Source organism: Diceros bicornis, chromosome 36 (assembly GCF_020826845.1).
Source record: "Diceros bicornis minor isolate mBicDic1 chromosome 36, mDicBic1.mat.cur, whole genome shotgun sequence".
NCBI lineage: Eukaryota > Metazoa > Chordata > Mammalia > Perissodactyla > Rhinocerotidae > Diceros > Diceros bicornis.
Genome location: NC_080775.1, coordinates 6,808,242 through 6,880,330, shown reverse-complemented (window position 1 = coordinate 6,880,330; position 72,089 = coordinate 6,808,242). Strand labels below are relative to the sequence as shown.

Below are 72,089 nucleotides of genomic sequence, written 5' to 3'. Positions count from 1 at the left end.
TGTAAAGAGCAAAAGAAAGTTAAAGAACTAATCTGAAAGTGATGTGTTTAATTTCAAAAGTTCCTGATTCCACATGTAAAGACCTTGATAATACTGTTTTTTTCTTTTTAGAAAAGACAATAAGATTATTGGATGTGTTTACCCTGAGATCAGGAACAAGACAAGGCTGTCTGCTCCCATTACTTCAATTTAACATGGTACTCGAGGTTCTAGGTAAGGCAATTATGAAAGAAAAAGAAATAAAAGACACCTAGATTAGAAAGGAAGAAGTAATACTATCTGTATTTTCAGATAATATGATCTTATACATAAAAACAATCCTAAGGAATCCAGTAAAAAACTACTAGATGTATAGGGCCTGCCCAGTGGTGTAGTGAAATCTGTATGCTCCGCTTCACGGCCCGGGGTTCACAGGTTCAGATCCCGAGTGTGGACCTATGCAGCACTTATCAAGTCATGCTGTGGCAGGCGTCCCACACAAAAAATAGAGGGATATGGGCACAGCTGTTAGCTCAGGGCCAATCTTCCTCAGCAAAAAGAGGAGGATTGGCAACAGATGTTAGCTCAGGGCTAATCTTCCTCAGTAAAAGAAAAACAAAACAAAACAAAAACAAACTACTAGATGTAATAAATGAATTCAACAAGATTGCAAGATACAAGATATGTATACAAAAATGAATTGTATTTCTTTATGCTTGTATGAGCAATCCGAAAATAAAACTGAGAAAACAATTCCGTTTACGATAGCATCCAAATAGAATATTTAGGAGTAAATGTAACAAAACAAGTGCAAAACTTGTACTCTGGAAACCACAAAATATTGTTGAAAGAAATCTAAATAAATGGGAAAACATCCCATCTTCATGGATCAGAAGACTTAGCACTGTTAAGATGACAATACTCCCCAAACTGATCCACAGATTACACACAATCTCTGTCATATTCCCAGATAACTTCTTTGTAGAAATTGACAAGTTGATTCTAAAATTCATATGGAATTTCAAGGGACCCAGAATAGCCAATAAACAATCTCAAAAAAGAAGAACAAAGTAGGGGGACTCAGGCTTCTTGATTTCAAAACTTACTACAAAGCAATGATAATCAAGACACCGCAGTACTGGCACAAGGGTAGATATACAGATAATGGAATAGAGTTGGTAGTGCAGAAATAAGCCCGTATATATATGGTCAACTGATTGTCAACAAATGGTGCTGGGACAACTGGATAGCCACATGCAAAGGAATGAAGTTGTACCCTTACCTCATACCATATACAAAAATTAACTCAAAGTGCATCAAAACCCAACATAAAAACAAAACTACAAACTCTTAGAAGAAAACATAGGAGTAAAGCTTCACGACCTTGGATTTGGGAAAGGATTCTTAGATATGAGACCAAAAGCATGAGCAACAAAAGAAAAATTGATAAATTGCACTTCCTCAACATTAAAAACTTTTGTGCTTCAAAGGACACCATCAAGTACAAATCAAAATCATCCAAATCAAAAAGACAATGAGATACCACTTTATATCTACTAGGACAACTAGAATTAAAAAAGTCAGACAATAACAAGCTTTGGTGAAGACATGGAGAAATCTAAACCTTCTTGTACTGTTAGTTGGGATGTAAAATGGTGCAGCCATTTTGGAAATTAGTCTTACAGTATCTCAAATGATTAAACATAGAACTACTATATGACCCAGAAATTCCACTCCTAGTCATATACCCAAAGGAAAGGAAAATACATATTCACACAAAAACTTGTACACAAATGTTTACGGTAGCATTATTCATAATAGCCAAAAAGTAGAAACAACCCAAATGTCCATCAACTGATGAATGTATAAACAAAATGTGGTACATTGAAACAATGGAATACTGTTCAGTCATAAAAAGGAATAAAGTTGGATACATGCTACAACATGGATAAACCTTAAAAACATTATGCTAAGTGGAGGAATTCAGTCACAAAAGACTGCATATTATATGATTCCGTTTATATGAAACTCCAGAGTAGCAAAATCTATAGAGACAGAAAGTAGATTCATGGCTGCTAAGGAGTGGGAGGCAGGATGGGAAATAGGGACCTAATAGCTAAAGGGTAGAGGTTTGTTTTTTGGAGGTGATGAAAATTTTCTAAAATGACTGTGGTGATGGTTGCACATATCTGTGAATATACTAAAAACCATTGATATGTACACTTTAAGTGGGTGAATTTATGGTATTTGAATTATTTCCCAATAAACCAAATAATAATATCTATTTCTTCTTGAACAAACTTTGGATATTTGTGTCATTAAAGGAATTTGTCCACATCATCTATGTTGTCAAATTTTTTGGTATAAAGTTGTGTACAATATTTCCTTATTATCTTTTTAATATCTGTATAATCTGTAGCAATACCCCTCTCTCATTCCTGATATTGGTAATTTGTGTCTTCTCTCTTTTTCTCCTCCTAATCCATCTGGCAAGATGTTTATCAATTTTATTGATCTTCCCAAAGAATCAGCTGTTGGTTTCATTGATTTTCTGTATTGTTTTTATTTTCTCTCTCATTTATTTTTGTACTTCTCTTTATTATTTTCTTCCTTCTATTTGTTGTTTCTGATTTACCCTTCTTTTTGAAGTTTGTTAAGGTAGAAATTTATAACATCGATTTGAGAACTTTCTTCTTTTCTAATAAAAGCCTTTAACCCTATAAACTTCCCCGAAACGCTGCTTTAGCTGCATTTCACTTATTTTTAATATGTTGTGTTTTATTTTCATTCAGTTCAAAGGGTGTTATAATAGACTTTTTGGTTTCTTCTTTGATCCAAGGACTATTAAAATTATGTTATTTAATTTTCAAATATTTGGGGATTTTCCAGATCTGCTCTTGATTTTTTTATTTAATTCAGATTTGGTTAGGGAATGCACTTTTTATGACTTCAATCTTAGTAAATTTAATAAGTTGTTTTATGGCTTGAAATATGGTCTATCATAATAAATGTTTTGTGTGTACTTGAAAAGAATGTGTACTTTTCTGCTATTCAGCTGAGTATTCTATAAATGTTAATTAGGTCAAGTTGGTTGATATGGTTGTTCAACTATTCTATATCATTACTGGTTTTCTGTCTATTTTGGTAATCTATCAATTACTAAGAGGACTGCTGAAAGCTCCAACTATGATTGTAGGTTTGACTATTTGTCCTTTCTGTTGTATTAATTTTTCTTAATGTACTTTGAAGCTTTGTTATTAGGTACATACAAAATTAAGATCCCTATATCATTCTGAAATATCACTGTATTTCTGGTAACATTTCTTGTTCTGAGGTCTACTTTATCTGTTATAATATAGCCACTCCAGCTTCTTTTGATTAACATGTACATGGTATATATATCTTTTCATCTTTTTACTTTTAGTCTATCCATACAATTATATTGAAAGTGGATTTCTTTTAGAGAGCATATAGTTAAGTCCTTTTTTTAAAATTAATCTGTCAATTTCAAATTCTAATTGGAATATTTGTACCATTTATATTTAATGTAATTATTCGTATGGTTGGGTTTAAATTTTCTATATTGCTAATTGCTTTCTCTTCATCCTATCTATTTTTGATTCCTTTTTTTTTCTGCCCTCCTTTGATTGAGTATTTTAAAGAAACTATTTTATCTCCACTACTAGCTCACTAGCTATGCCTCTCTGTTTTATTTATTTAGTGGATACTTTACCATTTACAATAAATATCTTTAACTTGTCACAGTCAAATTTCAAATTATATTATACCACTTCACATATAATGTAAGAACCTTAAGTATACTTTCATTTCCTTCTGTTTGGATTTTGTGCTATTATTGTTTTACATTTTTCTTCCCATCTCTTCTGAACCCCACAATACATTGCTAGTATTTTAGCTCTAAAAAGTCAAATATCTTTTAAAGAAATTAAAAAGAAAAAATATTTTTACCCACATATTTACCATTTTCTGTGTTCTTTATTCTTTTGCAGAGATCCAAATTTCAGTCTGAAATCATGTCCTTTCTGCTTAAAGAACTTCCTTTAGCATTTCTTGAAGCATAGGTCTATTGCAATGATTTTGTTTTATTTAAAAAGCTTTTATTTTGCCTTCTTTTTTTTTTTATTTTTTAGAGAGGATTGTTTTTTTGCAGGGGAAGACTTGCCCTAAGCTACCATCTGTTGCCAATCTTCATCTTTTTTTCCTCTTCCTCCCCTCCCCCCACTCCCCAAAAGCCCCAGTACATAGTTGTGTACAGTTGTAAGTTCTTCTGTTCTTCAATGTGAGCTGCTGCCACAGCAGGGCTACTAACAGATGAGTGGTGTGGTTCTGCACCCAGGAACCAAAGCCAGGCTGCTGAAGTGGAGCATTTGGAACTTTAACCACTAAGCCATCAGGGCTGGCTCTTGCTTTCACTTTTGAAAGATATTTTCACTGGAGATGGAATTCTACTTTTTTTCTTTAATTACTTTAAAGGTATCACTCTTTCGTCTTTAGGCTTGTATAATTTCTGACAAGTCTGTTGTTATTCTAATCTTTGTTTACTTGTACACAATATGTATTTTCTCTTTGGCTCCTTTTAAATTTTTTTTTTTTTTTTACTGATTTTTTCAGAAATTTTATGATAATTTACTTCTGTCTGGTTTTCTTTGTTTACCTGTTTGGATTTGTTGAGCTTCTTATGCATATGGATTTTTTGCTTCCATGAAATATGGACAATTTTCAGCCACTTTTCTTAAAAACTTTTTCTGTCCATCCCCTCCCATTCTGAGGTCTCAATTGCAAGTATTTTAGAGCAACTGATATTGTTCCACAGTCACTGATGTTCTGTTTCCGTTTTTCAGTCTCTTTTCTCTCTGTGCTTTATCTTGAATAGTTTATATTGCTGTGTCATCAAGTTTACTCATCTTTTCTGCTGCAGTATCTAATCTGCTGTTAATCTATCCAGTGTATTTTTCATTGCTAGTTATAGGAATGCAATTGATTTTTGTATATTGATCTTATATCCTGCAACCTTGCTGAACTCTTGCTAGTTCTAGTAGGCTTTTTTAGTGGATTCCTTAGAATTTTCTATATACAAGATCATGCCATCTGCTAACATAGTAAGTTTTATTTCTTCATTTCTAATCTAGATGCCTTTTATTTCTTTTTCTTGCCTACTTGCCCTCGCTAGAACCTCCAGTGTGATGCTGGAAGAGAATCAGCCAGAGCAGACATCTATGTTGTGTTCATGATCTTAGGGGGAAAGCTTTCAGTCTTTCACCATAAAGTATGATGTTAGCTGTAGATTTTTCATAGATACCCTTCATCAGGTTGGGAAAATTCCCTTGTATTCCTAGTTTGTTGGGCATTCTTATCATGAAAGAATATTGGATTTTAGCATATGCTTTTTCTGCATCTATTTAAATGATTGTCCTTTATTTTATTAATATAATGCACCAGAGCAATAGATTTCTGGATGTTAAAACAACCTTACATTCCATGATAAGTCACACTTGGTGTTGGCATTTAATCCTTTTTTACATGTTGCTGGATTTGGTTTGCTAGTATTTTGTTATATCTATATTCATAAGGGATATTGGTCTGTATCTTTTTTTACATTTACTTGTGATGTCTTTTTCTGGTGTTGGTATAAGAGTAATACTGGCCTCATAGAATGAATTGAGGAATGTTCTTCCTTTATTTTCTGGAAGAGTTTGTGAAGATCTAGTATCGCTTCTTTAAATGTTTGGTAGAATTTATCAGTGAAGTCGTCTGGGCCTGGGTTTTTCTTCATCAGAAGATTTTCAAGTGTAGATTCATTCTCTTTTCTAGTTTAAGATCTATTCAGATTTTCTATTTTTCTTGAGTCAGTTCTGGTAATTTTTACCTTTCTAGGAATTTGTCCATTTCACCTGTATTCTCTACTTTGTTGGCATACAGTTGCTCATACACAGCAATAAACACTTAGAAAATGTAATAGAAATAAAAAGATGTCATTCACAATTGTCATTATGAGGCAGGGTCTACCTCCCAATCTAGAAGTTGAAAAAGCCAGAAACTGACCTTCCCAGTTTCTCCTGCAGCTGGGGCAGAGACATATGACCCAGAGGCCATTGGTTAAGCCTGCATACCCAGACTTTGAATCAGAAGTAGGGACCATACACAATCTATTTTGACCAGGGTGATGGTAGTGGCAGCAGCCCACCCAGTTTTCAGAAGCAGCAATGTCTATCCCAGGCCAGTTCTGGTGTGTAATTTACAGCTGCTCTTCTTGGCTATGCAGCACCTGAAGCTGGTTCTCTGGCCCTCACAGAAATGGTACTCAGTATCTTTTAATGAATTCCTTTTCTACATGCATTAACCAGGGCTTTATGACTTACACTGAATCTGATCTGATAAAACAGATGACTTTAACTTTATACGTAATGTTTTATTACTATTATTATTTACTTGGAAACACATTTTAAGGAGTAGGTATGTGGATTTTTAAACATTATTTCCAATAGTTTCTTGTTTATTTCTTATTTTCATTAAAAAAATATCTTTTAGGGGCCGGCCCGGTGATGCAGGCAGTTGGGTGCCCGCGCTCCACTGCAGCAGCCCGGGGTTTGCCAGTTTGGATCCCCGGCGTGCACCGATGCACTGCTTGGCAAGCCATGCTGTGGCGGCGTCCCATATAAAGTGGAGGAAGATGGGCGTGGATGTTAGCCCAGGGCCAGTATTCCTCAGCAAAAAAGGGGAGGATTAGCAGATGTTAACTCAGAGCAGATCTTCCTCACAAAAAAAAAAAAATCTTTAAAAAAATGAGATACCGCCAAATTGCCCCCAAAGTCTATGTCACCAGTAGAATGTGAGAGTAGTAATTTTTCCAAAGGTAGCCTACACCGGATATTATTAACTATAAAACTTTTTGCAAATCTGATGGGTGAAAGATGGTATGTCATTGTTTTGTCTTTTCCTTCCATTCATTATTAGTGGAATTGAGTAGGTTTCGTCTATTTATTGGGCATTTATATTTCTTTTGTGACTTTCTTGTTCATTGTTTTTCTCCCTTTTCTTTTTTAGGTTGTTTGTATGTTTTTGTTTTTTCTTAATGATTTGTGGGAATTCTACATATATTCTGGCTAGTAGTCCATTATCTAACTTTATATGTTGCATATACTTTCTTGTTCAGTAGCTTGCTTTTTAATTTTTCATTCATTTTAGTTGTTGTAGCGTTTTAAATCTTAGATGGAGTTCAATGCATTATTCTTTTTTATGGCTTTCACTTCTTGAGTCTTTTTCTAAGACTTCCTCCATGTCGTCAAGTTCTTGAATATCATCTCCTATATCTTCTAATACTTCTGTAGCTTTTTTTTCAAACTTTTAAGTTTATTCATTTGGAATTTGTTTTCGTGTACCGTTTCAGTAATGAGCTAACTCTATTTTCCTCTCGAATGAATAGTCATGTTCTCCAAACCACTTGTTGAATAGTTCATTCTTTCTCTCTGCTGATTTGGAATACTACTTTTTATTACATATTAAATGACATGTGCACATGTGTGTGGTGATGGATTGTAATTAGTATTTGGGTGGTGAACATGATGTAATCTATGCAGAAATAGAAGTATAGTGATGTACACCTGAAATTTATTACAATGTTATAAACCAATGTGACCACAATAAAAATAAATAAGTAAATGATGTGTGTGCATGCTGTACTTCATACCACCAATTGATTTTCATATTTCTGCATGAGCATCATGCTGCATGGATCGCTATAGTTTTATGCTGTAATATTTGTCAGGCTGAATAGTCTTTCTTCCTTTTCAAAACTGCTTTACTATTCCTCCTTTACCTTTCCAAATGAATTTTAGAATTAATTTGTCAAAGTTCACCAAAAATTCTTTTGATTTTTGTACTTATAGATTAATGTGGAGAGAACTGACATCTTTAATATGTTGAATCTTTATACTTGAACATGTTACAGAGAGTCTTCTTTTAGTTCTTTTTTTATGTCCTTCAATAACATTTAAAATTTTTATCCCTAAAGATATTAAATATTTCCTATTAGGTTTAGCCTCAGTTACCTTCTCATGTAGATAATATCCAATCACTCTCTCCTGCCAAGCTCTGCAGCTTACACATAGCATGAGCTCAAAATACACATCTTTTATTGACTTGCTCTTTATCAGAGCTAATATTCTATATAATAATTTCTCTATAGCCCCTTAAAAGTAAAATAAAACTAAAAGCATAGTCTTTACATTTCCTCCATCCTAACCTCTTTTCTTCAACTATAAGCACTCTTCCCCAAAATATAGCTATCACTTTGTGACAGATCTGATAGAAAACACGTATGGAGACTCCAGAGATACAGCTGGGGTCCATATTCTGAATTTCAATCAAGTCTCCTTCAATTTCCATGACCATATAATGCTAAGAGCAGAAAGTTATTCTTGGATACCAAGTTATTCTTGGATACCAAGAAGGATAGTTGATGGTTTTACCTTTACCACATTCCAATTAATGAAGGAATAGACTTTCAGCAGCATAATTCAAGTACTAGGCATGGAACCTTGTTTGCAAGCATTTTATGATGTCCATTATAGTTAGCAAGATGTTGGAGGTAAAATTAGTGGAGTGGACTAGAGTAGTCTACCTCGGAAAATGAAGAACAAAAAACATCACCATAAGTAATTCAATAGAAGAAGAGTAAATAATCCTCTTTGTTCCCCCTGATCCCTTAGCTAGAAAGGCATTATCTGCTTTGAATTTGCCTCCATTTTGTTTGTGGTGGTATCTGTACTTTCAGATGAAAAGAGATGTGCTTAGTTTATATCCTGTGTGGCCTCCAACAGGTCAAAGGCACTCAATAGATTACACCTTGAGTAACAATGACACGAAGGGAAGCCAATGCATGTCCAGGGAGTTTTCTGTGATGCAAATTGAGACCCAAGAACCTAGCCTCCTGTAGTATTCCAGCTCAGAAAAAGGTCAGTGACAAAAACATGGCATAACACGTGTACCTCAAGAAGAAAAGGAAGATGGTTAGTTTTTGTTGAAGCAGGAATAGAGCTCTATTAAAAAGTCCATTAAATGCCTTGGCTTTTTCCGTCTCCCTGTCCACTTTCCTCCAAAGCAACATTTTACTTCTCTGTCTTTAATTTCCGGTAGAGTGGGGAAACTCACTGAAGAAAAAGATAACAGTATTTTAGGGAAGGGACTAGGGTAGGAGAAAATAACATCAAACAAAAATTGAAAGGGAACAAGCTAGAAATAGAAGAAAACAGGAAGAGTAGGAAATGGCATCTGGCAAGTGACATTTATGTGCATTTTCAATAGAATCACAGCAACAGACTAAGAAAGCAAAAGACATTCAGAATCATGGATCCTAGATTATGTTTTTAAGATGAGATTTTCTTTAAAAAGCAAATCTGTGATAAATAATGCTTTTAAATGCTATGAATAACGTAGATAAGAACTATAGACAGAAAAAGATTGAATAAATTTGTGGAAAAATAAAAGTTTGTACAGAGTGAAATGAATACAAAATATTTAATGTGTATTATTAAAAACAGTATTTTATTAAATATATTCTTTTTAAAAGCAATCAGTACATTTTAAATTTACTCAATTATCTTTTAACATAAATTTACATGCATGTATTATGCTGAAACGTGTTATTGGCTAAGTGATACACAGATGTATAAGACCCCAACATTAAAGCCCTTGTATTTGAAGGTTTGAGATATTTAAACAACGAACAGGCTGTGGCTAAAAAGTATAGGTGTCATTTAAGAGGAACAGATACATGGGGCGCCCCGTGGCTTAGCAGTTAAGTGCGCACGCTCCGCTACTGGCGGCCCAGGTTCGGATGCCGGGTGCGCACCGACGCACTGCTTCTCTGGCCGTGCTGAGGCCGCGTCCCACGTACAGCAACTAGAAGGATGTGCAACTATGGCACACAACTATCTACTGGGGCTTTGGGGGAAAAAAAAAAAGGAGGAGGATTGGCAATAGATGTTAGCTCAGAGCCGGTCTTCCTCAGCAAAAAGAGGAGGATTAGAATGGATGTTAGCTCAGGGCTGATCTTCCTCACACACACAAAAATAAATAAATAAATAAATAAATAAATAAATAAATAAATAAATAAGAGGAACAGATACAATTTTACGGGAAGTCAGGGGAAAGAGTGATATGCCTAGGGAATTTTAGAGAAGGTTTATTTGAGTAGGTGGTATTTAGGCCAGGCCTGAAAGATAGGTGGGACCTAGACAAGCAGAAGTAAAAATGGAAAGTGATTTCTTCGATTACTTTCATTTAGAAATGTATGACTGAAAGAAGTTTCTTAATATTACTTATGATTCTGTTTTCCTAGCTGGAGGCCAAATTCTTTTATACACTTGACAAGGCTTTTTGAGAGCTGACTCTGCTTACCTTTCTATCTTCATAATGATAATTTCATTTGCAACCCTAATCCCACCCCCACTCTTCCATTGCACTCTATGCTCTAGCTACACTGATTTTTTATGTGGCCAAAATCCATATTCCTCCTTCCTTCCAGACTCTTGCTCTGTCTGATGTCTCTTCTTCAACTTACATTTATTCAGGTCTCAGTTTAGGAATCCTGTCCTGACTCCCAAAGATTGCCTGGGGTACACCTTCCTATATATATTCCCTCCCCTGATTCCTGCTCCTCAGAGACAAGCACTTCCAATTCTTTTGGCTGTTTTTCCTGCTATTTTCCCACATATTTCTAAAAACATTTTTTTTTCTGCCACTTGATTTCTCAGTTTTAGATAGGATCTTCCTAGTATGAGTAATAAGGACTGAGCTCTTTTAGATAATAACCTGCAAATTTACATTTGCCTCTCTCCATGTTCCCAATATAGGTATATCAACATTTTTTGGGGGGAAGGGGGGGTGAGGAAGATTGGCCCTGAGCCAACATCCGTTGCCAATCTTCCTCTTTTTGCTGAGGAAGATTAGTCTTGAGCTAACATCTGTGCCAACCCTCCTCTATTTTGTACATGGGATGCCGCCACAACATGGCTTCATGAGTGGTGCATAGGTCCACACCCAGGATCTGAACCCACAAACCCCGGGCCGCCGAAGCCGAATGCAAGAATTTATCTGCTACGTCACTGGGCCGGCCCCTATATCACCATTTTTTATTAAGCATGTTCACAGCTACGCCATAAAAACAATTTTTGTACAACTTTTTGTTTTCCTTGGAGTTAACACTTGTCTCCATTCTCTTTCCATAGCTATCAAAAATATATCTCCAAATTCTTCAACAAAACATACATACACATACACATACACACACACACAGTTATAATAGATAAAAAAGGGACAGAAGATATGTGTGTATAAAAATGGAAGTAGAGTAAAAGGGGTTAAATAATCTTTAACAATAAGGAGGAAATCAAGAGTATTTCTAGGTGTTTTAAGTGTACCCCACTGCCCAACTTATGAAGTTTAGCAATCCTACAACACTTCCCCCCAAAAATGCCATAACAAAAGTGTAAACAGAGTATATGTGTTTTAAAAAAAGAAAGACGTGCTATGGAAGTATAGAGGAGTGTGGGATTAACTTGGATTATGAGAACCAGACAGCCTTCATGGGAGAGGTGATATTTAAGGTGGTTCCTTAAGGCTGAGTAGGATTTTGACATGCAGAAGCAGCAACAAGGGCAGAGAAGTGTAAAATGTTGCAGAGGATGGCAAGTCATTTGTGAGATACGCTTTGGGAGTGTTGAAGATGTGATGGGATCTGATCAGATCTGTTTTAAAAAGATAATTCTGATGACCACATGGAGGGTGGGCTAGGTTGGAGGGATGTGGGAGTGAGGTAGAGGCAGAAACCGGACATCTTTAAGTCTTGGGATCACATTTTCTTTTGCTTTCCTAAAACAAAAAGTTGTACAAAAATTTTGCACCAAGCAGAGGCTCAATAGATAAACATTACTGACTGACAGACTTAAAGTGTGTGTTTTATTACACTGAAGTGGAGAGAGGAAAGAACTAGTGAAGGAAAAAAGCGAACAAAGAAAGGGGAAGCGCTCAGAGGAAACTGGATAAGAGGAAGCAAACAGGATTAAACAAATTCTTCTAGCTCCCATTTCACCCATTCTGTGGAAAAAGCCCAATATGACTGCTCTGAAAGTGACTTTTTTTTTTGGCTTAGAAATTTCCCCAATCACTTCCTGTTCTCAATTTCGTCTTGAATTAGCTGTTAGCTTTACTTCCTCACTTGAATGTTAGAAATCTTAGGCTCAGCTAAAACGGCCTCCTGGTATACCACCTGGTCCAATCCAGAGAAACATCTAACATAAAATAAATAGATAGCACAAAATAAGCAAATTATAACAACCACAAATTTCACCTCAATAATAAAATACAACCCAGGTGTAATTATCACTTATTATTGAAATGAACAAGGACAAGCAATTGCATAGATAGGTAGCCTTAAAGTTGTGATTCTTAAACTCTAGCTAGTGTAAGAATCCTTTGCGGCCAGCTTGGGGATGTGCTGCTCAGGACCCCCCTTAAAGAAAGAACTTGCTGTTCAGATGCAAGGAGTACAGTCAGCTAACGCCCTCAGCTGTCAGCTCCTGCAGAGTTTGCCTCAATTTTCAAGCTGAAGTCATGCTCTTCTTGGGGTGGCCCATGACCAATGCTTGAACAAGGTACAGGAACTTAGCCATTTCTTGCCTGATGTGGGATTCCTCTAATTTGCTCCAGAGCTCTCCGTTGGGCGGGCAGAGACTTTGCCAGGTCTGCATTGCAGTTTGCTCACTCGTTCAGCCCAATTCTGCTTCTTCTCTCTTTCTTTCATAGGTATTACTCCCTGTGGTGGCCATGGAGATGCCTCACTCAGATCTCCTTCAAGAGAACCTGCTGTGGGTAGCACAGTTGACTGACAGCCTCCACTGCCACCCGCTTAGTCTACCACAGCATCCATGCTGAGACCGTGCTTCCTTCAAGCTGTTCCCAGCCCATGACTGAGCATGGTGGGGGTTCTAGTGTTTGTCCATTCCTGTTCAATGCAGGATTCCTCTAATGAATAACCTTTGCTTGGGGGTTCTACATCAGCCTAGCTAAGATTTTCTCAGAACTTCACAGTGATCTGAGATTCTTCCTACCCAATTCTTCCTTCCTCATTTCTATTCACAAGTATCAGATCTGCACCACAATCTGAAGACTCTCCCCACCTACTCTTACTTCTTCCTTTTTTGTCCTTCACATGTGTTTCCCTCAATAAGCCTCTTGTATATTTGCTTTTTGGAGAACAAGAACTGATTCAAGTAATATTAAGAATGGTCCAAGAAAAAAGGAGGTTAGATGGGGTTTTGGGGTTGGCTCACTCACTCTCCAGATGGCAAGATGGAACACATTCCAAGTGGAATTTGAGATGCAGGGTAGTCCTTGGCACAAATTAGTGGCCCAGTTGTTGAAGACATCACCAGTGGTAGCCTGAGAAAGGAGATGACTCTCTCAGCTCACACTGAGAGAGGTGGTCACAGTGTTGGCTCATTGTTATCCATGGGACTGAGGGGGCATGAGGTAATCAAGGCCAGGTAGTAATAGAAACCAAAGGTCAGAATTACTCTAATGACTGGCAAAGTTGGAGAGACAGCCAAGGGGGCTTGACTGTTAGGGAGTTGTGGAGATAGCAAAAAGGACATGATGTCTCCAGAAGCAAAATAAATGGGCAGCTAATGAGAGTTCTACTTAACATCTACAGCCAGAAGAAAACCAGAATGGAAAGCTGAGGGTTGAGATGGAAGCAGGAGTGGCCCCAATTACTATCAATTCCTATGACCCCCTAAGAGACTTTGTGCTTCCCATTCCCACAACTCTTGGCTCCGTTGGGCTGGAGATCCTGGTCTCCAGAGGAAGTGCACTCTTGTCAGGAGACTCGGCATGCGCCTTTTAAACTGCAAGCTAAAGCTGCCAGCAGGACACTCTGGAGTTTTGTGTCCAGAGGGCAGTGGGCGAGGGGTCATTATCTTGATGGTGGTATTGATGCTTATCAGCAAGAGGGGGTAGGGCTATTTTTACATACAGGAAGGAATACTTGTATATCCAGGCGATCTACTTGGGTGTGTCTTGGCCATTCCTTGCCCTATTGTGACTATGAATGGACACATACAGCAATTCCAGTATATGAATGTATGAAATGTATGATTACTATGGGGTCAGATGTCTCAAGCATCAAAGCTTGAGTCACACCACCAAGTAAGCCACGAAGACCTATTGAGATGATAGTTGAGATTGAGGGGAATTTAAAATGGATAGTGGAGGAGAAAGGAGAGTATCAATTGAGGCCCTGAAACTAACTTCAGAGAGAGAGGCTGTAGTTTACCCTACCAACCTTCTTTTTCTAAGTTTCCCCTTGAGAAGCCCTTGGAAACCATGGAGGAACTGCTACCCAAATATGTGTGAGAAATGGATCTGTGTGGTGCAAGGGGTAGACTGTGGTAGCAATGGAAGTGATCTCTTTCAAGACAACCTGCTGTGGAAGCATAGTTAACTCATAGACTCCAACTGCTACACCATTGGACCCGCTGTGGCATTCATGCTTCCTCCAGGATGCTCCCAGACAGTAATTGAGCACAACACGGGTACTAGGCCCATTCCTGCCTGACTCCTTCAGTGGACCACTTTTGCTGAGGGACTTTCCATCAACCTGGCCAAGACTTTCTCAGACCTGAGCTGCCACCTAAGACTCCTTATAGCCAAATCTTCCTGATTTCTCTTCTTTCACAGGTGTTAGACTTATACCTCCATCTATAGGTTCTCCCTGCCTACCCTGTGCTCTCTCCATTCATCCTTCACGGAATTTTTCCTAATAAATCATCTCTTGCACACCTATCCCATCTCAGTATCTGCTTCTTGGAGATCCCAAACTGACCCACTCTCCAATAAACCTTTTGCACTCCTAACCCTAACTCATTTTAGCATCTCCTTCCCAGGGAACCCAACCAGCACACCTGCGGAGCTAATTAGAAATGCAAATACTGGGCCCGACCCCTGGAGTACATTTTTTTAACTAGGTAAGGGTTGAGGCCCAGGAACTGGTCTTTCTTACCGGCATCTCACTGTTATTCTTCCTCTTGCAGTTGAGATTAGATGAGAGATGATGCCTTATTTTATCTGCAACATGAACGACTCCAAGACCATCAAACCAATAAAAGAGCACTGAAACTAATTTTTATTAAAAAAAGAAGGAATTCCAGCCAAAAAGGCACATGCTATAATATCAAAAGAAAAAGCAAAACTTTTAAGGGCTAAAGACAAAAAGGAAACATCAGTGGAGTATATAAGGAGTAGAATTAATGTCATAAGGTAGGAGTTGACAAACTATGCCCACAGGCCAAATCTGGCCTAATGTAGTCAAATTGGCCAATATTTTCCTTTATTTTTTGTGCTTTGTGTGTCTTGTTTATGAAATTCTTCTCTACTATGATGTCATGACAATTTTCTCCTATGTTATAGTCACATTTTTGTTTTTCACACTTAGCTCTTTAATCCATCTGGAATTAATTTTTGTGTATGATGTGAGGTAGGAAGCAAATTTTATCTTTTTTCACAGACACTTGACTCAATACAATTTATTGAATGAGTCCTTTTTTCCCACTGATACCTTTTCTATTGAACACCAGATTCTCTCATGGAAGTGAATCTGTTTCTGGAGGGTTCTCTCACATTCCATATTATCATGCTGTTTTAATTACTGCTTCATAGAAAGTTTTGTTATCTGGTAGGCAATCTAACTTTTTAAGACATCTTAATTCATGACATGTGGGCAGTCCCTAAATATACCATTTTCCAAATAGTTGTCTTAGCAGATTTTAAAACTCTAACAAAAAAGGTTATGATGTTATAAAATGACATTTATAAAAAAAACATGTAGTGGCTAGTTTAAAAGTTACCTGCCTTAAAATAAGTAATCAGTAAATATTTGCTAAATAAATAAAAAAACTTTTATTAGTGTCATAGAGATTCTTAAAATAGATTAAAAAATAATTGGAAACTCTCAACAAGTGACTATAGAGAGATCGTACCTCAATATAATAAAGGCATCTATGACAAGCTCACAGCTAACATCATACTCAACACTGAAGTGCTGAAAGCTATTCCTCTAAGATCGGGAACAAGACAAGGAGGCTCACTCTTTCCACTTTTCTTCAACATAGTATTGGAAGTGGTAGCCAGAGCAATTAGGCAAGAGAACGAAAGAAAGGGCATCCAAATTGGAAAAGAAGAAGTAAAACTGTCTCTACTTGCAGACGACATGATATTATACCCTAAAGACTCCAGCAAAAAACTGTTAGAACTAATAAATGAATTCAGTAAAGTTGCAGGAAACAAAATCAATATACAAAAATCTTTTGTGTTTCTATACACTAACAACAAACTGTCAGAAAAATTAAGAAAACAATCCCATTTACAATTGCATCAGAAAGAATAAAATATCTTGGAATAAACTTAACCAAGGAGGTGAAAGACTTGTATACTGAAAATTTATGAAAGAAATATAAGAAGACACAAATAAATGGAAAGATATTCTATGCTCCTGGATTGGAAGAATTAATATCATTCAAATGTCCATACTACCCAAAGCAATATACAGATTAAATGTATTCCCTATCAAAATTCCAATGGTATGTTTCACAGAAATAGAACAATCCTAAAATTTGTATGGAACCAAAAAAGATTCCAAACAGCTAAAGCAACCTTGAGAAAGAATAAAATTGGAGACATCATGCTCCCTGATTTCAAACTACATTACAAAGCTATATAAATGAAAACAGACACATAGATCAATGGAACAGAATAGAGAGCCCAGAAATAAACCCATGCTTATATGATCAATTAATTTAAAACAAAGGAGCCAAGAATATACAATGGAGAAAGGAGTGTCTCTTCAATAAATAGGGTTGGGAAAACTGGACAGCCACACACAAAAGAATGCAACTGTCTTACACCATACACAAAAATCAACTCAAAATGGATTAAAGACTTGAATGTAAGACCTGAAACCATAAAACTCTTTGCAGAAAACATAGGCACTAAGCTCCTTGACACTGGTCTTGGTGATAAATTTCTGGATTTGACACAAAAAGCAAAGGCAACAAAAGCAAAAATAAACAAGCGGGACTATATCAAACTAAAAAGCTTCTGCACAGCAAAGGACAGCATCAACAAAATGAAAAAGGAACCCACAGAATCAGAGAAAATATTTGCAAATCATCTATCTGGTAAATGGTTAATATCTAAAAAATACAAAGAACTCATACAACTCAATAGCAGAAAACCAAACAATCCAATTAAAAAATAGGAAGATCTGAAAAGACATTTTTCCAAAGAAGAAATACAGATGGCCAAGAGGTACGTGAAAAGATGCTCAACATCACTAATCATCGGGGAAATGCAAATCAAAATCACAGTGAGACGTCACCTCACACCTGTTAGAATGGCTATTATCAAAAAGACAAGAAATAACAAGTGTTGGCAAGGATGTGGAGAAAACGAACCCTTGTGCACCATTGGTGGGAATGTAAATTGGTGCAGCCACTATGGAAAACACTATGGAGGTTCTTCAAAAAATTAAAAATAGAACTATCATATGACCCAGCAATTCCACCTCTGGGTATTCATTTGAAGGAAATGAAAACACTAACTCGATAAGATATCTACACCCCTATGTTCATTGCAGCATTATTTACAATAGCCAAGACATGGAAGCAACCTAAGTGTCCATCGATGGATGAATGGATAAAGAAAATGTGGTCTATACGTACAATGGAATATTATTCAGCTGTAAGAAAGAAGGAAATTTTGCCATTTGCAATAACATGGCTGGATCTTGAGGGCATTATGCTAAGTGAAATAAGTCAGATAGAGAAAGACAAATATTGTATGATCTCACTTATATGTGGAATCTAACAATAAACAAACAAAAAAACTGAACTCATAGATACAGAGAACAGATTGGTGATTGCTCGAGATGGGGGATGGAGGGTGGGCGAAATGGAAGGTGGTCAAAAAGTACAAACTTCCAGTTATAAGATAAATAAGTCTTGGGAATGTAATGTACGGCATAGTGACTATGGTTAATAATACTGTATTGTATATTTGAAAATTGCTAAGAGAGTAGATCTTAAAAGTTCTCATCACAAGAAGAAAAACTATAACTATGTGTGGTGATGGATGTTAACTAGATTTATTCTGGTGATCATTTAGCAATATATACAAATATCAAATCATTATGTTGTACACCTAAAACTAATATAATGTTATTTGTCAATTATATCAATAAAAGAAGAAAAAGAAATTGGAACCTGATATGCAATAAAAGGAGATTAACACAAAAATAGATGTGATTTACTATTTAATGAATATTTTGGGAACAGTTCTGTTTCAGTTTAGATAAAAATTAACATAGATCCCATATATTGCAACAAATTCCAGATGGGTTAAAGACTTAACAACAGAACAGAATGAAACAGAATAATATACATATTCTGGCTCTTGGTGGGGAAATACTTTCTGAATATTGAAGAAAGAGAAGATACTCTCAGAATGTATTCATGAACGTATAAAAACTTAAAAAAGCTTTTCTGCAATAAAATATTGATATCAAGCAACAGAATGGAGAAAGAATGACAATACAATTAATAATAAGGAAATATTTGCTTTCTAATATATTTAGCAAACACATGCATACATACATATGTATATATGTGTATATATATATACACATACAGATATAGACCTATATATACATATACACATAACTATATAAATATAAATAAATATATAGTTTATAAATATATATAGTATACACACATAAATATAAATATATATATGTGATCTATACTCAGATCTAGACGATACTTTGTCAAGGAAGAAATATTGAAGAAAATACAAACATACAAACACATGGTGTTGTCATAGGGGAAAACAACATCCCATGGCAATTATATCCATTCAAATATGTACTACATTGAGTAAAAAAAAAATGCAAGAAACTTGCAAGAAAATGCAAGAGCCTAAATTTGGAAGACAGGTGGCAAAAAGGGTACAAACACACATTGCTAATAGGCTTGCAATGTCCTTCCTAGGCTTGGGCTCTAACTCTCAGGATCCTGGGACTCCTACAGAGGGTTCAAATCCTTCCTCAACGCGATACCTGCATGGAGAATGGAGATAAACATTCCAGTCACAGGGGAGCCTCGCCTACCCGGGGAAAAGAGCACACCTTCTGCGCTCTGCTAGGCCTTATGTATTTTCACACCGGATGATTCCCCATGTTTTTACTTTCCAGCCCCAACTACCTTTACATTAGGCTCAGCACAGCTCAGGGTGGGCGAGAAACCTCGTGACGAGGCGGCAACGAGCTTCAGTAAGGTTAAACCTTCTGGACTTTGTAAGCCGCTTGCAAAAAAATACCCCGCGCTTGCTCAGTCGCCTACTCGGAATCATTCGGAGACAGGTTCTTCATTTCCGCCACGCGTGTCCCGGCTTTTATCTGCTAAGACTATTAGGGGAACATTGGATTTAAAACAGTCCCTAAAGATTTGGAGAGGGCTTAAAAAAAAAAAAAGAATGTGAACGATTTGGAATTTATGATTTATCTCGAAAGATGAAAGACACAAGGAGTATGAACACCAGCTCTGGTAGAAAACTCATCTAGAAAATTCAGTCACGGTGGAACTCTGTGTTTTGCCGAGCACGATAACGCAGAGGATGGCAGTGAGTTTTAGCAGCTGGGCACGTCTTGCACGTGGACACGTGGACACATGCTTTGTGCACGGGCACATCTTTTGCACATGGACACACGAACACGTTTTGCACCTGGAAACATGTTTTGCATATAGACACATGTTCTGCACTTGGACACGTGGACATGTTTTGCACGTGGGCACGTTTTACACATGGACACATATTTTGCACATGGACACGTTTTGCTCAGCACAGCGCTGCGGCAGCGACAGCGGAGTTGGACACAGGTGACCGCGGAGCGGCGCTGGCCCGGAGTCCCGGGAGCGGCGCCACACCGCCCGCGAACTACAACTCCCGGCACGGGCGGCCAGCTCGGGCCGGACGCGCGGCCCCGGCGCGCCGGTTGGCCCCGCCCCGCCGGCCTGGCGCGGTCACCGGCCCAGGTCCCCGGCGCCGAGAGCCGCCGGGTCGCCGAGCTGGGGCGCACGGCCAGCGAGCGGCATGGAGCCCAGGGCTGCGGACGGCTTCTTCCTGGGCGACGTGGGTACGTGCGGGGCGCAGCGGAGGGTCCGGGCGCCGGGCTCGGGTACCGGGAATGCGGGGCGGGGGTGCTGTTGAAAGAGCGAGGACCGCCAGAGCTGGCTCTTGGGGACTGAAGAGGTGCATCTGATGACATTCGCTCCGAGATCGGTGACCCGCTGAGTGTGTCGTCAGGGGCGTTTTGGCGGGTCCAGGTTGGAGGGTCATGTCCTTAAAGGAGCAGGGTCCAGTGATCCCTGGCATCTCAGGCGAGGTTTCTGTGTCCCACTCCGTGTCCTCGGCTAGCGCTTTGCAGGGCTGGTCATTGTGACGCGACAGTTGTGGGACTTCGCAACTGCAGAGCCACCAGAGCGCCGAGCACCTTGGGGGAAGATCGGGGTGTGTGTGTGCGCGTAGTCATTGCCAAGTTCGGAGGAGAACCTAGGAAATGCCCATGCGGGACCATTCAGAGGGAAGCCTTGGCACGAGCCCAGTGTGGGAGCTGAAACCTCTTCCAGGCGCCCAGTGTTTTGAGCATCCTACAGATTCAACCAGCTGTGATAGAAGGAGTCTGCTCCAGGAGGAGGATGTGCCTCTGTGGCATCATGTCACGCTCTGTAAAAAATGCGACCTCGGTTCTTCGCTGAATCTTCTTTATCATTTGAGCTACCCAAGAATAAAATAGATTTGAGGGCAAAGGGTCGTTCCCTGGGGAAGCAAACTCTCCTGCCTATGAAGTTATACTATGGCAAATGAAATGAGGAGTGAGAGCACTTTGAAAGCCTGGAAACAAAAATCTAAAGTATTTTTACATTGGTAAAAACAGTAGTGCGAATAAAAATGAAAAGTCTTAAGATCAAATTTAGCTTAAGAGGAATTGCAGTCAGAGCAAGGCAAAGGTATTTTAATTGATTTTGCAAAACACTCACCTTCAGCATGATCAAAGGTGTTTAATAAGCATCTGTTTTTACTTGACATTCTGCCCCAAGCAGGCACAAGACTTTGACCCTGCCAGTGTGATCTGTATTCAATTGGTTCAACTAAATAAGCAATGAACAGCTAACCATGGAACCTATTTAAGCACATATTTTAATTTTTTTGTTTCTGTAGAGCATTCAATAGCACAGCATCAGTTCTGACCATGTTTTTTTTTTTTTTTTTTTTTTTTTTTTTGCATAGTTCGAGGAATGTATCTTTAGAAGAAAAGCACATTCTAAACTAATGGATGCACAGCTGCTAGGGTTCGTGGATATTTTTGACTTTGTCATTGTCTCATTTAATATATTTCTCCAAAAATATGTCCTGTTGACATTTTTATTCTCAACCCTAATGAATAAGCTGTATGTGTTGAATCCAGAACAACCGTGTTCTCCCAGCAGAAGTAGAGGTCCATCGTAGGAACATTAACCCATTTTAGCATTCTGATCTGAAATTATATATGTGTGGTGTACTCCAACCAAAGCATGTAGGTTTTCCATTTTTTAATATAAACCTCACAGAGGTAAAGACTGCAGAATCTTACAATACGGCCTTCTCAATAAGTACAAAGAATTTGGGGCAAGTCACATCCTAAAGTGAATCCAGTGTTCATAACTTAGCAAATGTAATATGGATCGTTATGGACCCAAGGTAAGTGTCTATTTGCAAAGCTGAAAAAATGATCCCCTTATTCAGCATCTGTACTCAAGAGCTTCTGACTTGGAAGTAAGAGGCTGGCAGAAGATGAAAGGGTGCCTTAGGGAATTGGGGCTCTAAGCAAGGTGAGCTGCTGATGTTCTTCAGTTATCCTTAGCCAAGAACTCGAAACACAGTTCATTGCCGTCCGGGGTGTTCAGAAGGGGAGATGGAGAGAGGAAGGAGAGGCAGCTCCTGGGACTGTGATCAGAGACACTGAGCTGCTAGGTATGTGCCGGACATTAGCCATAGGGACAGCTGCAAGACAGTCGTCATTACTGATAATTTAGCTGTGAAACTGAGTTCACACGGCTAGAAAGTGGCAAAGCTGAGGTTTAAACTCAGGTAGGGTTTTTGTTTTGTTTGTTGGTTGTTGCTTGTTTTAAGCTAAAAGGCTTACAGCCTTCCCATCACATAGGCTTGTCTCTAATTTTGTCAATTTAAAAAGCAAATTTGCCTGTTATTTTGTCTCAAAATGAGTTTATCCTATTCGTGAATAGCCAAAAGAATTACAATTTGGGACAAGCCTGCTATGACAAACCACAGGCAAATCTAGAAAACAAAGCAGGGGAGCTGCTTTTATAGAGAAGAAGGGGAATAAGGAGGGGCTGCTCTAAAGGAAAGTCCATTGGGAGAAAGTAACAGTTCAGGGTGGCAACTGCTTCTCATTGGCTGAGCTGAGGCGTTTCTCATTGGCTGAGCTGCAGCAGTTCTCATTGGCTGGCCTGGGGTGTTTCTCATTGGCTGAGCTGTAGCATTTCACACTGGCTGAAATGCAGCATTTCTCATTGGCTGGGCTGTGGTGTTTCTCATTCGCTGAGCTGCAGCATTTCTCATTGACTGGACTGTGGTGTTTCTTGTTGGCTGAGCTGCGGTGTTTCTCATTGGCTGAGCTGTGGTGTTTCTCATTGGCTGAGCTGCAGTGTTTCTCATTGGCTGGGCTGTTGCCTCCTGGGGAGAGAAATCTTCCTTCAGTAGTAAAGTAGTTTTACTTTCTGTCCCAGATGCAAGCCTCCCTCTCTTCCTGTTTGGTGTAATTGACAATGTGTGATAGGGCTTGAGAGCTCCCCCTACAGGCCTTCTCGACTTTAATTTAGTTAAGGTTTCTTTTATTGATTTCCACAATTTATAGGGTTATGGGAGTGTTGGATTGGTATTGTGGCTGGGATGGATGAGCCATGTCTGCTGTGGGTTTCTCAGGGGATATGGGAGCACTTTTACCACCGATTGGCCATCTCTGCATTAAACCACATCGCCTTTCTCGCTGTGAGAAATGCACAAGCAGGAGCATAGGGTGATCTGCATCCCGGTGCTGGGAACCTATATGCCTGTTCACTCTTCTGTTGTCTGCAGACTTTGATTTTTAAAAAATACAAGTGTATTGAAAGTACTTTGAGAGATCTAGATAATCAGTGCCCTGGCTGGGAAGTCAATTTCCTTAAAACCTTCTCAAATCGTGTTTCTGTCTCTACCCTGGAGAAAGCTGCATTCTAGAGTTCTCTAGAAACGTTCTTTAGTGGAGAAACCTCTGGGCACTGTATTATACTGCTAACAAAAATGTCTGAAGGAAATCCATTTAGGATGATTTTAGCACCATTTGGGATTCAGAGGCAGTCCTGGTGGCCAGTAATAGCTGCTGTCTATAGCAGTACAAATGAGTTTTAATTTTTTGGCTCAACTTTGCTGCCTTGGAGAATGGGGAGAGGTTGGGAGTTTCTTTATCTGGGGGTTGGGGAACAGTAGATTTCTCATGGTGGGAAATGTGATGTGGTATAATGCAGAGATGGCCAATCAATGGTAAAAGCGCTCCCATGTAACACCTTTTGAAAGCAGGTGTCTTGAGCTGGACCACAAAGGTCCTTCAGGAAGAAAGGAGAAAGGACCACTGCTCTGGGAAGCTGGCTCTGGGACACAGTGGAAGGTAAAGACAGTGCTTTCCTATGACAGAGAAACAGCCAAACAGTGATTTGCAATCTTCACTGCACACTGCAGTGACCTGAGGGTCTCTAAAAAATACTGTTCCCTGGGTCCCATCCCCAGAGATTCTGATTTAAGCATTCTGAAGTACAGTCTGCTTGCTGCACGTTTTAAAAGCGCCCCAACTTGTATTGATGAAGTGGAAACAGAGATAAGTGCTAATGTCAACCAAGAATTTAATTAGTGTGATTTGATAGAATCAGAGGAAATGTTTTCCGTCTCCTATTTCTACCTTCCTAAAGATTTAAATAGTACCAAATTGCAGTCTGAAGCTGTGTATCGAAGCAAACAAATTAGCAAGACCAAGTTGAAAAGTAGGTCTCTTGGAGATGCACAAGTCACTAGCAGCTATTTTAAGGAGCAGAATTTATAGAAGTGATAAGAGAATTTAAATTCTCTGGATCTCCCTTCATGGACAGTCTAGGTGAGGATAGAGATTAGATTACTAACAGGAAAAAGCTGAGAACACACTTCTAAGTCTGTGCTCTGAGATCTGCCTTGCTCCTGGGCGTTTGACTAAACCTGCCATTTAAAATGGTCTCTTCCATCTGCTGGAGCTCTCAGATGTTCAGAAAGTAGACTAGAGCGAGCTCACCTGTTCCATCATGGTTGCAACTGAATCGGTATATTTTTAACACAAGCATGCATCCTGCTGTAAGATAAAGCGGAATTCTGCATGGGTTGGGTAGTTTGCGACCTCATTCAAATGGTCTTGTTATTAGGAGTTTCCCTCTGTGTAGGGTGAGTTTCATTGCATGGTTCCAGAGGACAGAGTTATAGGGGGGCCCTAAAGCTTATGTTACATTCTATATATGGAAACCTCTGCGATTCCAGAAATGATGGCCTGCCAGGGGTGGGGGGTCAGGGGTGAGCGCTATCCACGAGTGCAGCAATGTGTAGGATCACTCAGAACCCATGGGAAAGACGACAGGAAGAAATTGTTCAAAGACGCAAACCTAAAGTTACCTCTGTTTCTTGTATGCATGGTAAAAAAAAAAAAAACCAAAACAGTGAAATCCACTAGGTGTTTGTTAACCATCAAGCTTGGAGACTTTGACTTTGATGGGTTGGAAAGGCAAAGCCAGAAAAAAAAATGCAATTTGGGCCTGTATATTTAACATGTTTATTGGGAACCTAGCCAAGAATCCCAGTGATGCTGAATGGCCCTAAATGGTTTTTGGTTTTGCATTGAGACAAGAAATGCATTTCATGTCCAGATGGGTCAGTTCTTAAATATGGGGCGCACACACAAACACACATGCACGAGCCTGGCATGGTGGGAAAGGGACCAGTTTGAGACCCAGGGATTCCAAAACCAGGGATTCCTATGCTGTGTGATCTTAGGCAAGGCTTTTGCTCTGTTTCACTTTCCTAAAATGAGTTAAATTAGAGATTATAAAAGATTTCTTATTAGTTTTTAAAATATATTTTATGGATATACCATATGTAGTTTAAAAAATTGAATAAAACCACAAGACTTATCATGAAAAATTTCTATCTTCTTCCAACCCCTCCTCACCCCTCCTCGATTTCCACTACCCAGAGGCAGCTACTTTCAACTCTTAGCTGTTCATCTGGTTTTCCTCCGTTTGTCTAAATATGTGCTGATAGTGCAATCTCCCGACTTTCAAGTTTTACGCTCCCTGCAGACATCCTGTTATGGGAGATGAAGCCTCAGTCCACTTTGCATCTCTACTCTCACATTTTTTTCCTTCCAGGATCCTCTAATATAATTGAATTTTTTTGTTTAAATCAGTATTATGGCATTTACATTATAATGACTGTGAATATTGTCCACAACTGTGCCACTTGCTCTACTAGGAATACATTTCTCTCCTTGTATGACTTTTTGCTTTTCTTAGAGGTAACGACTGTTCTTTTTATCTGTTCACTGTTCTATATGCACAATCACTAATTTATGCGAGATGCTCCGCCAGAGTGCAATAACCCTCTGTCTGCTCGGGCACCTGAGGTCCCACGGGTTCCACTGTCTTTCTCGTCTCCTTTATGATTTGGGGGCATTTCCTGCTCTATCTGTGCAGGTTGCCTCTTAGCCCTGCTGCCCAGCTCTCTTCCTGGAGCCCCCCTTGACCAAATCCTGGGAATTTGAGTCACCTCTCTTCCCAGTTGAATCCTAGCTCCTGTATCTCCCTCCCTCTTTCCTGCTTTAACTCCCTCATTTTGATGGAACGCATCTTCCAGGAATATCCTGAGAAAGAGGTGATGAGGAGGCGAGTTACTTGAGATCTTATTATCCCCAAATGTCTTGATTACATCTCCACACTTAATTGGCAGTCTGGCTGTGTTTGGAATTCTGGGTTGGAAATCCTTTTCCCACAGGATTTTGAAGGCATTGCTTCTGTCCTCAAGTTTCTAGAACTGCTTTAAGAGGTCAGATGCCATTCTGATTCCCGATTCTTGGTGATTTTTTCTCCTCTCTAGAACTTTTAGGGGTTTTCCTTATCCTTGGTGTTGTGAATGATATGACGATGTGGCTTGGTGTGGGTCCTTTTTATTCATCACTCAGGCTTCTCATTGGACCTTTTCTATCTAGAAACTCATTCCCTTCAATTCAGGGACGTTAGTGTAATTTCTTTGCGAGTTCTCTTTTCTCTTTTTGACACCCCTGTTAAGCGGATTTTAGACTTCCTGGATAGAACTTTTTTCTTACTATTTTTCCTGTACTTTCCATCTGTTTGTCTTTTTGTTCTATTCTGAACTTCATTTTCTAACTCTTTTGTTGGATTTGTTTTTAATTTCTGCTATCACATTTTTTGTTGCCAAAAGCTTTTTCTTATTCCCTGAATTTTCCTTTAAAAAGCCTCCTGCTCTTGTATCAGCATTTTCCTTGCTCTCTGCTTAGGTATCAAGAATAGTTTTTAAGAAACTTTTGCGTGCATTGACCCTGATTCTGCAGAATTCCTTGTCTTCTGTTTGTTTTGATCTCTTTCTTTCTTGTTCTAATATAAACCTTGGCTGTGCATTTGTATTTACGAGGGAGGCATGAAAGAGATTGTTGAGAAGCTCTGTGTCCAGTGGGCTTGTCCCTGGGTAGATTTCAGGCAGGGAGTTTGGGTAGGGGCATGCCTTTTCACTGGGGTCTCTCTGTAGATTTCAGTGTCAGCATCTGTAGGTCTTTCCCCCTCCCCCATTTGCTCTCAGTGTAGTGGGGTCTTTGGGGAGGGCCCAGAGAAGTGTGTGCTCCATCCTCCATGTTCAACTTGACATGCCCCCAGCTCCATCCTTTACTTCCTGGGGGAGGGAGGGAAGGGGGGAGGGGGGAGGGGAAGGAGACGCCAATAGGAAAGTGATCCGGGGTATCTTCTCATGGATAGAGAGATATTTAGAGTGGGAAGTTTATCCTAAAGTTGGGCTTCAAAGAGGACTTAACAAACAAACCAAAAAAGCCTGTTTAGGGCAAATAAAGGTATTCAAGGAAATCATGTGTCATGAGTTACAAACACTTACTGGATACTTTTCTGGCCAAAACGTTGTACATCATTCTCTTATTTTCTCCATAAAACTGTCTTGTGAAACGTTATCTGCAATTATAAGAAAACTGAAGCCTAGGTGATTTTAAATGAAAAACTTCCCCAAGTCCCTTGGCTAAGACGGGGAAGGCGGAGGTTTACCCATTGCTGAGGTCGTTAGGATGCAAACTCCTCGCTCTGTGGTTAGGGAATGAGGAACCAGGCAGCAGGGTGAGTTGGAGACAAGCGTGTCTAATTAAGTGTGTTTAAGGAGGACGGCATTGTTCATTAAGAAGCCTCCTCTTCCTTTTTCCTGGTCATCTTTCACTTCGTAGGGCGTTTTTCACTTTCTCTTTCGCTTTCTGTTTTTCCTCTTACTGACTTTTGACTGTTTTGTCCCTATAGAAAGATCAACCTTTTCTGTTTAATTTTTACCCAATTTAACACACCTTAAAACCACACAGTATGCCGTTTGACCTCAAGTTTGCTGACAATCTTTTGAGCATTCATAGCGAAAACATTAAAAAAGGCATTACTGAAAAAATCTTAAAAAGCAGCAAAACACTCAGCCCCAATTCCTAAGTAAGGGTTTCCACACGTAAAAATAAAGATTTCTGTTTTTCCTTGAGAACCAAGGTGACCGCTAATTTTTATTTTTCCTGAGGAAGATCAGCCCTGAGCTAACATCTGATGCCAAACCTCCTCTTCTTTGCTGGGGAAGATTGGCCCTGAGCTAACATCTGTGCCCATCTTCTCTACTTTATGTGGGACGCTGCCACAGCGCGGCTTGACAAGAGGTACGTCGGTGCGCGCCAGGGATCCGAACCTGTGAACCCTGGGCTGCCGAAGAGGAGTGCGCGCACCTAACCGCTGTGCCACCGAGCTGGCCCCATGACTGACTGTTAATTTTGAGTGCACTAAAACTTTAATTCCGACTGCACTATTAAAAATTGGTGGTCATGATAAACACTGCTTATTAAGTACCCGCTTATGCCAGGCCCCTCACATACGTTGTCTTTGGTGCTTAAAACATCCTGCAGAGTACATATCATCATCCTTAGCCTTCTGTCGCTACCTTGCTAGTCTCTTTGCCCTTGTGGGTTTTTGCCCTTAAAATTTTTTTTTATTCTTTTGCTCTATCAGATAGTTGGGTATACTTTGCCATGCTATTCTGGAAGTGTTGATTGTAAAGGATTTCTAAGGTCCTTTCAGCTGTAAAATTCATTGTTAGCCTTATACACACAAATCCTTGTCCTTCCGGGACCTTGGGGGACGAGTCATTCGGGACCCTGACTTTCCCAGTGAGAGCAGGCCTCAGAAGACCATCTCCACCGTGTCTTCAGCGTCATTCCCGGCCGCTACATCCCGCACATGGCGAGGCCTCACAGGTGTGGTCTGCCCCTCGCTTCTACCTCGCACTGCACTTATGGATGGGGTAGGGCAGAAGGCCATCATTTCAAGAATGTTTCCTGGGGTATTTTGGGGGAAGGGCTTATTCCAGAGCCTGCAGATTATTTTCGATGCGCAGCTGCGGCAGAGAAGGACATTTCTGCAGTGAGGACCCCAGGCTCCTCTTAATGGCATACTTTGGACAAAATTCCCGGCCCAGCAACATTTAGGGGTACAGCATAGTGTTGACCCTGAGTCAAAGCCAGCATGTTGGATCAGCTTTGTGGGGAAGGTGTTCTCTGCGGCGTTTGGAAAAGTCTCTTTGTTAGAGTGGAGCTAAGGCTGGGGGAGAGGCCAGCCCAGCTTGGGGCGAGCGGCCTGGAGCGGGGTCAGGGTCATGGTCACGGCCAGCACAGACAGCGCTGCGTGGATGATAGCCTCTGGAAAGTTTGGTAGAACGGATGAGTGCCTGCTCTGCACGTGGGCAGGGGGCCCGGGCAGGCCGTGCACGTTAGTGACACAGATCTCTGGGAGGGCTGGCAGGGCCTCAAAGGGCAGGATTCCCGCCTCTGGGATGACTAAGTGGGATGCTGGCAAATCAGCTCTCTGGAGGAAAAAGGAAAAAAAAAAAAAAGGAACAAAGGCAAGATTCTGATTTGCTGCTTTCTCTGGTGTAAATACTCACACTGCGGCTGATTTTGAGCCCCCAGTGGTTTCTGGCTGCAGAATTCCTGGACATGTAACAGTCAGGGGTGGCGAGCTGGTACCAGCTTATAGGGATGCAGGCTCCAGTGTTAGGGGGCCCTGGAACCGTGCAGGTAAGACTCCGTACTGGGACTTACACGGGATCCAGTTACTGGAACTGGGGTCCAATGGGAGGCTCGTATGGCACAAGGACAGTTAGTAGAACTGGAATCCAAGATCCAAACAGGACTAGCAGAAGCTGTCATGATGATAAGGATCCCGTCACAGCCAGAGCATCTGTCGTTTATTGAGTGCTTAGGATTGTCCAGGCAAAATAACGTCCAGGCAGTATTTCATTCAGTCCTCACAGCCACCCTGCGGAGTAAAAATATCTCCATTTTATACGTGAGAACACTGAGGCTTTGAGAGGGTGAGCAACTTGCCCCAGGTCGCAGAGCTCGTTGTGAGTGACAGATGAGTTGCGCTCACAAGCTAGGTGATTCCTGCGGCTCCTCAGTCACCACGTACCCAGCTCCCTCAGGGGAGGCTGATGCTGAACCACTTGAAGTACTCAACTGGGTCCTCTTCATTCCCGAAGGATGGGCTCAGGCCAGCCCTCAGATGTGAGGGTGTCAGGGGCCCCAGCGAAGGTAAAGAGGGCATTGGAGCAGGGAGCTGGAAAGGTGCACGTCTGGTACATAGGCTGAATCAATAAGGTCATGCTGTGGGGCAGAGAAGTGGCAAAATGTTCTCAAGCCCCTGTCATTCCTTCTTGGGTGGCCCTTACAGTCTCGGGCAGATTTGTGGATGATGTTGGTGAAACTCTAGTTTCCAAGACGGAGGTTTTCACTTAGCCCTTCGTGAGCTTGGGCTTGCCAGCAGCAGGTCAACATGAAGAATGATACAGGTATCACCATGACCTCGAAATGACCTTGAACTGAAGCACAAGGTCGAGGCAGGAGTGAGCCAGGATGCAGCTCCTGTTGGTCCTGGAGCACCAGTGCCCAGGTGCTCTGTCTTCCAGGGACTGTGGCCTCGGCTCTGGTTGCAGCAAACGCCTATGTAATTGACACCCTTGCACCTGGCTCAGCTGGAGTGGGCGAGGCCTTGGGCATGGCTCGGTTGCCCTGGGCCAGGCAGGCCTGTAAGGGGCTAGAAGGTGCTTCCCCGGGGTGGAGGGCAAACCCAACTGCAGGGGGAAGAAGTTCAATCTGGTAAGTAAAACACGCTTCTGGAGAGTATTCACCTGATACCTGTGTGTCTGGTGCTGTGCTGGGACTGGAGGGTGGGTGGCCCCGTCCTATCCTAAAGATGCTTGTGGAAGAATGGGAGAGTCAAATCAGATGCAGGTATGTGGGAGTTTGTGTGCCACTGTTTGTACAGAGATGGCATGAAGAAGGGAGTGGGTGGAGCTGGCCTGGTAGTGTAGTGGTTAAGTCTGCACATTCCACTTCGGTGGCCCAGGGTTCACGGGTTCGGATCCCGGGTGTGGACATACGCACTGCTTATCGAGCCATGCTGTGGCGGGCGTCCCACATATAAAGTAGAGGAAGATGGGCACGGATGTTAGCCCAGGGCCAGTCTTCCTCAGCAAAAAGAGGAGGTTTGGCAAAAGATGTTAGCTCAGGGCTAATCAAAAGAAAAAAAGAAGGGAGTGAGTGGGTTCCAGGTTGGAAAGCTTCTGAAGGAGCAGACATTCAACTTGGTCTTAGTGGATGGGGAGGAATTTACTCACTCAGCCAAAGGGCAGAGGATGGGGAATAGGGGGCTGGGAGGGTGTTCCAGGCCGGAGACAGCACACACAAAGCGGGGGTGGGGGTGGGGGTGGAGGGGGTTCTAGGAGACCAGTTATTTGGCAGGGGTGGGATTTAGGGGGAATGTTAGTCCCAGGGGGAACTTGCCAGACAGGAGGGTCTCAGGTTTCCAGGGTGGCCCCTCTCCCGAGGGGGATCGCACAGGGATGGGGCATCTCATCACAACCCGGGTCCAGGCACAAGATGGAAACAAAGCCCGAGGTCAGGCCGGGGGAGTGGGTTGACTAATGTATGGTGTTTCCCTGCGCCCTTTTCAGATTGCAAGCTGATGTGTCTTTTTACTTTAAGGTTAACGATTGCACACTGACCCTCCCCATCTTTTCACTGGGGGATGCTCTTCCCACTGAGGGCCAGTGGGCCCTTTCATGCAGCTCTGTGGGGCACAAGGTGACCCCCACATTCTTTATGCAGGGGGTGGGGTCCCCACCTCCCCTCTGCCCCTCCCCTCCTGCTGTAAAGCTGTCCCCCTGTTGATGACAGCCTGTGGTTGGTGCCAGCTACCAGTGACAACCTCCCACACTCCCAGGTCCTCTGTCATCTTTTTGTTACTCTCTTTAAAAAGTAATTTAAAAAATTTTAATTGTGGTCAAACATAAAATTTACCATCTTAACCATTTTTAAGTGTACAGTCAGTAGTTGTGAATGCACGTTGTGTAACACATCTCTAGAACTTTTTCATCTTGCAGTACTGAAACTTTGTACCCATTAAACAAGAACTCCTCATTTTTCCCCTCCCCCCAGCCCCTGGCAACCACCATGCTTTCGGTCTCTACAAAGTTTACTACTCTAGATATCTCATATAAGTGAATTCTTGCAGTAATTATCTTTTTATGACTTGCTTATTTCACTGAGCATGTCGTCCTCAAAGTTCATCTATGTTGTAACGTGTGTCAAGATTTCCTTCCTTTTTAAGGCTGAATAATATTTCACTGTATGTTTATACACATCTTGCTTATCTATTCCTCCTTTGATGGATATTTGGGTTGCTTCCACCTCTTGGCTGTTGTGAATAATGCTGCAATGAACATGAGGGTGCAAATGTCTCTTTGAGAGCCTGCTTTCAGTTTGTTTGGGTATCTATCCAGAAGTGGGATTCTTGGGTTGTGTGGTAATTCTATGTTAAATTTTTTGAGGAACCAGAATACTGTTTTCCACAGCAGATGTACCATTTTACATTCCCACCAACATTGCACAAGGGTTCCAGTTTCTCCACATCCTCACCAACATTTATCTTCTGTTTTTCTGATGGTAGCCATCCTAATGAGTGTGAGGTGATATCTCATTGTGGTTTTGATTTGCATTTCTCTGATGATTAGTGGTGTTGACCATCTTTTCATATGCTTGTTGGCCATATGTATATCTTCTTTGAAGAAATAACTAAGTCCTTTGCTGATTTTTTAATGAGGTTGTTTTTATGTTGTTGAGTTATATATATATTTTTTTTTGTGAGGAGGACTAGCCCTGAGCTAACATCCGCTGCCAATCCTCCCCTTTTTTCTTGAGGAAGATTGGCCCTGGGCTAACATCCATGCCCATCTTCCTCTACTTTATATGGGACCCCGCTACAGCATGGCTTGACAAGTGATGCGTTGGTGCGCGCCCGGAAGCTGCAAACCCTGGGCCACCACAGCGGAGCCTGCACTTAACTGCTGTGCCATCGGGCTGGCCCCTGTAGGAGTTTTTTTGTGTATTCTGGACATTAACCCCTTCAGATATATGATTTGCAAACGTTTTCTCCCATTCTGTAGGTTGCCTTTTCACTGTTGATTGTGCCTTTTGATGCACAGAAATTTTTTTTCCCTTTTTGTTATCACATCTGCTGCCTCTTATCTCTGCCCTGGATTGCTGCTGCTAAGACCATTGCAGCTGATGTTTCTTCATTAGAAAATACGGTTACCAGTAAGTTGCACTTCCTCTATAGACTGATCATGAAGAAATAGATTTTCTTTTAAAAATTTCATGTCCAGATTTTATAATTCATTTTAGTAATTCCTTCCATTCATCCATTCACTTATTCATTCAACAAGCGAGTGGATATGAGCATCTTCCTGGAGCCATTTACCGTGCCACGTGCTGGGAATATGGAGACAAACCAGCGATGCTCGTCACAGCCCCACTGCAGCCCGCCCCCTCCGGGATGCTTTCCTGACTGGCTCTGGATACTTGAGTCATCTTGTTTCTAAGTGTCTGTAACATGAAGTGTTCCTCCAGTATTGCAGTCATTATGTTGTTTTATTTGCACGTTCCCCTTGCCCATGACTATGAACTGCTAACGGTCACATCTTATCCGTCTTTGAACACTGCAGTGGAAGATGCTACCTCTCTCTGGATAGCTGCTGAGTGGAGGCACGTGGGAGCCGTGCAAGGCCGCCTGCGGTTCAGCCTCAGGGCCTTCCACAGCGCAGGCGGCGGTCGAGCTCACTTTCCTTTTTGCTGCAGGACCTGCTCTCTGTTCCTTTTAAAAAGTTACAACTGCTCATTCTGCCCTTGGGGTTTTGCTCGCCCTAGATTGACTTTAAAGTGATCTATTACCACTTTTCTCTACCCCCCCAAGATAGGCCTTCAGGCTACTGGTAATTACTACTGGGGAAACATACTGGGTTCCCCTTCTTGAGATGATAAGTAGCAAGTTCCACAAGCTTGGCTTTTATATTTTGTGAGAATCCAATCTTCCTCTGTGTTTCAGCTCCCCCTTAGCCTCCTCCCATCCCCCCCATCAAGTCTCCATCTCATAGGATCACACAGGCTCTTTGGCACATGGGCAAGACAGATGGGTACAGTTGGGGGGGTGGGTAAAAACACTACAGATGGACCCCATTTATTGAGCACTTACTCTGTGTGCCAGGCCTCACACTAAGTTTTTTGTACTCTTTTTTGTTCACTTAATTTTCATAACCCACCAATGAATAAAATTATTATTATTATCCCAACGGACAGGTGAAGAAACGGACACTCAGGGAAGCCAGTTCTCACACTTGCTGATAAATGGGTGAGCTGTTTCAGACCCGAGCAGTTCTGGCTCTAGAGGACTGTTGGCTGCGGTACTAGACTGCCCACTATAGAGGTGGGGAGGGGGCTTGCGTGTGGAGAACTGAGATGATCTCTAAGAGCAGACAGTCCTCAACACATAACTGATTAGTTGATCCATCTGCGGAGGAAATAAATTCACCCCAAATATGGTTTGTAAAAGTGCTTCTGATAAGATTTGAGAACTATCTAGTTGATTAGGTTTTCTAAGGAGATGTAATAATAAAAGGAAACTGATTATTATGAAGAAGTGTGTAATGTGATCTTGTCTGCTTGAGGTAGAACCTTGACAATAAGGATATGTCGGTATTAGTGCAGTATCGTTGTGATTTATGACATCTTAAAAAAAGTGTCTAGAAGACTCCACTATATCCCAGATGCTGTGATGGGTGCTGAGTAAACATTGCCATGGTTTCTGCATTTGAGGAGTTCACAGTCTCTAGTAGGTAGCATGCTTTTGTCTGTATCTGGCTGAGACAGGAAGGAAATATCATTCTCCTATAATAGGAAGCCAACTGTCCACTGGGCACAGGCCTCATGTGACCATCCACTCACCGTGGTTCTCAAGGCTGTGGTGCTTTCCATCTGCTGGCTCTCCCAGCTCTACCGTTCTTATTGGATCCATCCTCAGGCAGGTGGCCAGATAGCTGCAGTATTTCTGAGTTCACTTCCAGGCAATATCCAGAGGAAGAAAGGAGACAGTCTTCTCCTGTAACGCCTTGGGAGAGAGGGAGTTGTGCAGCTGTGACACCTCTCAGCAGGCTCTCTCTCACTTCTCGTTAGCTAGAGTTGGGCCCGATGTTCCACAGGAAATGGGATTACTATGATTGACTTAGACCACTCATCTGGGGTGGAATGGATGGGTCTGGGAACCAACCTCAGTGACCATTATATAGTCTGTTTCTACCATGTGGCAGACAGCAGGCAAACAGGTGGTGGGCACAGGACAATAACGCCTGGTGGGAACCAACAGGCTGGTTGTGGGGGCAAAAGGAGGGGCTGCTGTCCCAGTGTGAATGGGGCTGAGTTGGGGAAGGCCTCCCAGAAAAAATAACCACTGGATTTCAGTCTGGAAAGGTACAAGTAGATGTTATCTAGGACAAGTGGGGAGAGGTGGGGGGTTGGGGATAAAGACAGAGCTGGGGAGAGAAGGGGTCTTTATTCAGAGGGAGAAGTATCATCTAAAGCAGTGGTTCTCAAAGCATGGTCCCCAGACCAGCTGCATCAACATCATCTGGGAGCTTGTTAGAAATTCAGATTCTCACGCCCCACCAGAGACCTACTGCTCACACTCTGGGGGTGGGGCTCAGCACTGTGCGTTTTCACAAGCTCTCCAGGTGTTGCTGATGCAAGTTTGAGAACCACCACTTGAAGGTATAGGAGGGATGAGAAAAGGTAAGCCATTGTATAAGAAAGAGGGGAATTTTAGAGAATTTTACTCCCCTTGGGATAGTGCCTGTTTATCTATTAATCAATATATATTTGTTGAACGCATACTTTATGAGGTTGGATTGCAAAAATGAACAATGATAGTCTGAGATGAATGAAAATGAAGACACAACATACCAAAAACATATAAGAAACAGCTCAGGCAGTCCTTAGAGGAAATTTATAGCTGTAAACATCTATATTAAAAAGAATAAAGATCTCAAATCAGTAACCTAACCTTCCATCTTAAGACACTGGAAATAGAAGAGCAAACTAAACCTAAAGAAAGCAGAAGGGAAGAAATAATAAAGATTAGACAGGAAATTAGTGACATAGAGAACAGAAAAACAATGTAGAATAGCAACAAAACCAAAAGTTGCTTCTTTGAAAAGATCAACAAAATTGACAAACCTTTAGGTAAATTGACCAAGTGAAGAAAAAGAAAGAAGACTCCAATTACCAAAATCAGCAATGAAAGAGGGGACATTACTATGGGCCTTATAGAAATAACAAGGATTGTAAGGGACCACTATGAACAATTGTGTATTAGTATGCTAGGGCTGCCATAGCAAAATATCATAGACAGGTGGCTTAAACAACAGAAATTTATTGTCTCCAGCCCTGGAGGCTGGAAGTCCCAGACCAAGGTGTGGACAGGTTTGGTTTCCCCTGCGGTCTCTCTCATGGGCTTGTAGATGGCCACCTTCTCGCTGTGTCCTCACAGGGCCTTTCTCTTCATGCACATCCCTGGTGTCTCTCTGTGTGTCCTAATCTCCTCTTCTAATAAAGACTCCAGTCAGATTGGATTAGGGCCCACCCTAATGGCCTCACTTTAACTTAATTACTTCTGTAAAGACCCTGTCTTCAAATACAGTCACATCCTGAGGTACTAGACATTAGGACTTCAACATGTGAATTTTGGGGGGACACAATTCAGTCTATAACAAATTGTATGCCAACAAATTAGATAACATAGATGAAGGGGACAAATTCCTAAAAAGACACCAACTATAAACTCCCAAAACTGACTGAAAAAATTAGAAAATCTGAATAGATCTTTAACAAATGAAGAGATTGAATTAGTAACAAAAACTTATAACAAAGGAAAGCCCAGGCCCAGATGTCTTCACAGGTGAATTTGACCCAACATTTGAAGATTTAATACCAGCTCTTCATAAACTCTTATAAAAATTAGGAGAATACTTCCCAACTCATTCTATGAGGCCACTGTTACCTTGATACCAAAACCAGACAAATACATCATCACAAGAAAAATGACACTTAGGAATATAGACACAAAATCATCAACAAAACACTAGCAAACCAAATCTAACATCATATAAAAAGGATTATATACCATGATCAAGTGGGACTTATCCCAGGAATGCATGGTTGGCTTAACATTAGAATATCAATTAATGTAAGATACCATTTTGATAGAATTAAGAAGAAAAAAAGCCATCATGATCATTGCAATATATGCAGAAAAAGTATTTGATAAAATCCAACATTGTCATGTTAAAAACACTCAACAAACTATAAATAGAAACTTCTTTGACCTGATAAAGGGCATCTATGAAAAACTGACAGCTAACATCATCCTTAAGGGTGAAAGACTGAAACTTTTGCTCCAAGACCAGGAACAAGGCAAGGATGTACACTCTCCCCACTCCCATTCAACATTGTGCTAGAAGTTCAAGCCAAAGTAATTAGGCAAGAAAAAGAAATAAAAGGCTTCCAGTTTAGAAAGGAAGAAGCAAAACTATCTCTTTTTTGCAGATGACATGATTTTGAATGTAGAAAATCCTGAGGAATCCACTAAATTGAATGATTAGAACATAGTCCCTACTTTCAAGGCATTCCCAGGCAAGGAGCGGGACAGTGAAATGCTGTGAATGTGTATACATGAGTATTTGTAGAAGAAGTGTCCCAGAGAAGGAGATATTTTATTTTTTCCCCCAAAGCCCCAGTAGGTAGTTGTATGCCATAGCTGCACATCCTTCTAGTCGCTGTACGTGGGACGCCGCCTCAGCATGGCTGTAGAAGCGGCACGTCGGTGCGCGCCCAGGATCCGAACCTGGGCCTCCAGCAGCAGAGTGCGCGCACTTAACCACTAAGCCGCTGGGCCGGCCCAAGAAGGAGATATTTTAAATGGGTCCATGTGGAGGATGTAATGTCTCAATAGGAGATTGCAGACTGGACGATTGGGGTGGGGGCAGCTGTGAGCATTTCAGGCAGAAAGAATATATGCAAAGCGACACAGGTGTGAAATGGTGGGAGGCAGTGATGAGCTACAAGTGTGCTGGGAGGGTGGGGTTTGTTTGGGGGCTGTGGTGGGAGATGAGTCAAAGAGGTGAACAAGGTCCAGATCACGCAGACCCTTATACACCATGCCCAAGACGTTGGATTCCACCCTCCAGGCAGTGGGCATCGCTCAAGGATTTTGAGTAGGAGTGTTTGGACCAATTACCTGATCGTATATAGTGTCTTGGGTTTTGTGAAGGGTCCCTGGAGTTGCCCGTATGTTCATTTGACCTGGTAGAAGTGGCGTGGTCTTAGATCTAGGTCTGTTTTTCTTTGCAGGTTTCTGGGTGGAGCGCACCCCCGTGCACGAGGCAGCCCAGCGGGGCGAGACCCTGCAGCTGCAACAGCTCATTGAGAGCGGTGCCTGTGTCAACCAGGTCACGGTGGACTCCATCACGCCCCTGCACGTGGCCAGTCTGCGGGGCCAGGTGCAGTGCGTGCAGCTGCTGCTGGCCGCCGGGGCCCAGGTGAGCCGCCCTTCAGGACAGACCCCTGAGACTGGGATTGTGGCTGTGGGAATGGACGGGGCCAGCTCGGAGGAAAAGAAGAGGCTTGGGATTAGCATGGAAAGGAAAGAAACCACCGCAGGAGGCTTAGAAGGAAAGGAAGGAGGAAACCAGAATGGGGTGTGGTGGAGGCCGAGGGAGGAGGGAGGGCGGTCTCTATGCCAGCTGCACACTGAGGACCAGTAAGTGTGGTTGTGGACTTGGCTAACAAGAGGTCACTAGAGATCGAAGAGAAGGCAGTTTTAGGAAGATGGCGGAGGGAGCTCCCTGCTCCCAGGTGGGCAGGGGCAGGCCGTGCACATCAGACACAGGCTCTCTAGGAGGGCTGGTGGGGCCTTGGCTCAAGAGCTGCTATTTGGGCTCAGAGAGCAGGATGACTAAGGATGCTGGCAAACTGGCTCTCTGGAAAAAAGGTAAAAAGGAACAAAAACAAGATTCTGATTTGCTGCTTCCTCTGATGTAAATACTCACACCACACTGAGGTCAGCCCCCAGCGGCATCCAGCTGGAGGGATTCCTGGATATTTACCAGTCGGCTGTGGGTAGGAGCCGGCCAGCACACAGCTGGACAGCCGGCGTATCCAGAGTGTAGGCTCTGGTGTCAGGGCTTAGGAGTTGAGGAAGAAGCAAAGACTGTGCACCACTTACTCTTTCCAAAAGCTTGGCTGTGGAGGTGATTCAGGAGGACCTGGAACAAGCTGCAGTGTGTACCCACGTAGGAGCTGAATTGGGGCAAATTCTAAGCAGGATCTGCCAGTTTGGGGAGTTGCCTTTTTCCCCGCCTGCCCTGTGATTTTCCAACTGGAGGAGGCAAGTGAAGCTGGTTCAGACACTCCTAGCTGCGGCTGGAGTTAAAACCCATTTTTTTTATACGCTGCCTCCCTCAGCTTGTACTCTGGAGCTCTCTGCCTGCTCTGTGCTTATTAGGTGCTTGGGGTGGTGGTGAGAGAGAGGCTGAGTTGATCTTGCCCAGAGAGAGAAAAGAGCCCCAACAGGGTGACTCCTGTATAGGCTAGTCGACACTCCCCAACTCATGCTCCCTTCTGTTTTTGAACTCCCTGGCCTGGCAGGCACTTTAGCACATAATAGAAAACCTAAGAACTTCTTTGAAAGACTAAGAAGTGTCTCTGCAAAGATGAATGAGCATCGAGATGAGAAAGCAGGTTGTGTGCATTGTCCCCCCCACCCTCTGACGCTGGTTTCTTCTTCCCCACAAGGTGGACGCCCGCAACATCGACGGCAGCACCCCGCTCTGTGACGCCTGCGCCTCGGGCAGCATCGAGTGTGTGAAGCTCTTGCTCTCCTACGGGGCCAAGGTCAACCCACCCCTGTACACTGCATCCCCACTGCACGAGGCCTGCATGAGCGGTGAGTTGGGCAGGAGGGAGCAGTGGAGACAGGAAGTGGAAGCCATCAGCAGGCGAAGGAGAGCTCCTGTTCTGTATGTGGCTCTTGGTCTTTTCCTCCTAGAGATGCAGTCCTCATCCAGGATGAGGGAGCTGTTGTTTCTGTGATGGGATTTTATTTCTTGGCTGACCCTCAGTGCCTTTCAGATGTCAACACTGGAGACTGGTCCACTCTCCAGCCACTCACTCGGTCTTTGCTGCCGTTTTGCCCTGTGGGCCCTGATCGAGTTGGGAGACGAGACCCAGACACATCCCCCAGGACAGGTGCTCTCAGAGGAGGGGGTGCTGGGCCTGGAGGCTCAGACAGCAGGTGGGATTTCAACTGCCCTCCAAGAATGGATTGATTCCAGATGGTGGGAGAATCAGAAGGCTGTCCTGGTCTCACTGGGTCAGAAGTTCCCAGTAGAGGAGCTACAACAGATAGGACTAAATTTAGGGCAAGACCAGCTGGTGGAAAACTTTTTAAGTGACAGACTAAGGGGTTTGGATTCTACTCCTTTGGGCAAAGGTTGCAAACGTGTGGCCTATATTTTGATTGGCGGGCACGGTGTTGGTCTCTGTGTGGGGTGTGCCCTTCCATGGCTCCACCCAGGGCCACTGTTCTCTGCTGCTTCACAGCCCGATTCCCAGTTAGGCCATCCTTTGTCACCCGCAGGCACTGGGAATTGCTACAGGCAGCTCTTAAGGCTTTTGAGCAGATGTTGAATGATAGGAAAACATTTTTGAAAGGTTGGTTTAGTGGCCATCCATGGACAGTGCAGAGGAGGGAAAAATTTTTTTTCCTTTACCCATTTTAGCTTCATTGCCTGGGGCCCTGCCAGTTAGACTGACATAGGACAGATTAGCAAGAGAAACTCGAGTAGAAGTTTGTTAACGTGTGCAGCGTGCTCACACGCGGGAGAACTCAGTGATGACTGACTCAGAGGAGTGTTAGAACTTGGACTTACAGAGCATCTTAACAAAGAACAATAATTTTATAGAGAAAGGACAAGACGAAGGAAAAGGACTGAGTTTCTAGGGGGGCAAATTGTGGGAAGGCAAAGATATGGGGGACTAATGGGAGATAAAGCCAGTTAGCGAGGTTTGTTGTGTAGAATCCTCTGGTGCTGGCTCTGGGCTGGTCAGGGTCTTAGAGTTGTCTCTGCTGATTAATTTCTTTCCTTCCTGGTAGAGAGGGGAGGGGACACCTTTACAAAATTATGTCCTGCTTTTAGGCAAGTAGGAGAGGGTAGAGAGCTTTTCTTCTATCTGCTTCTTCTCAGTTGTCCTCAGCTCAAAATAATCCTTATTCCAAAGTGGCATGTTTTGGGGTGGCATGCTCTGCTCCCCTTCAGTAGATAGACTAAAGTGGTGGGGGGAAGTGGAGAGGGGGCCATCGCAGTGATCCAAGTGCAAAGCTCTTCGAGCCCAAGTGGAGTGGATTCATCTAGAAACTCTGGGGGAGAATCAGTGGGATTTGATATGAGAGGGAGGAGAGCATGGGGTCAACACCGACTCAAGGCTGAGCGGGGAGTGCTGCCAACGACTGAGCCTGATGGCCAGGAAGAGGTGCCCCCAGGGAGGGGAGGGAGGGGACTTTGTAGTGCTTAGGACATCCCGAGGAGAATGGCCAGCAGACAGCTGTAGAGGTGGGGCTGGGTCTCAGGGCTAGTGGTGGCAAGTTGGTAGCTGCCAACAACGAAGCATGATGAAGTGATGGGAGAGGATGGAGCCTGGGACAGAATGAACCTCAACCCAAACCTGGGCTAAAGATACTCGAGAGGAGCCAGGGGAAGAGGCAGGCGGGGAACCCGGTAAGAAAGTTTAGGGACGCTCATCCAGGATGCCAGCAGCTTTCTGTCATCACCTCCAGCTCGGAGCTCCCCACACAGCTTAGGAGGCAGCCTGGAGATGGGGAGCACCTTCTCTCCCACTGAGGAGCTGGGAGGCAGCGAGGAGAATCTTCTCTGGCTGTTAAGAGGTGGTGTTCCTCAAGTTTTTGTTCTCCCAGCAAGAGGGCCAGCTGTGCCCTCCCTTTCTCCCGCTGCCAGGTAGGCTTAGAGAACCGTTGGGCTCTCAAGAGAAAGGCCAACTAGCCCCGTGCTCCCTAGGGCCATGAGGGGTCACAAACTGCTCTTAGCCTGGGATATAGTCCTGGTTCCCTCCTCCCCCTACAACTGAGCATGGGGCTTACCTATTCTAGCTGCTGCTTCAGTCTTGCTTGTTATTTCAAATGCTTATGCTCATTGACAGTCTTCATCCTTTTCCATTTCTTTTCAGGAAGTTCCGAATGTGTGAGGCTTCTTATTGACCTTGGGGCCAATCTGGAAGCGCACGATTGTCATTTTGGGACCCCACTGCATGTTGCCTGTGCCCGGGAGCATCTGGACTGTGTCAAAGTACTGCTCAATGCAGGTGTGTTGGTATTTATACCTGCTCTGCCCAATGCAGGTGCATCAGTGTTTACACCTGCTCTGCTCAACGCAGGTGCTTCAGTGTTTATACCTGCTCTGCTCAGTGCCGGTGCATCACTGTTTATACCTGCTCCATCCAATGCAGGTGCATCAGTGTTTATACCTGCTCCATTCAGTGTAGGTGCCTCAGTGTTTACACCTGCTCCGTCCAGTGCAGGTGCATCAGTGTTTATACCTGCTCCATCCAATGCAGGTGCATCAGTGTTTATACCTGCTCCATTCAGTGTAGGTGCCTCAGTGTTTACACCTGCTCCGTCCAGTGTAGGTGCCTCAGTGTTTACACCTGCTCCGTCCAGTGCAGGTGCCTCAGTGTTTATACCTGCTCCGTCCAGTGTAGGTGCCTCAGTGTTTACACCTGCTCCTTCCAGTGCAGGTGCATCAGTGTTTACACCTGCTCCGTCCAGTGTAGGTGCCTCAGTGTTTACACCTGCTCCGTCCAGTGCAGGTGCATCAGTGTTTATACCTGCTCCGTCCAGTGTAGGTGCATCAGTGTTTACACCTGCTCCGTCCAGTGCAGGCACGTCAGTGTTTACACCCTCTTCGTCCAGTGCAGGTGCATCAGTGTTTACACCTGCTCTACCCAGTGCAAGTGCGTCAGTGTTTATACCTGCTCTGCTCAATGCAGGTGTGTTGTGTTTATACCTGCTCTGCTCAATGCAGGTGCATCAGTGTTTATACCTGCTCTGCTCAATGCAGGTGTTTTGTTTTTCTGCGCTGTGTGCCGGCAGAGAGCTGGGTGATGGGTTCAGATAGCCTAGGTTTGAAGCTGGCTTTTCCTACTTGCCAACTGAGACCTTGGGTCTCAGTTTCCGTATTTATAAAACTGGAAAAATGAAGCCTATTTTGCAGGGCTATTGGGAGGATTCGTGATAACATTCCTGCAGTACCTGGTGCATAGTAGGTGGTGGACAATTATTTTCAGTGGCCACAGGGGACCATTCACAATACCTGCCTCATACACTTGCTGTCTAAATTAGGAAGAGACAGGATCCAATGGAAAATGGAGTTGGCAGCACTTGGAATTCAGTTCTGAAAAGGCTCAGGATAGAGAGGTTCCCAAGGTGAAAAACAAAAACAAAATAAAAACCAACCAACTGAAGGTTAGATTCAGGACCTGTCTACCTAATGGAGCTGGAGTGGGTATTGGCAGGGAGTTTTTATTATGAACCCAACTGAAATATTTTGTTGATGGAAAATTTTAGCTCAGCCGTCTCATCCATTCTGGGTGCAATTTAGGAAACAAAAACAAAACTGTTCAGAAATAGAAAGATTACGAATTCCCCCTGGATGACGGTCATCTGAGTTCAAGTTGTGTGTAGTTTTCTATTAGTGAGTCTTTAATGTGCCACTTTTAAGTCTTTTCAGTGAAAAAGGTTCATTTCGTGTAGGGTTAGTCACTGGGGTAGTTTTTATTTTTTATACAATGATAAAATATCTAGATTAGAAGCAGTCATAGGTCTTCTAGGCAAGTCACTCATCAGATGGTTGGACCCCATTTCTATCAACCTATGGTATCTACCTATTATTGCTGTTGAGCTTTTAACATAAAAATTTTACAGTGCGACAACCTTCTGCAGAGTGTCTGGTATATATGTGCTCGGTACACCTTCATTCCATTTTTCCTTTAGTTCTTTTTGTTGTGGCTCAAGAGGAAAGGATCAAATTCATGGTTTTATCCCCAACATCCTTTCTGCATTAGTTAGGACTTTATGGAAGTGATCACTCCTTTGTCAGTAATAGGAAACCAGCTTCACCTGGGTGAGGGGAACTCTGGGTTCAGGTAACTGGAAAGATCAGAACTAGACCAGGTTTCAGGGTCAGTTTGACCCAGGTGTTCAACAGCGTCATGGAGAACTCACTTTCTTTTAATTCTGCAGTTCTGTTTTCCTCAGTGTCCACTTGATCCTACCCATGGCGTCCCTAATAGGGGTAAAATGGCTGCAGCAGAGTTGGGCTGAAATCTATGTCACTTTGTGAGGCTTCTGATAGCTTTCTCAGAGGAGGGAAGAACCTCTTCCCCAGATATCTCCCTCACATTCCTCCTTATGTCCCATCAGCCTGAATTGCGTCCCTGTCAAACGTTTCCCTTTGGCCAGACTTCGCCAAATTCTGATTGGCTCGGGCCTGGGTGGGGGGAGGGATTAACCCAGCAAGGGCCCACACGGGGAGCTGGAGGTTAGGACCCCACATTGCAGGGTGGCAGTTCAGTGGGGCGGGTTGGAAAGGAACAGGAGGGCAACCACAATGTCCATGACGGCCTTGAGCATGGGACCCAGTTGTTTCCATGGGAGTTTCTATACACCTGGGGAATGGAGCGAGGGGTGAACGGAATTCTCCTGGGGAATGCTCCGTGATGTGTCAGCATCACTCGCTGTCGCTGACTGCCACCACGCTGTCAGCTCTGGACTTAATCCTTGGTTCTAGTCTAGTCTTCTCAGACGATCTTTGACATCCCTTCTTAGATTAAATGGATTCTTTTTATTTTCTTAAGCTATTTTTTAACTATGGGCAATCTCAAACATACAGAGAAGTAGAGAGAAGAGAACAGCGTATGGACTCTTTTTAGAGTAGTGATTCTCACCTAGGTGGATAATCTGATGAAAGCCATGGACCACATCTCTAGAAAAAAATGCATGTGGGTGCTTTCGCACGAGATTTAAGAGAGGCCCCTGGCCCTGCTGGAGGAGCTGAGCCCTGGGGGGCTGTGTGGTGCCTCCCAGGGGTGGATACAAGGCTGCTGGTCTCGTGTAGGGAGTGAGGCCAAGTCACCGAGCTGCAGATTATTTTTGCAGAGGAGGAGGGCTGGGGAAGGTGAAAGTCCAGTTATTATGGTGAAGCGGTTGTTAATCTGATCCGGGCAGTAAATATTTAACTGCTGGCAGCATTCCGAAGGAGCCAGTTGAGGCGTGCTGGACTTCCATCTTCCCAGCCCGCCGCGCACTCGTCACATGCTTCTCTATTCTTTTGTCCGCAAGTGTATGCCGAGCCGTTTGTGCTTGCCGTCCCGTGTCCTTGGTGCGCTAAGGTGCGTGACAGTCCCATGTCTTGCTAAGGTCTTACTCTGAGTCTGCTTCAATCCTGTTTGGCTTTGGAATCAGGATTTTGATAATGAACAGGCTTTGACCTCTTTCCTCTGAAGCATGAAGTTGAGGATTTTTAACGCCCAGCTGGCGTCGGTTGTTTTGCTGGCTCATGCGCGCTCTCTCAGTTCAAGGCACATTAATCCACACAAGGCCACTTTCTCCCCCTTCTCCCTTATTTCCTCTGTCCCCCACACCCCCACCATTCTAATGTGTCTCTGTATGTGTTTTTGTAAGATATACATTCATTCAATGCACATTTTTAGAGCCTCCGTCCTGTGCCCATGGTGTGTGTATGTGTGTCGCTGTGTGTGTGTGTCCACGGTGTGGTTGTGTGTGTGCGTTTGCATGCAAGGACAGGCAGGAGAGCTTGAGTAGCTCAACCTGAGCTTCCAGAGCCTCGGGACCTGTGGGGACAGCCTGCACTGGGCATTAGAACTGCCTCTTAACTCACAGGGGACTTTTTTGTTTTAGTTTTCTTCTTTTTGGTTCTATTTCCAGTTATGTTTCTTTATTACTGTTACCTGACTTTAGCTCACTTGTTGTAAGAAAAAAAAAGTAATTCCTGCTTTTGGATTTTGAAAAACATCCTGACAAGGCTGTAGCAGAGTCTGTTTTGATTTTGTGCCCTGGATGGGGTTCGCTTTTGTACACGGTGCTGAATGAAAAAGAACGAGCTGATGTTTCTCTTGGCTCCACGTTCTCTGCTCGGTGATATTTGTTCCCCGCTCTGGACCCGCAGGGGCCAACGTGAATGCAGCAAAGCTTCACGAGACAGCCCTTCATCACGCGGCCAAGGTGAAGAACGTTGACCTGATCGAGATGCTCATCGAATTTGGAGGCAACATCTACGCACGGGACAACCGGGGGAAGAAACCCTCCGACTACACGTGGAGCAGCAGCGCCCCTGCCAAGTGCTTCGAGCACTACGAAAGTGAGGGGGCTCTTGCTTTTGTTGCTGTTTGCATGATGCAATGTATTTTAGAATTGCACGAGAGACAGTTATGCAGGAAGCTCTGTTCTGGCAATATATCAGATCATTTATGAGTAAATAATTGCAAACTCCATATGAGGCTGGTAATATAGACACAACCTTCACTCTTCAGGAAACAAAGTACAAATGATCTGGCTAAGAACAAGACTTCTTCTTTGGGTACAAATCTTTAAATGAGTTTACCAGGATTACGTTCACAAGAGGCATTCAAACACCTATCAGTTGAAAAAAAACTGTGTCAATTTATTCAAATTTTTGGCAACTCTACCCAACCAAAATCCATTATGAATTCAGAGGCAACACTATCCGTTATCTGTTGGTTAACTATTTCCCAGAAGATGTTTCTTCTTCTGCATCCAAATAATTTGGGGGAAGAAGTAACATGGGAAAATGAATTTCACCAGTAGTTTTTTTTTCTTTCAAAGAGTTTTTTATTTCACACATTTTCATAAATTGGGAATAGTCTGGTTAATTTGTTTTTATCAATCACGGATCATTCTAAAAGGCAGTCCTCGAGGCCAGGCTCTGCTTGGCCAATGGTCCCATGCCTCAGCTGCCTGGGACCTCCAGCATCTTCCATCTCTGGCCCTGGTTTGCTCACCCCCCGGCACCTCCAGCTCCAGGCTGCTTCTTTAGTCCTGAGGCCCTGACCCTCTGCCAGCAGGACGTGCATTTGCGTCTGGTGTCTGCTAGATGTTCTGTGGTGTGCATCCGTTCTCCTTGGCTCCCCTGCGGCCTGTGGCACTCGGTAGTGAGAGCAGAGCCTGTGCTCTGGAACAGCAGGAGCTGGCACCAGCACCTCCGGGCACTAACCCTCCGCCCCGTCCTTCGTTTGTCCGGAAGTTCGACAAACAAGGCTCCTAGCCATAGGTTCGTCCTTTGCTGACAAATCTGTGTGCCAAGTTATAACAGTATGGAAAAAAAAAAAAGAAAATCGAAACAAAAAACCCCACAAAATGAAATCCCCATGGACATCACTGGAATCCCATTTCCTGATCGTGTGTCCTCGGTCCCTGGCTGTCCTTCCTGGTAGCCTTCCAGAGAAGGCATGCAGGACGTGTGCTAGCTCTGGGAAAAGGGAGGTGTTTCCAATTCCACCTTAGAGTGTTTATTAAGTTGGAAGATGTTATGCTGCTTCCTTAAGCTGACCTCACGTGCTTCCTGTTCCCTTTTTCCAGAGACACCTCTGACCCTGTCACAGCTGTGCAGGGTGAGCTTGAGGAGGGCCACCGGCGTCAGAGGGCTGGAGAAAATCGCCAAGCTGAACATCCCACCCCGGCTCATCGATTACCTTTCCTACAACTGAGCTGCAGGCAAGGGAGGCGGGAGCAGGCTGGTGGCACCGTGGCTGCTGACCTTACTGAGCCCAGCGTCGGGCTGCACAGGCTTCTGCCGTGTTTGTCTGAAGCGGTGCAGTTGCCATAGATAGAACAACGTTCCCCGAGTCCCTTTGAGCTGTCCTGTTTTGTCCTCTCCGCCGACTCCTGGAGAATGTTTCCAAGGCATTAGGAAGGCCCTGCCTCAGCTTCTGCTGGGGGCATGTTCCTGTGCTGGCTCTTCTAGAACTCCGCTCTAACTCTGTCCAGTTGTTCTCTTTTCACCGACCTTCCTCAGAGGGACTCTCAGGAAAGACTTTTCCGGGAGCACAGGGGAAGGCCAGGTGGGGCTGGGGGTCCAGGGCACTGCTGCTAATTTCCACATGTCCAGGAGGCCCAGCCACCTGGTGCCATCTCTAACTCATTCAGCACTAGGGTGGCGCTGGGCGTGCAAAGGGAGGCTCCTGTGCTGCAGAGAGGGGCCCATGGGAGGTCGGGTCCTGACCACATGGCCCGTGACGGCTGCTTTGGTGACACCCTGCCACTTGGGATGCTGTTTTCTGGAGCCTCGGTGGGCTCTTTCCAAGGCCCACCTGTGCCCAGGTGTGGTCATCACTCAGGGGGTTTTTTATGGGTCTGAGTGGGGGAAGGCACGGGCTCTTTATCCCCTACAACTAGCACAGTGTTTCTTAGGAAGTTTTTCTTCAGTTTTAGGTCTCAACTCTTTTAAAAAGTTTATGTAGGGGATAAAAACTTTTAGAGGCTATAATAGGCTGTAACCCTTAGGTTTTGTTAATGAGTCTAAACAACAGGGAATGTGAGGTGTGTTAGCACGTATAACCAGGAGTACCCGTTTCTAATGGGAAGGGCTGTTAGGAAACTCTTTAGGGATTGGTTTTCATCTTTTTCTACAGATGACTTCCTCTCCCACTCTAAATTATGCTAACTCCTTGAACCTCTGAAATTGGCAGAAGAGGTTGCCGGCAGCCCTGGGTGCCGTCCACCAGCGATTCATTCATTTTGTGGATACTCATGGAACATCTGTTATGCTGAAGGCGTTGTCTCAGTGCTCCGAACTGGACAGGAATCAGACTCATCATCCAAGGGAGGGAGGAAGATGTTTCGCAATCTGTTCCTATAGTGATAGAAACGAGTAATTCTGCATTATACGCCATGAGGTGTGCTATTAAGGAGTGTATTCAGACTGCGTTTGTCTCCCTAAGATTCTGCATTGTAATTAAAACAAAAACAGAAACGAGGGAGTTAAACTGGCGGACTTTTGCATAATTAGTTCAGGTATATTTGGTTTCTGGGGAACTGGAGAAGACACCACTTGTGAACGCTGTTGTGGGTCATGCTTGAAGCCAGCGTCCCCAGAAATGCCAACATCACCAGATTCTCCCAGGTCTGTCTGGACCTCCCTACCCTGGAGAGTGTGTGGAATAGGATGAGCTGGCACTGGCCACGGTAATGCCCATTGTGCTCCACCACCAGAAGTGTCTCTTTGCAGGGTGACTTGGGTGGGGCCCCGGATCTGGTGAGAAGTTTCGTGCTGGCAGTCATGGGTATTTTCCATCTCCGCTGCTTCAGCCATTGTTACGGTGGTGTGTCATTGTACGCTGAGAGTTAGAGCCACTCCCATTCAGTTACAGTCTTAGATACATCTTCTGGGTCAATCAGTGTTTCTGCATGTACTAAGAACAATGAAAAAAAAAACCCATTCTCTTTGTAAGAGAAACTTGCCTCTAGCAATGAAAGCCGATAATATTTCCACACCTGGAGCACTGGGTGCAGAATCTGGGCCCCATACTCGTTGCTCAATAAAAGTTCTTGAATAGAGTCCGTCTTTGTGTTCACACAGCCCTTTTCTTGGTGGGAGCGGAAACAAGATGGGTTCATCCTGTGTGAGTCGAGAGGGGCCATTGTCATCTTCCTGTGTTTTGGAAGGTCCGGTGATGGAGCTGTGCCTGTCTCTGTCTCAGACTCCCGTCTTCCTGCCTCTCTGCTTGTCTCCTAGTGTGGATCTCAATGCCACCCTCACGGGGAGAGACACTGCCTAAGGGATCAGATGACTAAGCTTTTAGGGCCTCCTGTACTTCCCTCCCCCAACTTTACTGAGATATAATTGACATATAAACTGCCTGTATCTTCAAGTAGGAGTGTGACTGTAGACAAGTTTGTCCACTCCTCTGGGCCTGGATCTTCCCAGCTGCAGACGAAGGATAAAAGGTCCGACGTCGATCATTAAAAGGATTTTGATGATCAACCGCTGAATCTTACAGATGAGAAAATCAGGCCCTGCTAACCTCATACGTTTTTGTGAGGCTGAAATTAGGTGGTTAAAAGATGCCTTGAAAAGTATAAAGAGCTCCCCAGATGTAAAATTTATGTGGTTATGACTGTGCTCTGGTTTTGTGGATGTTTGTAGATCTTATCGCTGTGTAAACGATTCTCGTCTGCCTTCGGGACAGTACCACCTGTTTCAGGAGTAATATATTCAGAAGACTTCTTAGTCTGTATTTCAACACTCGATGTGCGGCTGACAGATTAGGAGAAGACATTTGCAACATAGATAACAAATGACTGGTAATCAAAATACATAAAGATCTTTTATAAATCATTAAGAAAAAGATTAACAACCCCACAGGGAAAAAAACGGCAAAGACAATGAACAGGAAAATTTACAAAAGAGGAAACCTCAAATGTTCGCTGGCATTTGAGGAAAGGTTGGTCAGTTATGATCAGGGAAATGCAAATTGGTGAATATTTAATTCAACAAAACGATACCATTATATACCATCATCTTTTAATTTTTATTGTAGTTGACATACAATATTGTGTTAGTTTTATATACCATCATCTTGATGAACATCAAAAGGTCTGACAGTTTCTTAATGTTGATGGACCATACTGGCACATGGGGACCCACAGGCTGCTAATGGGAATGTGAATTGATATGTGTATTTTGGAGAGCTGTTAGATGACATCCAGTATGATTGTTTATGCCATGTGTGCCCAGTGTTTCTACCTTTCCAAATATACCTTAAGAAACTCTCAGCTACATCATAAGGAGACATGTGAGGATGTTTAGTGCAGCAATGTTTGTAATAGCGAAAGGCCCCGTTAGTCGGGGAGAAGTTGCAGAACATATCAGTACAATGCCTGCACTCAACAAAAGTTAGATGAATTAGAGTTATATGTTTTAACACAAATAGATCTAAACATTATAATGGCAGAGGAAAAGAAAGTTGCCAACCCATTTATGTACAGTATGAACCCATTTGTATAAATTGAAATACAAAACAGCCTAAGTACCTAAGGATACCGATGTGTGTAGTAAATGCATAGAATCATGGGAACCACATGCCAGCATCCCACTGTGGTTACCTCTGGGGGAGGGAGGGACATGTGACTTGGGGATATAAACAAAGGGAACTTCACCTCTCTGTGATATTTCATTTCTTAAAAAAGATCAGAAGCAAGTATGGTAGAATGTTGCTATTTGTTCATGTTGGGTGGAGAATAGATACATGGGTGTCATTCTTCATGTGTAACTGAGCAAAAAGGGGCTCCTTCTGCTCTCTGCAATCCGGTGCCAACCAATTGCCAACAAGTTTGTGGTTGAGAAAGGAAAGTTTATACAATTAGCAGCATAATTGGAAGATGGTGGACTAGTGTCCTAAAGAACCATCTTAAAATCATCCTGAATCTTGAGGCAGTTATGTAGGGGAAATGGGCAGGGATGGAGGGGGTTTAGGGTTGTAGATTGTCCCGTATGACAAACTTCAAGGCACCACATTATCTCTTTCTTCTGTCATTTGTGACCGGTACCAACACAGAGTTTCTCCTTCTGGAGGTCACCATGTTCCTCGGGAACTCAGAGAACAAAGTTATCATCTTATCACAGCTGGGAGATATACGTAAACAAGAGTCGTAGAGCTAGCAGATCATGTATTTTGCAAAAGCGAGAGGTGCTTAATCATCTAGGCTACGTGCAGGCCAGAAGGCATTCATAGAGACTGGTGAGTCAGGGTCATAGTTAGAATATTGCTTCCTTTCCCTAAGATGGCTTCCCTCATGCAAACCTAAGATCTAGCTGTTACACATATGTTTCAGTATTTATTTATTTTCATAATAAAAATTTAATGCACAATGGAGGGACAAAGGGCAGAAATGTCTAAAAAAAAGAGAAAGAGATCTGTGTGACTGTTACAAACCGGATTCTGCTTAAGAATACCTTCCTGTTGGCCCCGAGGTTGTGTTTGGGATTATAAGATCTTGTGTTCCACAATAGGTGCTCACACTTTTTCTTGACCAACCTCGTTTTTGGACGAGGAAACAGGTTGCAGCTACCTTCTGTTGGATAAACTAGACTTTAAAAGCCCTGAGTGTGCTGTGTGGCTCACAGGGCCTGCCTGCATCTCACCTGAAGGAAAGTGTCGGGTAAAATCGCTTTCATTGGTTAGCCTCTCCTGCTTTGGCATGACTCACTCCCTAGATGACTATAAGCCTTCTAGATGTGGGTCTGGGCAAAGTCTCCAGCTTCAAATCCTACCCTTTGGAGAGATCAAAACCAGTTCCTTTAAACTGAGGAACCATTTCACAGTAGGAAGACGCAGCCTCCAGTTCCTGGGTGCTGCCTGCCCTCTGCAGGTGGGGGCGAGGAGAGGTGGAGGGAAAGAAGTGGGTCTCCCAGCAGTGCGTTCACTCTCCTGCTCATCTCTGGGCCCCCTCTAGTCACCAGGGAAGGAAGTGGAGTCTCCTCCCTTCTTCCTTCCTTCGCTGATGCTGATGCTTGCACACAAATGCCACATGTGGTAAACCATTGGTACTTTTAGATGAGTCTGCACAAAGCTTTGAAGTTGTTTGAGACCAAAAGAATGCCTGTCCATTTCCTCCCCTGGTTGCTTCGTTAGCACTACTGTTCATGCTTTCTTTCCAGGGGGCAACACCCTTTACTTTAAGCGGTTGAGTTCCTTTATTCACGAAAAAGAGCATAAAACTGGCTCTGAACACACAGCTCACCAGCTCTCCCATATTGTGAGCAGCTGTGCTGTCTTCCAGATGCAAGGAGGGATCGCCAGGGGGTAGCAGGCTGTGATTGCTCTCCCACCCTCTGGGCAGCACTGTAGCATTTACTGTTCTCCCTGTAATGGCGAGGAAAATACTTCCAGATCCTGGAGTCTTTACTTCTTCTCTTTTCTCAGTGTTGGTACCACATGGCGTTGACAGCTAGGCCCCGGTTAGGTTGGTGTGAAAGTCTTGTGATCTCTGGCAATTTGATTGAAAATATGTCTTAAGTTGGTCCAATCTAAACAAGGTGCTTCCTAAAAGCCTAATGTCTCAAAACCATAAATAAAAGGAGAAAAGATTCATAACAGTTCTCTCTCTCACACATGTACTTATTTATTTATGTAAAATTTTACCTCCCAGCAGCTGGTCTCCAGGTGTGCAGTTCTTGTAAACCACAAACTTCAGGGCTGAGAGAGAATTTGCAACTGAATTCTGAGCCAGGATGCACACTTAGTTTAGCGCTCTGCCTTCTGCTTGAGCAACAAAGAAAACTCCCATTACTTCTGGTTGTTAATCCGAATCCTGAGGCTCATTCTGCTGTGTTAGAGACAGAGGTTTAGATGAGACAAGAAGAAAGAACGGTCATTTATTGTTTGATCCTCTTTCCCTATCCATCCATCCATCCATCCATCCATCCATCCATCCATCCATCCATCCATCCAACCGTCTGTCCGTCCGTCCATCCATCCATCCTTTTTTCTTTCTTCTTTTTTTTAACCAATTATTTTAGGTTCTGTGCTGGGCACTAAGGATACAAAAAACCATAAACAAATCTTGGCCCTGCAGGATCTCACTGTCTCTCAAGGAGCAGACACAGGAGCAAATGCTGCATCTAGAAATGTCAGGGGTTAGGGGTATGAGCCCCAAACACGAAGGAAGAGCCAACTCTGCCAGGGCCACTGGGTAAGCTCCCCAGGAACGAATAGGGGAAGAACCAGAGAAGAGAGATGACCTTGATTCTGTTTCTCAAGTCTTGGGTTAGTAAATGCAGTTGCATAACATAAAAACAACCCCATTTTATATTCATGGTGCTGTGCAGTTTACAAAGCTTTTAAGGACTTGGGTTATTGGCAGCACTTCTCTGGAGTGAGTGTGAGGATACATAAGACTTATTGATGTGGCTTCTCTTCTGTTTCATAACTTTTCTCCCAAGTACAGAAAGAAGAGAATGAGGTGTAATCCCATGAAATTTTACATGCATAAAGAGTTTACTATAATCCCTTCTTATGCTTATGGTTTCCAAAGACCTGGAAGAGCCTTTGATAAAGGACCGGATGGGCCATGCAGGGATCCTGGGGATTTCACATGAGAGCCTGTGGGAAGACACACCTTGCAGAACACGTGTGGGTAAATTAAAAAATTGAAGTGAGCTGAGGCGTAAGAAAAAATCCATCACAAGCTCCCTTCAAAGAGTCTAATCATCAGGTTATTTTTCCCTTTTGGAGAATCAGAGGGGTCCCTTGCTACTTGTAAAAAAGCAAAGAGTGTAAAATTTTCTTCAAGAAATATAGCAAAAATGTGATTCAGTTCTATTTAATAGCCAACTGAAGAAGCGATAAGAGGGATAGCAAAGAGAGAGGATGGAGGAGGGAGGCACCAGGAGGGGAGGGACAGCGTGCTAGCAAGCCACGGCTGTGCGTATCGGGATTACTGAGTCCATCCACTGCCCTTTGTGGCATCATGTGGCGAGCTGGGAACTTTCCCCTCAGAACAGGCTGACAGTAGGTACAGTTCTGGACAAATGTGGCATTGATCAGAGCAATATTACCTGACAGGCGGGAGATGACATCAAACCCGAATCCCACATCTGCCACTCCCAGACCCAGCGAGCTTTCCCCAGATCACGTGACCTAGCCCATAGATCAATTCCGTATGTCCTTAAAACAGGGCAGTACAGTCACTAAGACTCAAAAAAGCCGAATGACATTTCTGATAACAAGGAAACTGACCCAAGACAGGAGCCTTTGGTTCTTATTTGAACACATTTCTTCATGGAAACAAACATTACCAGTTCCCAGGCCAGCCTATAACAATGTATTCCTTCCCGTTCTAGAAGCTTTTAGTTCATTTAATTGGTTGCCTATCAGGGGTAGAGCATTCTGTGAGGGTCTGCTCGAATCACAGAGGAATAGAAACTGGGGTAGGCAGCCAGCCAACTGCAGACACGAGGGCTCAGCTTGGGGCTGCGGGGAAGACCACTTAGGAACAAACAATCGCCTCCCACTCGGGCTACAGAGGGGTCCAAAGGCTGGACGGTGAAGAAACGTGACAGAATCTACTCCAGACCAAACAAAACAAAACAGATTTCAAATACAGGCTTTGGATTTACACAGAACTTGAGAAAAGGCAGGAGGAGGGTGAGGCGGCGGGAGCAAACCTTTATGGAGATGCTGAAGGCACTTTCAGTACTTGGAAGGGTTTTAGAAGATTGTAACGTGGGTTGTTCCTTTCAAGTGACTTCAAAATGGAGATGGTTCCTTCTCCCGTCACAGGTGTGCCTCCAGGACGACTGTGCGTCACCAGAAAGGCCAGTGTGGGGCCAATAACGGGAGAAGAATGTGAGCGAGAAAATGAATAGAGAGAGGAAAATGAGTTTCTCAAGTTATTGGGCAAAACTTGGATGAGAAGGAAACAATTCAGGGGTTAAAGAGATGTTGGAAATTTGGCCCAGCGTAGCTTAGTTACTATCTGGAGTAACATTCAGGAGCAGGATGCCTCAGGGTGGATTGGGAGAAAGGGATTCTATGAATAGTGTGAGGATTAATTATACGTGTCAACCTGACTGGGCCAAGGGATGCCCAGGTAGCTGGTAAAACACTCTTCTGGGTGTGTCTGTGAGGGTATATCTGGAAGAGATTAGCATTTGAATCAGTAGACCCAGTAAAGAATATCGCCCTCCCCAATGCAGGTGGGCATCATCCAATCCACTGAGGGCCCGAACAAACAAGGAGGCGGAGGAAGGGTGAATTCCATCTCTCTGCCTGACTGCTGAGCCTGGACATTGGTTTTCTCCCGCCCTCAGACAGGAACTCACACCGTTGGCTCCCTTGGTTCTCAGGCCTTCAGGCTTGGACTGAACTACACCACCAGCTTCCTGGGTCTCCAGCTTACAGAGGGCAGATTGTGGGACTTCTCAGCCTCTGTAATCGTGTGCCCACTTTTTTTATAATAAATCCTTCTCTCTCTCTGTAAATATGTGTATCTCCCATTCGTTCTCTTTCCTTGGAGAATCCTAATACAAGAAGGGAGTATTTTGCAAATCCGATAGTCATAATTCAACATGGTGGTGCCTACTGAATATGAACCTAGGACCCTTCATTTACCAAGCAAGAATGTTGCTTTAAATTTGACGTTTATTAAAATCTGTGTTATAGTCTACTACCTACTAAGCATTGCCTTCTGTCAGGGGGTAAGGTAGGAAAGCAGCTAGATTGGGATTCCCAGGGTCAGGATCAGATGGACCTGAGCTATCAACTCCCACACTCTGACTTTCCAGGGAGGAGATGAAGGTGGTCATGGAACTTTCCTGAGCTTCTATTCCAGTGGTTCTCAAACTTTTAGCATGTCTCCGAGTCACCTGGAGGGCTTGTTAAAATGCAGATTGCTGGGCCCTGCTCCCAGAGTTTCTGATTCAGGGGGTCTGGGGTGGGGCCTGAGAACCTGCATTTCTAGTAAGTTCCAGGGACCCTTATGCTGTTGGTCAGATATGGGGAAGAACCACACTTTGAGAACCTCTGCTCTAGCCTGCCACAGTTTCCTCTTCACCAGGCTCTCTCATTTTAGTTTCTAGTCCCAATTGAATGAAATGCCCCTGAAGTCTGGTATTTTAGGGAGACTTAGGGAGTCTCAAGATGCCGGGCACAGCCAAGGCCCATTTCCCATGGACCCTGCTCGGTGCTTCCAGAAATCACTGGAACCAGGTTTCTAAGGCTGGAGTCCCTGGAAATGTGCTTTGCAGATCTTGGCCAGGAGGAATATGATTGAATCTTTCTGCCACCATTTGTTTAGACTTCCAGCGGCAGCCAAGCGTTTGAACCTCAGGAACTGAGCTCTGTAACTGTGCGTACTTTGTGCCGCCGACGACTGCGGATTACCTCAGACCAGGCGCGAATCATTATTTCCCTCAGGACGTGCCCACCACTGAAGGACATGATTGATGAACAGAAGAGATCCAAAGACGTCAGGTAAATCTCGGTCTTACAATGAATAAAGACACGCCACTGTTAACTGCATTTCCTTTCACGTTTTTATATTTCCAGGCGAATCGAGTAAAGTTTTCTCTGTCAAGTTTTGCCCTTGAGCAGCTTCATGAGGTAAAGGAGAGGAGTGGCCGCCATCTTTTTGCCCTGAAACACTGAGCAGTAGAATAAACATGTAACCTCGGAAGCCGCGACATCCACATTCACGGCAGGATGGAGACAGTTTCCCTTCCTCTTGGGAACTGGTCAGACTGAGTCCTTGGCTGCACCCTGTTTCCTCAGGAGGTCCCTTTGCGCAAACTGGGACATCTAGTCCCCTTAGGAAATCAGAACGCTCACCTGGGCTTGTGGCATGTTCCCAGGTGGACACTGAGGAAGGCAGTTACCTGGGGTCAGGCTTGTTTCTCACGGTGCTCAGGAAGTTACAGCCAGAGTATGGACCCACCCCCTGCCCAGTGCAGCCAGGACATTTAATGGCTTCAATAGCATCCCTTGCAAGGCCAGAAATAATGGCTGTTCATATCTATTTATCTGCCTGCCTATCTATCTATCTACCTACCTATCAATCTATCATTTATCTATGTATTATTTAATAGACATGTATGGAATGTCCAATACATGGTTCTGAACTGAGTATTGGAAATGGGGAATGCAAAGATCTTAGCTTCCCTCTAGGACCTTCCCATTTAGGAGGGGATAAAAGGTGTGTAAACAATATCAACATTAATCTCAAAAGAAGCCAGAATGGAGAGAATGCCTTAAGAAAGGAAAAAAGTGCTTAAGAGTTTTTTTCTTGAAAAAATGTATCTGGAGAAGCTTCATGGAGGAGGTGACATTGAGTTGAACTTTGAAAATTGGATAAGATTTAAATAGAGAGAGAGAGAGAGAGAGAAGGCTTTATATGCACGAGGAGCAGAACGAACAGACAGAGGTGGGGAATAGGGAATTTTAGGCTTTGAGCATCACTTAGGATGTATTTGACTGCAAGGAAACCCCAGACACAATGAGGAATGTATTCTCTCGCAGGACAGGGAGTCCAGCGGTGGGGTAGGCTCCATGGTGGGCTGAGTTTACAGCTTGAAGATGTCATCAAGCATGTGGCCCTTTCCTCTGCTCTACTCGGCCATCCCAGGTTGACTGCACCCTCCCTGCAGAGGACTTCTGAGGTGCTGGCTTCACACCCCACCTCCACAATGTCCAGAGGAAGAAGTGATATGGTCTCTTCACGGTGGTTCTCTTGTAGGATGGGGAGAACTTTCCCTAAATCTGCCCAGCAGACATCCCTCATCTTTCCAAGCTCCCCCCACCTACCCACCCAGCAGACATTGGGCAGATTTGAATTAGTGTCCATTCCTGAACCAATGCTGGCAGTGAAATTACTGAGATTTGCTTAATTTCTGGGGTGAAATGGGTGTTGGGGGTCCATGATGGCCACCATAAAGGGAATACCAGGGAACAGAGGAAAAGACCACCTACTGTGGCAGAGGACACGTGAAATGCTGAATCGGTAAATAAGATGGAAAGGAAGGAGGGGCCCTAAATGCTAGGGTAAGGAGGGCAGGGGAGTTTTATTCTGGAGACAGAGGGGACCCTCTGAAGTATTTTAGTCAGGGAATTGAAACTGAGGATGAAGAGGTTAAAAAATCTTCCCTGGGCTAGAGGAAGAGAATAAAAACTTTGACATAAGCTTTGCTAGCTGCAGCTGTGCATATTCAGCATAATCAACTGTTTAAAACTAACCAGGTCTTTCTGTCCCTCCTTAGGATATGAGCGAGCTGTCTTTCCCAGGAAGTCAAGGTCCAGACATCAAGATTCAGCCTCATAAGGCCTAACACAGGCTGAAGATGAAATCTAACCAGAAAAGTCCAGTCAAAGGAAAAGAAATTCAGTCTTCAAGGCCAAACACAGCCTGGTGGGAAGGTGCCAACAAGCACGGCCACATGATCTGTCTCCCCTACCCAAAACCTCAGCTCATGCTCTGCCTCCTCTCCCTAAAACCCCAGACAAAAACCCCTACCTTTTTCCCTTTGAGGAGGTGAATCTGAATTCTAATTAATTCCCATCTCCTCGTCTGGCTGCCTTTCGATAGTAGTAAACCTCTTTCCTTGCCACAAGCCTGGTGTTTCAGTTTTTTCTTTTTTTTACATCTTCTTTTAGTCTTTTATGTTGTTTTTTGTGTGTGTGTGGTGAGGAAGACTAGCCCTGAGCTAACATCTGTTGCCAATTCTCCTCTTTTTGCTGAGAAAGATTGGCCCTGGGCTAACATCTGTGCCCATCTTCCTCTACTTTATATGTGGGACGCTGCCACAGCATGGCTTGACGAGCGGCACATAGGTCCACGCCTGAGATCCGAACCTGTGAACCCCGGGCCGCCGAAGTGGAGCGCAAGAACTTACTCACTACGTCACCGGGCCAGCCCCCAGTTGTTTTCTTTATTGGCCCTACTATGCGATGGGTAAACGAACTTGTGTTTGGGTTCAATAACAGAATGATAGGAACAGAAGTCTGCATGTTCTGGAAGATGGGCGGCAAGCAGAGACTGGAGGCACGAGGTCTGTTAGAAGCTCTTTTGGGAGTTGAGGAGCAGTGATGAGAGATGGCAGTGAGGGAGGAAAGTGAAGAAGGTCGTGCCTGCCAATTCAGAGGGAAATTGACCGGACTCAGTGACTAACTGGATTAAGCCCAGGGTGGGGAGCAGTGATCTCGTGAATTCAACTCAGTTCCTGGGAAAATGATGATGCCATAAAAAAATAAAATAAAATAAGGGATGAAGAAATGGAGGTGGTTGAGCAGTGGCCACCCCCTCAGTCAGGTCAGGACCCTGGATCCCCCTGCGGCTCTGCCGGCTCTGCAAACACATGCCTGTCTCCAGACTGGGGAGCTCCAAGTCCCTCATCCCCGTGCTGACTTGATTCGTGAGAGCCTGTGTGGACAGTAGAGGGAGGAGTGGGAACTTGAGGCTCCCGGCAGCCTCTCTTTGGTACCTGGAGTTTCCTCCAGGCGGATTTACAGCTGGGGAGAAAATCCAAATTTTCCCTTCAAATCCTGGAGCTGTTGTGACTTGCCCGAAACACTGCAGGCAGGGGTAGATGCAGGACCGGAATAGAGGGGAGCAGTGTGCCCCTCTTTAGAAGAACAATCCCTCCCACAGTGGCATGTAAGGCCTTGAAGGGATCATGCATTTGACCCTGCTGCAGAAGGCGTGAACCGGCCAAGTCCAAACGGAAAGATGACTCATGGACTTGAGAGCTGGTGGAAATGAGGGCTGGGGCCTGCTTCTACTCGTGTGCTAATTGTCTAACTTTCCACTCAGGTGCAATATTAACGGAGCCTAGATTCCCAGAGTAAAGAATTTCCATTGTCCCCGCTGGGGCTCAGGGTCGCTGGTCCTTGCTGGCATTCAATAGCCAGAGCGTGTCCTTTGCTCTCTGACTATTGCCAAGATGGAAACGTTCTCTCTGCTTTCATGTAACCCAAATAATGACAGTAAGAGAGTCCCTGCAAGCTTTACTTTGGGAAATTGGCCCCCCCAAAAGCAGCCCCACAATTTCTGTGTGTTTCCCCAGGGCCTGGCCTGTGGGTGCTGGGGCTTGGGGGCATGTCCCTCAGATCCTAGCACTCTGGCCTTGTCGTCATACACTGTTTGCTGCCTTTGCTGACCGTGACCCTCTGCAGGTCACTGTTCCCTGGGGACCACTGCTGACCCCCATGGCCACTCTCTCTCTGGATTTGGAGGTATAGACACTCTCCCTCCGTCTTCTTTGCTCCCAAAACTAGGACAGTCCTTTCCTCTTCACACCTTCCAGCCCAGGCGAGAAATGTCAACAAGAACCTACTGTGAGTTTGGGATAAAGGAACAGCAGAGATCTGTTGTCTCACTCCCAGGTGGCCTCCGTGTGAAGGGGTGGTGGACCCACCCCCTGCTGGACACTCTCCTGGTATCTCCACTTCTCCGCCTTTCCTCTGGATGGAGCTCCAACTCAAGAGAGAAGAGGAACTGTCTCCTTTATTCCCATCAACGACTTGCCTTCCAAGTCCTCAACCCCCACCCCAGAATAGACCTCTTGATGTCCTCCTAGGATAATTAGAGAAACAGTGACCACTATCTGCATGGGAACCCCACACTCACCCACAGAGGTCTGATTGCTCTTAGGACCCCAACAAGAAAAACACAAGAGTGTGACATGGGCACTCTTCTGATGTCTGGCTTACTTGGTCTTGAATGACACCACAAGCAGAACATCCACAGCCCATCCCAAGAGGGGGCATATCATGCTCAGGCCAGGTCTTCTTCATTCTCTCCTGTAAAAACTGTGGGGTCCAGTCTTGTCATCCCTGTGAGTGAGGTTGCTCAGGGTGGAAGGAATGAGACTCTCTTCCCTGGAAGACTAAGTGTCCAATGTTGGACCCTCTCTAATGCTCCATTCTTAAGTCTCTATATTAGTCAGGAGAGGCCAGCTGCTGTAACAAACAGCCCCAAATCCCAGGGGCTTCCTATGATAAAGGTTACTTTTCCTTTATGGCACAGGGAACATGGGTTGGTGGGGGCTCTGCTCCTTGCCATCATCAGAGACCCAGGGTTCACCAGTATCTGGGGCCTTGGAGTTCTCCTCTGAAACTTCTGCAACTGGCCAGCAGACAAGTGAAGAAAAAGCATGTGGAGGAGGCACGTCCCTGTCACCCACCTCAGCCTGGAGGTACACACATCACAGCCACTTACAGCCTATTGGTAAGAACAGGTTCCACCTAGATGGAAGGATGCTGAGGACTGTAATGTAGCTGTGTGGTGGGGAAGATGGAAAGACGGATACTGGTGAACAGCTAGTCTGAGTCAAATAGAACGACATGTGTATTAAAGCTTGCCAAACGCAACCTCCTTCTTGAATTTCCCTCGGTTCTGCTGGCCTGAGAAGATCCACACTTGTCTAAGGTTTGGACCGGCCTCCTCTGGTACCTGCTGTGCATGTAACATGGAAGGAAGAATAACGATCTTTCCACCATGAGGGCCAAGAAGTGCTTGTGTCCTTCTTGGAGCCCGATTTTGCATTCTTGTTCTCTTGTCTTCCCTTTGGGGCAAAATGTAGGTGCCCTTTTCCTAACCCAGCACTCAGTTCCAGCCCCACAGGACACTGGATGTGTGGGAGGACCAGGCCACCGGGCAGAGCAGAGTCCACATTTTTTATGACGTGGCCAAATGCCAACACTTACGGAGAAGGGAGACGAGGCAGAAGGAATACTCCCCATCTGAGCTCAACTGAGGCTAAGAAAACATTATTTTCCAAAATAACGTATTCTCAGGAAATCAAGCATTAAAAGGAAGACAGAAACTTGAAGCTCAACACACTTTACTGTGAGTAGTTCCGGCAGGGAAGCATGAGTGAGCAAAGAGCCCCAAACAGAGCCCTGCCAGCGTTTTTCTCCCCCAAATAGAAGGGGGCCATTTAATTTAGACCAGAGAGAAGAAATTAGAGCAAATGAATTCACATCTCCCAAGTCTATGCTTGCTTCACAAATATGATGTCCATCAAGGACAATCTGAGGATCAGATGCGCCAGCCTGAACGGAGGGAACGTGCCAGTCACGGCGCATTGTCTGAACGGAACAGTGGCTCTCATGCCCTTGTCCTGCAGGCCTCAGAGCGAAGCTGTTTGCTATACGATGTTTGCCTCTCCGGATGCTTACTTACCCCAAAGCGCCCCGTGGTGGATTTATATGCCGTCTTAGTTGGCTCAAGCCGCCATGACAAGATACCACAGACTGGGCGGCTTAAATAACAGACATTTATTTATTCACAGTTCTGGAGGCTGGAAGTCCGAGGTCAAGGTGTTGGCAGGGTTGGTTTCTCCTGAGGCCTCTCTCCTTGGTGTGTAGATGAGGCCTTCTTCTCCCTGTGGCCTCACATGGTCTTCTCTCTCCGTGCACATCTCTGGTGCCTCTTCCTCTTCTTATGAGGACACCAGTCCTATTGGATCAGGGCCTCACCTTTATGACCTCATTAAACATTAATCACCTCCTTAAAGGCCCCATCTCCAAATATAGTCATATTGGGGGGTCAGGGAGTCAACATATGAATTTAGGGGGGGACACAATTCAGTCCCTAACATATGCATGCTTGGCTTATTTCCTTTATACTGTAAGCTTCTGAAGACCAGGGACCATGTTTTATTCACCTTCCGCAGTATCCGGCACAGAGATATTCCACACATGCTGGCTGAATGAGTGGACTGCAGGAAGAAGCCAGGGCTACAGGGCTGCCATGTACAGTCACCCAGGCTGTGTACTGCACAGCTCCACCTGGACTGCAGTGTGAGCAGAGCCTCCTGGAGTTCTGCGGGGCTATGTCCACTTGGTTGGCTGTGCTCCTTCTAATGGAGGGAATTTGGGATGTGTCTTTTTCTTAATTTCCCCAAAGTTGCCGTGTTCTTCTCCCATAGCTGTGTAAACTCTAATTGCCTGAAGTGTAAGTATTATTATATCAATTAGACTGTGAGTAACAGAAAGCTGACCTCATGTCTTAAACACAAGAAGATTCATTATTTTTATGTGATAACTCTGGGAGTAAGCAGTTACTGCCTGTGGTTTAGAACAGAAGTTGACAAACTTTTTCTGTATAGTAAATATTTTAAGTTTTTTGGGGACGTATGGTCTCTGTTGCAACTACTTTACTCTGTCATTACAGGGCAAAAGCAGCCACAGGCAAATGAATGAGCATGGCTATGTTCCAATAAAACTTTATTTACAAAAACAGTTGGTGGGCCAGATTTGGCTTATGGGCCATAGTTTGCCAGGCCCTGGTGTAGAAGCTCAAGTATGCCAGGGCCAAAATTTTTACATTTTTCTTGATTTTTCCCTCATGGTCCCAAGATGGCTGCTATAGCTCCAGTCATCATGTCCATGCTCCAGGCAGGAATAAAAAGGGACAAAGGGGTGTCTGCCTGCTAAATAAGTTTTGTTTACTGGAGGTCCGATCCAATAGCTTCTGTTTATGTCTCTGGCCACCTACATCTGTAAAGAAGACTTGGACATACAGTTTTTGTTTTTTTAGTTTGGGCACATTGGTATCCCAAACAATACAAGTTTTCTCTTATTAAGGAAGAAGGGAAGAATAGAGAGTAAGTGTCACCTAGCAGCCCCTAGCACAAGTGCCTTTCTTTCCTTAATCCTCCAAGCAATCAGTCAATAAGGGCTCCTCTGTTTGTTTGTTTCTGGTCACCTTCAACTTTTCTCCATTCTGCAACCCTTAGAGGAGAGTACAACCTTCACATTCTAACTTTGCAAAAAGACTACTCAAATTTTCCAATTCTTCTTAAGAAAAGAGCAAAACAAAAACTCAACAAGTCCTTTCAAGCAACATCAATTTCCAGGTGGGGAACAAAGAAAGTGGCGAGAGAGGCGGGGAGAAAGGAGGCTGTGCATCGCTGGCACAGCAATGATTGTTAGCAGCTTGAGGAGAGCAGCGATGGAAGACTCCTGTGTTTTCTGGCATGATGGATGATGGATGATGGATGATGGATGATGGATGATGGATGATGGATAATAGATGAGGGGTGATGGATGACAGGTACCAGGAACTATCTGTCCTGCTTGTTCAGGGGTGTGGCAAGCAGATTCCATGACGTCTCTTGATAATTATTTTAATGCTCCCTCATCCAAAAGGATTTTATGAAAAGGCAGTTCTCCTGGGCCCCAGGTTTTACTCTGTTTTCCATGAGTCTTTCCAAACTACCACCCTGCAGATGCTCTCCCGGTCCTGTGAGGCATGTGGTGTGAAGAAAGTTCCTTACTCACAGACCCAGGAAGACCCATGTCCTCCAGGGACCTAACGTGTAATAGCCTCTCTCTGTTCTCTTTCCCATCACTGACTTCCCCTCTCCACACAAGTGTTCTTTTTTTTTTGAGTCTATGGTGACAAGGACAGGAGATGCCCTGAGTTGGCGCTAGAATCCAGGAGAGCTGCTGTAGAACAGAAGGAGAATGCCATGCACCCTTTCAGCCTTTCCTCTTGATTTAGGAGTGGCCCCAGATGGTGGTCTGAATCCTTGGTTTTTATGTATTTTCAGCGACTCACTCTGACGCCATCTTGCCCATGGCTCCTTCCCTTCCCGACTCTTTCTTCTCTGGCATTCTCTCTTTTCAACCCTCCATGTTTTTCGATGCATTGCCGTGCGTGACTGCTGTGGAGTGAATTGTGTCCCCCTAAATTCACATGTTGAAGCCCCAACCTCCCATGTGACTGCATTGGAGATGGGCCTGTCTGGAGGTGATGAAGGTTAAATGAGGTCTGACAGAACTGGTGCCCTTTTAAGAAGAGGAAGAGACACCAGAGCTCTCTCTCTCTCTGCCATGTGAGGTCACAGCGAGAAGGTGCCATCTGCAACCCAGGAGGAGGGCTCTCACCAGAACCCAACCATGCTGGCACCTGATCTTGGACTTCCAGCCTCCAGAACTGTGAGAAACAAATGTCTGTTGTTCAAGTCCCCCAGTCTGTGGCATTCTTGGTATAGCAGCCGGAGATGACGACGACACTGCTCATCCACCTAGAAGTCCTGGAAAGAGCAGGTTAGTGTGTGGATTCTGGATATTTGTGGCTTTGGGACTGCAATTTTTACCTCCCACTGTAATCTGAACGCTTTTCCCGGACATCCACATTAACACGGTGAGGTGTAACGCTGGCTTCAAACACCACCACCACCACGTGCCCAGGCCGGAAGAACCGTGTTTCTCAGGAATGCGTGTCCTGGGCCCTGGGTACTCATGGCACATGGCAGGGAGGTTGGCTGGCCCCTATTGGTCTTTCCAGTTACATCTGGCTCCTGTGTACACTCTGCACAGAGGAAAGAGCCTGAATATCTCAGTAGCTTATTTGCTATAGTTTCCCAGGTAGACACTGAGCCACGAGCAGCAGGACTGCAGGGGAAACCCTGGAGATGCCAACGGGTCCGAGAGGAGACCACTTTGCGAGGGCATTTCTGGAGTCACCGGCTAAAGGGAGAGGGCTGCCTTTGAGCAGTATTTGAAATCTGGAATTTGAATTTTAGGCGCAGCATAGGGTGGATGGGTGAATAAGCAACTGCCCTGAGCTTGTTCACTGGACAAGGGCATAAGCCCTCCACGCAGATTTCCAGAACCTGCCAGGAATAAGTAGCCTTCTGGCCCAGACATTGGTCAACAGCAGGTCCTCTCCCACAGTTGCCACAAGTTCAGCTGCCCCCTGGGTTTCTGACCTTTGAACCAACGGTGATCAGGATGCCCTGGTAGAGAGCCCTGGCCCCGTGACCAGCCCGCGGTGCCTGAAGCGTTAAAGAGGCCGCAGCACTTTGTCCACAAGGCAGAGAGTCAGCAAAAACCAGAGAGAAAGCAGAGCAACTTCTCAGCAGAGGCCAGTCCTGCCATGCGGAGTGGTCAGTGAGGGGCCGGCTCCCGGAGGATCACAGAGTAGATCATCTTGACTGTCGTTCTGGACCCTTCTGTGAAGCTCCCCAACGCCAGTTCTCTCTCCTGCAGCGAGAGACTTCCTCCTCCCTCCCTGCCCCTTCCCAAGGCAGCTAATGGGCCCCGGTCTCACCCACAGTCACAGGCTCTACCCACCCCACCTGCCCACCCAGGGCTGGGTGCGTCCTGCGACCTGAGGCAGGGACTGGCCACTCCAGAGGGCGCCTGTCCCATCTCTGGACAACTCGGGCTTTGCTCTGAGATGACAGCGAGGCTTTTACTTACCGGCCTTTGCTCCATCCTTGGGACTAAAGAGAACAAGTCTGCTTTTTCTCCGCTTGGCAGTCCTGCAGTAAAATACACTGATGGTTTGTCTTAGTCAGCTCGGGCTGCCATGCCATAACAGAATACCAGACTGGGGGCTTAAACAACAGACATTTATTTCTCAGTTTTGGAGGCTGAATGTCTGAGATCAAGGTGCTGGGAGATCTGGCTCCTGGTGAGGAAGGACCCTCTCCTGGCTTGCAGACAGCCTTGTCACTGAGTCCTCACAGGGTGGTGAGAGCAGCTCTGGTCTCTCTCTCTCTTCTACAAGGGCATTAGTCCCATCACAGGAGCCCCACTTCACAACCTCATTTAACCCTAATCACCTCCCAAAGGCCCCGCCTCCGAGTACGACAGCGTGGGGGTCAGGCTTCAACGTAGGAATTGGGGAGGGGGACACAAACACCCAGTCTGTACTGTTATTATTATCAAGCTCTAGTTGTCGAGCGTCTCCTGCGTGTCACAACAGCTGTACTGGGGACGTATTGCTATCTTCTCTGTTTTTCAGATAAGGGAAGTTTCTGAGAGGTTAAACCATTCTAAGATGACGTTCTAAGGAAGAGACGGTGCGTGGAGAGGAACCTGGGGGTATCTGACTTCTAGATTCCTCTTACTGCGTCAACATCTGTGCAGACGGCTAGCACGTCCTGCAGTCTGCTGCCTACACTCTCTGTTTTCTCCTCTCAACATTTCCCTCCCCTCTGCAGTTCTTCATACGACTTCACCTCCTGGTTGCTCCACCTGGCTGTGATCCCTCAGTCGTCTGCCCTGTCTTGGGGAAGGGATGAACCAGTCGATTCTGTGAAAATAAATGAGCATGGGCTCATTGTGTTCCTCATCTCTGGAAACATGGTTTTACCCTTGTAAGAGCTTTCTGGAGGCCCGGGGCCCTCAGGCCTGCACTATGACTGTCGTGGGCCCTTGGTATTTTTTTTTTTTTTTAAATTTTTTGTTTATTGCAGTAACATTGGTTTATAACATTGTAAAAATTTCAGGTGTACATCATTGTACTTCTATTTCTGCATAGATTACATCATGTTCACCACCAAAATACTAATTACAACCCATCACCACACACATGTGCCAAATTATCCCTTTCACCCTCCTCCCTCCCCCCTTCCCCTCTGGTAACCACCAATCCAATCTCTGTCCCTATGTGTTTGTTTATTGTTGTTATTATCTACTACTTAATGAAGGAAATCATACGGTATTTGACCTTCTCCCTCTGACTTATTTCACTTTGCATTATACCCTCAATGTCCATCCATGTTGTCACGAATGGCTGGATTTCATCGTTTCTTATGGCTGAGTAGTATTCCATTGTGTATATATACCACAGCTTCTTTATCCATTCGTCCCTTGATGGGCACTTAGGTTGCTTCCAAGTCTTGGCTATTGTGAATAACGCTGCAATGAACACAGGGGTGCATGTATCTTTACACATTGGTGTTTTCAAGTTCTTTGGATAAATACCCAGCAGTGGAATAGCTGGATCATATGGTAGTTCTATCCTTGATTTTTTGAGGAATCTCCATACTGTTTTCCATAGTGGCTGCACCAGTTTGCACTCCCACCAGCAGTGTATGAGAGTTCCCTTCTCTCCACATCCTCTCCAACACATGTTGTTTCCTGTCTTGTTAATTATAGCCATTCTGACGGGCGTGAGGTGATATCTCATTGTAGTTTTGATTTGCATTTCCCTGATAGTTAGTGATTTTGAACATCTTTTCATGTGTCTGTTGGCCATCTGTGTATCTTCTTTGGTGAAATGTCTGTTCAGGTCTTTTGCCCATTTTTTAATTGGGTTGGTAGTTTTTTTGTTGGTGAGGGGCCCTTGGTATTTTTACTTTCATAATCTCTCTCTCCGCTAAAAAAAAAAAATCAAAAATTACATTTTACGACTATGTTGGTACAAAGATGAATATAATCCAGGCTGGATTATTATATATTAATTATTATTATATTTATTTTTTCCTTCTCATTTTAAAAGAACTTAAAGTTAAAACATTTTCCTGGGCCCTTTAAAGTGTCATGGGCCCCAGGCAGCGCCCCCACTGTGCCTAGAGATATGTTGACCCTGTATGTCTTAACCCTTGATAAGAGCAGGGAATTTAGTCACTGGGATAGTCGCTAAAGGGGCACCATGGGAGAAGTGGCCATTCTGGAATCTGTAACTGCTGAAGACAGAACCAAAGGGAGGTTATTGAGGTTAGTTTTTTTTTTTTAGTTTTGTTTTTTCAATTATTTTATTGAGGCCGTAGTGGTTCATAACGTTGTATAATTTCGGGTGCACATTATTATCAGTATTCCATATAGACTGCATCGTGCTCACCACAGTAGTCTAGCTTTTATCCGTCACCATACATCTGTGCCCCTTTACCCCTTTCACCCACCCCCCAACCCCCTTCCCCTCTGGTAACCACTAATCTGTTCTCTTTATCCATGTGTTTGTTTATCTTCCACGTATGAGTGAAATCATGCGGTGTTTGTTTTTCTGTCTGACTTATTTTGCTTAACTTCATACCCTCAAGTTCCATCCATATTTCTGCAAATGGGATGATTTTGTCTTTTTTATGGCTAAGTAGTATTCCATTGTGTATATATACCACATCTTCCTTATCCATTCATCCACAGAAGGGCAGTTAGGTTGCTTCTGCATCTGGGCTATTGTAAATAATGCTGCAATGAACATAGGGGTGCATAAATCTCTTTGAATTGTTGAATTAGGTTCTTCGGGTAAATACCCGGTAGTGGGATAGCCGAATCATATGGTAGCTCTATTTTTAATCAGGTTAGCTTTTTAACGTCACCCTTAAGCCTCTTTAAGCTTGGGGTCCTCCTCACGTCCTCAGCTTTCATGAAGGAGTCAAGGGTTCAACCCAAAATATTGGTCAGACACTGGTGGGATCCACTTTTCACGCCTGAGTCTTTATATGCACAGACTTCCTTAGCTTCACTGGCCCGCGACCAGCGGAGTGAAAGGTGCTGGTTAGCACACAGCTCATGGGCAGCCACACTGCAGCATCGGTGCCCTCCTGCTGTTTCAACCGTTGGCCACATGGGGGCATCGATGTGCCGGCCTGCTGCCTCCACTGCCTGGGATCTCTGCCTGAGCCCGTCATCCTGGCTGGAGTTTGCAGAGCTGTCTGAGGCCTGGGCCAGAGCAGGGTATTTATCTAGAAGGCCCCTCTCTCCCTGCCACCCTCAGTAACCCCCATGACTCTGGGGACACTGAAGGTGACTTGGGCCCAGGAAAACACTGATCCTGGGCTGCTACCTCGCACGTCACTGCTGAGCTGTGTGGCCCTGGGGAAGGAGCGTCACCTCTCTGGGCCTAGGGCTCCTTATCTGAAACACTCAGGGTAGACTATAAAGATCTCTAAGGCCACGTCTGCTCTCAAACTTGAATTCTGCAGGAAATGCCACAGGGCAGAAGTCTCTCCTGCACACACTGCTGGGGGCTGGTTCCCTGTTTCTGCTCGGCCATTACCTTGGCTGGGTGACCTCAGGCAAGTCACTTTCCCTCTCTGGTTCTCGCTTGCTTTATCTGTAAGAAAGAGGCCTTTCAAGGGGCCACCAGCCTGTCCTGAGTCTCCCCAGGGCCCATGTGACTTTGCTGTCTCCTGCCTCTCTCCGAGATGCTGGCTGGGAAAGGGCTGACTGGGGCTGTCTCAGAGGAAGTGGGCTAGAGGCAGGCTGCCAGGCAATCCTGCCCCTGGAAACTAGAACCTTCCACCTTCCTGCTGCTGAGGCCCGGAGGAACTGCTGAGTTCTGGGGGAGCAGAAAAAGGCAGGAGAGCGAAGCCCAGGGCACAAATCCCACGCTCTCCTTCAACAACAGATCTCCCAACAAGAGCTCTCACTTAGCTTGGTCCAGACCCCACTGCATTGATTGCTTTTTACTGAAGTGCCTCCCCAGCGCTGTGAACTCTCTTGTATTTAAAACATCTCAGTGTCTCCAGCACCCCCCGTAGCTGTGGTGCAGAAGAGTCAGCTGAGGTGCTGATTAAAAATACAGATTCCAGGCCTGAGTTGATTTTGTAGATCTGGGGTGGGACCCAGAAATTGGCATTCTTTTAACCAGCTGCCCAGGTGAAATAATGCCTTAGAAATGAGTTGAAAGAGTGAATAATTTTCATTAGGGGGTGTTATTTTTTTCCTATTTTTGGTTCTTTTTGTTTTAAATCACATCTTAGTACCTTGGCATTCTGGGAAGGGCGATGTAAAAATAGCCATTTTTCAGAACCAGCCTTTTCCATCTCATGTTTAATCTGGGGCAGCCTTCTCCGCCTCTCCCAGGCTGCGGCCACTGTGGAATGCTGGTGGCACTGCACATCCTCAGCACCCCTCAAATCTCCAGCCCTTGCCTGCAGCCCTAAGAGCGGGCAGCTGGGCCCCCACCAGGCGTCTCTCCCAGAGCTGGCTGAGGGTACGCGTGACCTTCTTTTGTCCCAGGGGGACTTGGAGGCCAGAACCTAAATCCTGGCCCTGATGGTCCCAAGCACACGAGGAACACTCAGTTCAGGGCAGATGAATGATGTCTGTTCTGTGCTCAGAGAACATCTAAGACACAAACCTTGAAGTCCTCACAAGGAAGTGCCCCTTCCTCGAGGACTTGGCATGTCCATTTTCTCCCTTCTCCTTCCCACTCACTCGATGGACTTCCTAAACCCCAGACCACTTTCTAGGTGGCCATGACACTGTGCCCCCTCCTCCTGCCCTTCTGGTCCAGCCCCATCCCCAGGTACTGCTGGGAGCCCAGCCCGGCCTCCGACCTCCGCAGGGCAGGGGTCCCCGGGCCCCTTCAGGCTGCCCTCCCTTGTCAGGGCCCCGCCACCCCCTACAGCCTGCGCCTTCTCCTCCGCCTGTCAGCCTGGCTCCAAAACCAGCCATAACAAACTCTCAAAAGAGGAAAAGGGGGAAAAAAGTTAAATGTATCTTGGCCTCGAAACCCAGAACTGGATTCACTTCCAAACCACTTAAAATAGTGAAGTGAGGAGGCTCCTATGTGTGGGCTGAGGGCTCTGCTGCGGCGGGGTCTCTGCCTTGGAGAGAGGTCTCTGGTGGGGTGGGGGGCGTAGGAATGGAGCACTGCAGGAGGGGACAGTCCCCCAGAGCAGAGCCTAAAGTTTAGCCTGCTCACACGAGGGCCCCAAGGGGAGGAGGAGGTGTCTGGAGTTAATTGTCAGACCCGCTTTTCCATCACGTCTCTTGCCCCCCTCCTCTTCCTCGGCCCTCCAGCCAGCCCCAGCCTCTCCGGGGAGAGCGTCTGGCTTGTGGGTTTCCTGTAAGTCTCTCCATACGTGTTTCTGCCCCAGGCCTG

General features: G+C 44.5%; 1 protein-coding gene across 1 annotated transcript; it reads left to right on the top strand.

The window, feature by feature from the left end:
* The first annotated feature begins 20,149 nt into the window (after window positions 1-20,149).
* ASB13 (ankyrin repeat and SOCS box containing 13) lies at window positions 20,150-48,797 on the top strand. Its single transcript, XM_058532360.1, has 6 exons — window positions 20,150-20,242; window positions 38,264-38,451; window positions 39,707-39,857; window positions 42,155-42,289; window positions 46,171-46,362; window positions 47,601-48,797. Exons 1-6 carry the CDS (start codon window positions 20,200-20,202, stop codon window positions 47,726-47,728), a joined length of 837 nt encoding a protein of 278 aa, XP_058388343.1. The 5' UTR covers window positions 20,150-20,199; the 3' UTR covers window positions 47,729-48,797.
* The last annotated feature ends 23,292 nt before the right edge of the window (window positions 48,798-72,089 follow it).

Excerpts from the sequence above, each read along its gene's own strand:
- ASB13 (XM_058532360.1), top strand. The coding sequence starts at position 20,200 with ATGGAGCCCAGGGCTGCGGACGGCTTCTTCCTGGGCGACGTGG. Across the intron at positions 20,243-38,263 it reads CTTCTTCCTGGGCGACGTGG|GTTTCTGGGTGGAGCGCACC; the intron begins GTACGTGCGGGG and ends TTTTCTTTGCAG. Across the intron at positions 42,290-46,170 it reads CAAAGTACTGCTCAATGCAG|GGGCCAACGTGAATGCAGCA; the intron begins GTGTGTTGGTAT and ends CTGGACCCGCAG.